Source organism: Homalodisca vitripennis, unplaced genomic scaffold, assembly GCF_021130785.1.
Source record: "Homalodisca vitripennis isolate AUS2020 unplaced genomic scaffold, UT_GWSS_2.1 ScUCBcl_8;HRSCAF=347, whole genome shotgun sequence".
In the NCBI taxonomy this organism is placed as follows: Eukaryota; Metazoa; Arthropoda; class Insecta; order Hemiptera; family Cicadellidae; genus Homalodisca; species Homalodisca vitripennis.
In genome coordinates, this window is record NW_025776130.1 from 148,335 (window position 1) to 220,423 (window position 72,089).

A 72,089-nucleotide genomic window follows, 5' to 3' on the forward strand; every position below is an offset into this window, starting at 1 on the left:
CTCTGGGCGTGGAAACTCTTGCTGGCCACCCAGTTGCCGCCCCGCACTCGTTCCACATATTGCCACAAATCACTGTAGACCTCCCACGAGTGCAAATATCTCAGGAGGTCATGAATAAGGTTAAAAATATTATACTGGCTGATCCAACCTTCCACCTCCCTGGTGGCATTGACGTGCTTATTGGTGGAGCGCTATTTCCACATATTCTTACTCACGAGACCTACTCTCTTGGTTTCAATTTACCTCACGCCCTGGGCACCTGTTTTGGTTTCGTGCTGATGGGGACGGCTCCCTGCACACCACTGACGCAGTCTGTCTCTACTATGGCTGTCTCTCTTCTCTCGACTGCTGAGGTGGACCTCCACGCCTCTCTGCAGCGTTTCTGGACACAAGAGGAACTGCCTGCTCCCAGTAAAAGGTCTGCAGAGGAAACTCAATGCGATGAATATTTTTCTACCACGCACTCCAGGGACCGTGAGGGTCGATATATGGTCCGCCTCCCTTTCAAGAACACCAGTACTCATCTGGGAAATTCCAAAGTTCATGCTGAAAGTAGACTCTATTCACTCGAGCGCAAGCTCCACGCTCCCACTAATGTGAAGTATTATAAATTATATTCTGATTTTATACATGAATATCTCTCTCTAGGCCATATGCAGGGCTGCCCTACTCCTGACTTAAGCACTCCCCACTACTTTCTGCCACACCACGGTGTTTTTAAGGCACAAAGTAGCACCACCAAACTACGCGTCGTTTTTGACGCCAGTGCCAAAACCAGTTCCGGACTCTCTCTCAACGACACTCTGTTGACCGGACCTAAACTGCAAAATAATATTTGTGACATTCTTCTGCGCTTCCGCTTCAGAACGTAGTGTTCTCTTGTGACATCAGACAGATGTACCGCCAAATCAAGGTGCATCCTGACGATCAACATTTCCAACTGATCTTATGGCGTGATCACCCCACCGACTTGATGTCCACGTTCAAGCTCACGACAGTTACCTACGGCCTGAACTGTTCACCCTACTTGGCCATCAAAACGCTACATCAATTGGCAGAAGACGAAGGTCACCGCTACCCCCATGCTGCTGAGGTTCTCAAGCACCAGAGCTACGTCGACGACCTGATCTGCGGAGCTGAGACTGAAGAACTCGCCGCTGAACTTCAAGATCAACTCATCAAACTCCTTCGGCTCGGTGGCTTTGAGCTCCGGAAGTGGGTCTCGAACTCTCCGAGACTTCTGCAACACCTTCCTGAAGATCATCGGGAAATCCCAGTTTTTCTGCAACCCTCTCAGGAGCCTCATTTCTCTATTTTGGGCCTTAAATGGACCCCTCTGACTGACACTTTTACGTTTAATTTTAATTTTTCTTGTGAAAACCCCACTAAGCGTAAAGTTTTAAGTCTCATTTCTCAAGTCTATGACCCCTGTGGTTTTTTGGCGCCTTGTATAATGCTCGCCAATTAGATTGGGATGATCCGCTCCCTCCAGAAATATACAAAAAATGGCACGCCTTTTTATTTGAACTTAAGCACGTTGCCACTATTACAATTCCTCGTGCTATCCCCTACTCTGCTGCTACTCACTGGGACTTGCACGGTTTCTCTGACGCCTCAGAACTAGGCTATGCTGCTGTAGTCTACATACGCTCTACCTCCAATGACACGGTGCACGTAAGCCAAGTTATGGCTAAAACTCGCGTCGCTCCTCTCAAAAGAGTGACGCTGCCCCGACTGGAGCTATACGCAGCTCATCTCCTGGCCCAACTTGTGAAATATTGTGTTACTCAATTAGCTCCCACCCGCAAGTTTGGTTCTATTGTTTGCTGGTGCGACTCTACTGTGACCCTCGCGTGGATCAAAACACCTTCTTATCGCCTCAAAACCTATGTGGCTAATCGTGTGGCGCAAACTCAAGAGCTTGTGGCTGTGGATTGCTGGCGCTACATACCTAGTGCTTCCAATCCTGCTGACTGCGCCTCCCGTGGGATCCTTCCCTCTCAATTGGTGGATCATCCCCTTTGGTGGCATGGACCCGACTGGTTGCGTCTCCCCTCCTCGGCCTGGCCAGATCCTGATTCCAGCCTGGACTCGGTCTCTCTGGAGGAGCTAGGGGAGCTGAAGCATTCCACTCCTGTCATTGCCTTGGCCACAGCACCGCCTACGTGGGACCTCCTCATTCAGTACTCTTCCTGGAGGAAATTGTTGCACGTGATGGCCTACGTCTTGCGTTTTATCCACAACTGTCGTTCACCAAACCGCCACTTCGGACCTCTCTCCAAGACAGAACGGGACTCCGCCCAGCTGCGAATTTTCAAGACCGTGCAAGAGGAAGCTTTCACTGAAGATCTGGCTCTACTGCGGGACCGAAAGACGTGTTCTACCAGACTTCAACGCCTCGCCCCATTCCAGGGTCCGGATGGACTTCTCCGCGTCGGCGGCAGACTGCGCCATGCTGACCTCCCGCCGAACATGTCTCACCCGTACATCCTGCCCAAGAATCACCCTGTCGTGGACCTCCTCATTGACCATGTCCATGTCAAATATCTCCAGACTCTTCAGCAGCGCCTCAAGTGGAGCACTCCTTCCCGCAACCTCCAACCTGGAGACCTCGTCCTGGTGCATCAGGATATTCCCGCTCTCTCTTGGCCCCTTGCACGGGTCACTGATGTCACTCCAGGACAAGATGGTACAGTTCGAGTGGTACATCTCAAGACCTCAAGTGGAACTCTCACTCGTCCAGCAGTGAAGGTGTTTCTCTTACCTCACCTCTACAATTAATTAACTGTCTCTCTACCACCGCCTATAACCTTTGTAATTTGAGCCTATATTGCTCTTTCTCTCATTGAATCCCAAGGTGATTCAAGGCGGCCGGTATGTTAAGTATTTATTGCGTTAAATAACTTGTTTTTTATTGCCTAATGTGAAAAGGCTACTTTTATTGAACAATAATTGTGTATATATTTTTTGTGCAACTTATACTCTATATTTGCCTTTATTTACTAAACTGTATATACTACATTCATTCTATATCTCTTTCTGCGGCCTAGTGCCTACAATACCATTCCTTACTGGATTAAAATATTCACGTACAGTGACAGACCAATGAACCATTGTTTCCCGAATCAGCTGTTTGTTTACTGTACACTCACCAACCAATCATAACGGTTGACTTATCAATTGCCCACCTTGCAAGCGACGGCACGCTTGCTCATTATACTCTCGGTCCCGCCTGGGGCACTTATGTACTCTCTAGCCACTGCTGACCATACTTACTCTCTCCCCCATGTGTTACTCTCTCATTTAAAATATTAGTTTATTTCTATTTGTTGTACATTTACATTAACATTAAAGTCAGTGCTCTGGATTGGCAATCTCTACCAGAACGTCTCTGCTCCCGGACACCCGCGTCTACCGTGCTCTACAGGACTGGCCACAGTGTTATAAACTATTCGTTTGCGGTCGTATTGTGCGTGAGTGAATCCGTGAAGGACATCTTCCGTCTTCACGCCTGCCTACAAGACAGCAGCCTATTTCCACATTTACTGATCACAACCTGGCCCTCCACAACAGCAGACTACGGTTAGGTACCTCTCATGAAAATAAAGGTAACTGTTTATTTTATACTTTATTTGAATATGCACTATTTATAAACTCATTATGTGTAACCTAGTGAACTCTTGTTAAAATCAGTGTGTTCGGCGTCTTCACTGCCTAGTGTGAAGTGGTCCTTCTTAATCGAGCCTCTAAAATATTATTTCACGGTTCTATAACCAAAATTCATTCTTTTCATACAGTATAACTTATATTATAAAAACAAAATTAAAAATGAATTCTCCCTAAATTAATATCTAAAAATAAAGTATCAGCTGATTGCGAATTAGAATCGTCTGTATAACAAGAACTGAATCTTTTAAACTTCAAATAACTCCCTGGCCTGTAGTTATTATTGCACTGAAAAACAAATTTGTAACCAGTTATTATTAAATTTACTCATTTCTTCAAAACGTATCCAAATATCACATAAAACAATAGACTTAGGAGCTGGATTTAACCCGGTTTATTTCTAAGACAAACTTATCAAAACTGTTTCTAAAGCTTACAAAGTTTGAATACAGTAAGTTAAGCATGCATTTTCTTCCTGAATGTCAAAATACTCATTAAATTTTGAGTCAAGCCATATTATTTAAACTAATCATACACAAAATTAAAAAAATATAACTTTACCCTAAAAACATAACATACAAAAAAAAAGAGTACGAAAAAAACACACACATAATTATGAACTGTAATAGCTACTAGCCCCACATCCCTCGTGGACCTAGCGTCTTAGGCTTGTATCTATTCAGGCTTGAGAACTGATCAGAAATCAATTCCATCAGTTTTTGTGGATGAATCAAGCTTTTGCGATATGAACTGAACACTGTTGGCAAGTTCAGCTACTTCACTCTTGAGGGTTCTCATTTTGCCGAAAACATCTTATTAATCTGACCCATCACCTTCAACAGAAACTCCTGGTTTATAGCAGTCCCCGGGGTGGTACACGTACTACAATGGACAGAAAGAGTACAACAGGTCCTGAACTTCCAGTGTCGGTTGGATCGTGTTTTCTTGCCTTCCAAGTCCTCATTAACACAAGCAAGGTGGGAAAAACGTTCACAACCACCGATAAACTTTATAGAATCACCTTTACCATTGTCAACTGCTTGATTATAAAGACCACAAATAATAGACATTATTAATCAAATAAACAAACACAGCATAAATAAGTTTAATAAAGGCAGAATAAAGCACGTTCCAAGGACACGAATAGACGTGAGCGACTACTAGTGCAGAGCGTCTTATCAGCTCAAATAGTATAATGAACTGATCTTCACTAATTATTTATGAATTATTCTTAATTAATTAATCTTAATGAATTAATCTTCACCAATCAACAGCCAATAAAGATCCTTGATTATATTTAAAATATTTAGTGGATCTAAAATTTTGAGACTGTAATGCCAATTTATTTAAAAGTATTTGTAACCTATTACAAAAGAAGAGGACAAATCGACCTCATTATTTGTAACACTTTTTTCCATGAATCCTTTCTCAGCTTCCGAGCTGATAATTATTAAATTTAAAAAAGAAGGTGCCCAAGAGTGGTCCCACCTTTGTTTTTCTTATAATTGGATCAAAAAATTACTATAATTATTGCATAAAATATAATTTTCATAGACATACATTATCTAGACAGAGAGATGTGTGGGCATGCCGTTTTCTCAAAATCACCAAAAGTAACCTCATACATTCCGGGAAACATAATGTTTGTGTTTTGCTTCAGAATAAGGCCCCTACTGGATGAATTTATATTATTTAAACTAATTAGCAGTATTGTATTAATGAGTCCAGCACTCACATATTACGATGAAGTGCTTCTCTACTGCTTACATAAAATATCAATTAATTTATTCATGAAAATGTAAAAAATCTGAGACCTAACATAACAATAAGTTTAAATTATATAATGCAAAAACTATATCGTTTTATTGAACAAAACGTTAATTTTAATGACTAGGAGTATTGAAAATTGTTATAAACCATGTACGCTAGTCTGTACCCAGTTTATAATATACCAACACACGATCATATAAGATGTTCTAAATGTGTAAAAGCTTCCTAATATCAATATAAATACATTGTACCATCGTTCAGACTTCACATGAATATGTAACAAATTTCTTTTAACGTAAACAAATTTCTCCTAAAATTGCAATCTAAACATTTACTAGAAATTAAGCAACAACACAAGATTAAATTTTCCTTGGATGGCCTTGCAAGAAATGGAGTATGTGATGAAGTGGGCTTATTTATATCCCAGCTGTAACAAAGAAATGTTAACCGCAAAAAACGTGAGATCAATAAATCGAGTTTCACAACGCCCAACTCGAGAGTAAACATGTCAACATCATCCTGCTATATATCTGGGGGTCGATTTACTCAACCATAAAAATAACTTACACGAACTAAGGAAACCCGAATGCATTAAAATTAAGCTGCAGGAAAACTTACTTTATCAATTTATTGACGTATATAAAATGTACAGTTTTTTTGTATTTCTAAGAACAAAGAAAATGGAATAATACCGTGATAATTTTATTACTGGGTTAAAATACAGTAGTTTGATCACATATATAGGATGGTTTTATGTGTACTAATATCTGACAGTAAAGTTTAAATAGGTGCCTTCCTTAAGAGGTTTCAAGATGTATAGAAATATCCTTTTGTCGTAAACATTTGGATACAATTTTCAATTTTATGGTTAACTTGATTTTGATAGTGGATTATATTTAGGTTTTGTGAAGTTGTATGGTAAAATAACATAATATTATATGATATTTTATACTGATAATGCCAGCCGTACATAAAACACAGTGAGACAATGTTTTGTTACATTTATGAGCTTGTTAAAAGTAGCTCAGCATTTTATTCGTGATGTCCTTATATTGATATCAATACAATACTGTTAATTATCTGGCCATGATAGTAATATTCCCCTAGAGTAAAAAACATCGTTGCAAGGAATTTCCCAGCAGAGAGACAAGTTTTAGCTATTACTGGCCTTTCTCCGCCACTACTCACTTGCAACTTTTAACTCGGAGGTTTAATGAAGTGCCCAGGTTTCATTACATGAAACAACGTGATTTTAAAAATGCCTCCCCTTCTTCAGGAAATTTATCTAGAAACCTTTCAGCGATCTCCGGTCTAACCTGTTTTTGGTTTTTAGTCTTTAGTCCAAAACCTGGGAACCCATCGAGCACTAAATTTCTTGACACTAAGTTGATCAGTTACTTGCTAATTAATTATGATGAAAATTCATTTATTGAAAACAAAAGGTTTATAAAATTGAATTAAACTAAAGAACTATAAATTTATAGAATTTAAAAAATTAAAATTTATAAATCATGAATTAAAATTTAAATTAATTAAAAGAATTAAATTCAAAAGTGTATTCTCAAAATGTAGGTTAGATTAGTTAGTATAACGAAAGTTAAATTAAAACCCTTTTTGAGATGTTTTTATTGTCATACACTTATTTAGAGGTTATTTCACACTGATGATGGTTGAATACCGTAACACGTGTATGGCAATAAAAACATTTGAAAAGGGTTTTAGTTGAATCTTCATTATACTAATATAAATATAACCCTATAATATAGAGTTAATAACGTTACATTGGTTATTTAAAATAAAATTACTTTGACACAGTTCTTGTGGCTTCTAGTAACTGCTGATATCATGAACGTAACAGAGCGGTAGTTTAATATACGCTTTGGCTACAATGTATGGTGACTATCATACTAATTCATACTTTTGAATTATTTTGAGTTATTTCTGAATTATTTCTTGACAGTTCATACGAAAAAAACAACAAAATACAAAATTATACAAAGCTACGAAATTTTACGCGATTTAGAACATCTATATATATAAAAATGAATGTTTGTATGTTTGTCCTTTATGGAATCGTGAACTATTGGACCGATCATGATGAAAATTTGTACGTATATGTATTTTTTCCACGGAGAAGGTTTATAAGCTATGCCCATCCCTTTCCCGATTCAGGATTCCGCCCCACTGGTTACAGAAATACCCATAAGAAATGCATTGCAGCAAACATATGTTAACGTCTTTTCAAATTTTTAATCAGCTGTTCTTTGTAAACATATATTACACTTATAGTTTTAAAGCATAGAGTAAGCTTAAGAGAAACGACAAATTTTGTTTAAACTGTTTCTGCAATCACTGTTAAACATAGACTTTACTATCCAGATAATACAATTCAAATTTGACGTAAAAATTCACCTTTAACTGCAATATTTATTTAATATAAACCATGCTCATGCTTGATCAGAAGAGCAATGCAGATATCATAATTACTATCTTACGTTGGCTACAAATATAAAGAATGTTATAAAATCAACCTTAGTTGTTTTTTTTGACAGAAGTATGGTTCTCAAAACTCCGTGTGTACATATTCTCTCGATCGAGACAACAAAGCAAGCTCAATCGTGGCATCGGAGATATAACTAATTTAATCTAAAATTTATTATAGTAAAAAAAAATTTACTAAGTAATATAAGGACTTCGGTTCTTAAGATTTGCGTGCGAAGCCGTGGGTAACAGCTAGATAGAGGCAGGAATATGGTACATACCTTCATAATACGCCCAAGAGGCTCACGATGGAACGACTATCAATTATCTCAGCAATGTTTAGAATGTGATAGAAAAAGAATAAGTGAATATAGTGTACTGTTTTCAACGGGAAATTGCGTGCGAAGCCGCGGGCAACTTTTGCAAAAAATTATTGAAATGCGCAGCAAAGCGCGCCGGGCCCGCTAGTATTTTATAAAAGTGCGACCAACATTTTGAAAATAACATACTTTAAAAACTGAGGTATCTACACATACTCAAAAGTGAGACGCAATAACAGATCAATGATACTATTCAGAAAACTATTTAATCAGTGATGTTTAGCATGACCATTATGCTAGTCAGAAAAGTATCATGAGCAAGTAACTGGAATACTCAGACCGACTGGCTCGACGTGCCTTCCCATACCGAGCAAGTTTTAAGAAGGAAGCAAGTTACAAGAACCAACAACTAAATTTGTAAACAATTGACGCTTCCCCTCTCACCAACACGCGACGCGTCGTGACCAAGAATACGACATCGAACAACTTCAAATAATTTAATTTGAATATTACCTCTGAGAACCTAATTTCTGAGAGTAATTGCAGTAAAAAAAAACAAAACTACGCCTCACAATAATTAATTTTACTTTACAAAGAATACAGTTGTCTTATTTCAACAAGCCGAACGTTTTTGCGAGATGTCTTACTTTCTTTCCAATATAAAATAAAAGTTTCAACTACACTCAGTGATAGGAACTTAAAAGTTCCGAGAATCAATTTCCATTGTATAATTGTTGTATCTTCTTTGTATCTTGATTGTATTTTATCTCGTTTCTGCCGTGACGATTACCATTTACTATTGTCATCTCGTCAGTCGTATGTGGTTGGCCGGCGCATGCAGACCTACCTATATTCTCTAGTTAAGTTTTAGTTTTGTGTTTTGTTTTTATTACGTGCATATTGGTTTCAGTTTTTTCAAGGTGAAGCGATGACGATGAACTCAATATCGGCATTTCCTGTGATATCGTAGCATGTCATCTGTAACAAAGATAACAGGAAGGCGATGTTCGTGATATCGCATGACTTCGCTTGCTCATTTGTTTTCAATACATTTTTGATAAACACACGATAACAATTACTCAACTTATTCCATTATTAGAATGTAAATAATTATAATAAAGCCAGACTGGAGGACGTTTTACAAATACAGTCCATTTCAAATTATACACCTTACTTTCCTCATTATGTTTTAAAATTTCCTCGCTCAGACCTGTGACAAACAGGTTGGAGAAAGGTTTAAAAGGAAGTCGGTCTCAATTTTAAAAATTGCCTCTCTGACCCTGTAATCAACCTTCACAAACCATTCACTACAATATGAAAAAGCAATGAGTTCAGAGTATACTTCTATGTATTTCTTGGTGCTTAAACACTACACTGGTGGTAATGCAATACATTTTTGCTTACTATGTATTAAGTTTGTTATTAACTATGGAAGGTTTCAAAGGGTAACACGATTTCGGCGATTTTATATCTTTATATGTTACAAAATGTATAACACAACATTTTGATGATTAATATATATATATATTCCTTGTCTGGTGTGGGGATATTAATATAAGCAAATGTAAAGAACATAAAAATAAAATAAGGACAAGGGTTATAAATACACCCGAAAGCTGCTTTGAGTCCAGTCCAGGCTTTGTCACTGCACAGGATGCAAGTCCGAGCATAAGTCATGCATGTAGTATGAGAATTCAAGAGAATAATCACACGTTAAAACATAACAGTACACTTTCAACTGTGCTGGTGTAACGTGTGTTTCTATTCTTTATTTTTGTATTAAAAATACCCCCTTTCACCAGACGAGGATGATATATTTTGTAACATATCACTGTCTGAAACACTGTTACATTTTTTTCACTTTCCTTTTTCTCCTTCAAAATTTTATTTATAAATGCCTACGTCAATTCAACTCGTACTTAATGGGCCAAACACGTTCGTTAGCTTCTTTCATATATGTAGCTTCTACAGGATTGATATTATTCGCATGTTACACAAGGTATACAGAGTGATTTAAATCAGAAACAGGTACAACGGTAATTTAATAAAATTATGGCAGCATAAAATATTTTTTCCGGTTAATAGCTACCATACTTAAGAAAAACAGCATAACCAACTGACTTGAATTTCTGTATCTATTTCCTGTAGGTAAAAATTAAAGTGCAATTTTATTGTAATAGGTTAGAAAAACGTGTGAATTGCTATTTCGATTATATAAATTAGTGTTAGAAATCAATGCAGAAAAGAGATAGCCCCTGTAGAAAAAAATATATATGCCAACCTTCTTAGAGGTAGACATAAATAATGCTCAGTCGACCCCCATGAACAAACACGTATCATTATAAAAACCATTAATCTCAGTACAAATTAATGTTCACGTAACATTCGAAGCCTACATATGATATCTTTCTCGAGAAATCTTGCAGATAGTTACCTCACATTTGTTATTATATCAGCAATCATGTTTATTCTCGGTTTGCTATAACACTAATTTATGTTTCCATTGCCCATTTACCATTATGATAATCCATTAGACCTTTACTGACGATCAATTAGATATCATGGAGGATATAAATGACATGCACCATTATTGAATTCAATATTCCGTATATAGATGTGAACTTTCATGCTGATATTTCAATTTATAGGTCACTTTTTTGTGGATATACGTGTGTATAGGCAGTCAAACAGAACCTAGATTAATTGTTCCAGACCCTAAATTGATAGGTTTCGCTACCACTCATCCAATTAACTAACTGAAAAAGAAGTCAGTTTAGAAAACGGCTGTGGTCATCGTATTATAACTACGGGTTTGCAAGAATTCTCGTTGTTTCTTACAAATTCTAGACTTTAAAATTGGGAGCTTTGATGTTTTAGAAAGGAATTATAACAATTGAAGTTGACAGTCGAACTTTTTTGTGTCAATCATGTAAACTAAAATGTGCTACATCCGTAATGCCATGAAAACAGTTATTTTATACAACATGCTTTTTTTTGACATATACACGTACATATAAAGTATAAAATCTTTCCTTTCACTGTTTATTATAATACATACTATCCTTATAGAAAATATTGAACAATACTTTAAGGCTAAAATCTAGTCATGTGTACATATTAAACTGGGAAACATAAATTTATAATTACTGAGCTGCGATTTATCTATGAGGTTCTGAATAATATCATACTCTTTCAAACAAATAAAACGAAAGACACATGATATAATAAGGGAATTTAAGCAACATTACAAGTGTACGAAGGTCTTTCACCATTTAGAAATCCATGATTAGTTACACAGTTTTTCCATCACAATGTTTTTTATTAGGGTCGATGAATGGACAATGTAAATTTCCAAAGGCTTTTAGACTGTTTCATGTTAGATTTAATGAGGTAAAATGTTCACACTGAATAAGAGCATTAAATAAATTAAAAGCACTCACAAAACCCTTGTATATTTATACATACATTATCACTTATACTGACGTATTTATATCTTAGCCGATCAATTATCTACGGAACCTACATTGCCAGTCCATACCGCATTACACCTCATGCAGTAACTTCCTCACCAAGTTCCCAAGTTATCAGCCCGTATACTCCATTTACCATGTACCAACATTACATATCACCTGTCAGCGTGGTATCAGTTACTACCACATATGTTTCCTTGTTTGTTTCCAAAATATACGAGCTTGCGTGATGTATGGGTGCACTAAATCTTTTGTATTACTTGTGCAAAAGCAACATTCATCCTTTTAAATAATCTAAATTATGAGCACTATCGGTTCTTACTATAATATTTTAGATCAATTTATCCCATTATTAGTATATTAATTAGGTGTATGAAACATATGATAGGAACTTGTTTACCAATACAGTCGACCTCAAACTATACAGATTCTGTTACTTATTCCCTTTAAAAAGATCCTTTCTCACACCTGTGACACATGGACACGGTAGAAATAAGACGAAAAAGGAAGCAGTTCTCGTGTTTAAAAATCTTTCTGACTCTACAATTATCCTTCACAAATCCATTCACTGCATACACAAAATTCATGTTTTTGTTTAGCATAAATCAACCTAGTTCCTCAATACCTCATATCGTCTCAGTATCTGAAACCACTGTACGAATAAAAGGCCGCCTCCACACGTGTTTACTCATTAATAGTCCTGTCAGTCCTTTACTTTTGTATTACTTCTACAATTATGTTCTGTTCTTACTAATAACATTCCTCCATCACCACCCTTTATATACCGATTTCTGCTTCCACTCCTCCTCTACTCTCATTCCTAGTTCTTCCACATCTCATAAACATTAAACTTTCTTCCTATATTCTACATACATCTTCTTTAAGTACTATATACTTTTGTCGCATTGTATAAGCTGAATTGTTTAAAAAATAATAAACTCTGTTACAAGATATTCTTCCAAAAAAATTTTCTGATTAAAATACACCTCAGGTTTTAAATTTTTTTAGAGTTATTTCCACCTTAAATATTACGAATATAAAATTCAAGTACTATAAACAATTCTATTATTTGGCTGAGAGCCAGAAAGGTTTTCTGTAATGTGTATGATTTAAATGTACCACTACTATACTGATTGTGTGATTGTGGTAACTAAACTTAAAACTAAACAAATTAGAGAGTTTTGTCGTGCAAAGTATTATTTCCAAAGCATATTATTTGCATATTAATACTATCAAACCCAAGGGTTAAAATGAATCAAAAGACATAACAATAGAAACCACATGCTAGTAAAGTGTCTCAATATTTACCCATTAAGGTATTTATACAAAAAAATTTCCTTACTTCGTACCATCATAAGCTGTGTCTAAATAAAAAAGTAAAGTAATTGATTAAACACCTAGGTGTTAAAACTGTATACATTACAATTCGCAGACATAAACAGTGCAATGATTTCCTATACAAAATATAAAATTAACGTTAATTATTAATAGGCCTATTTATCGTTAATTTTTTTAATGACCATATATTACATTGTAATATTACTTAGGGTATATATTTACTTTAATAACAAACAAAAATTTAAAAAAAAATTGAACAAGAAAGCAGGTTATTTTCTCCTGACATGGAAATCTCGTCAAAGCTGAAACATTTGGCGAAGATTGTTGCTGTAATATTCTTTAAGGCTTGTATTTGTGGCTTGAACTTTCCTTGTTTCAGGTGGTAAAGGGTATTACATTTTTAACTGCGGCCTTGGTAACTTCTAGCCTTTTTGCACAGCTTTCTAGCTGTCAGTCATTTATTAAAATTTCAATTATATTAAAAATGCAGCTATACAAAAAAAAAAAAATTTTAAATTGGATTCAGTAATTTTCATTTTTATTTCATACAATTCTTGCTATGGTATGTAACCAACACAATTTTTTATTTCTCTACAAATCTCAACAGCAAAATTCTGTAGCAACACGTCGTAAGTATAATGTAGGAGAATATTGCTACCATTCCCCATTGCTATCAAAAGGAAATGTTTTTGACTTCAATATAGTAGAAAAGAATGTAAAATATTTAATGTGTTAAGATTGAAGCAGTAATAAAAGAGTTAACAGAAAGGACCAGCTAAGGAAAATAATTATGAAATAAAAACTTAAGATGCACCAGGTTCTATGGCGGCGTAGCAAAAAGTACCCAGAGTTAACTAACATTAAATTTAACCGTTTATAACAACGTCAAAACATTGCTCTCACAATTAAATAATTGAAATAATTCTAAAACTTGTACTAGCTTGTCTATAATGATCATACTACACTTACTAAACGACAGGATATCGAAACATCTATAATTGCAGAAAAAAACGAAAGCGCATGCAAACAATCCCTAAAACCTCCACCATTTTAATCATAATAAAAGTAACTTTATAACAAATTTGTAAATAACATTAATTAAAAAAAAATAAGATAGCTAACAGTCAGCACAGATCTGTTATCATATTATAAAGGACCTATAATGATCACTAATAATCATATTGATTACTAATTCATCCAATTTCGACAAAGTTGAGCTTTAAAACTCATCTATAAAAACGGATATTCATTATTAACAGTTTCAATTTGATATCTGTTGACTAAAGATAGCTCTTCTTAATAAGTGACATAGGAAATTAATTCTGTAAGAAATATATCTATGTGTGAACTGGAGGTATTATTTGATAGCTCTTCCAACTAAATATTTTAAAAATGTATAAGAGTAATTGCAAATTAATCTAGCAATAATAGAAGAATGAGCTACTAATTCAATTATTTACTAACAGAAAAATATTTTTAATAAGTGGATTTGTTTGCTATTAATTAATTAGCAAACGCAAGCGTGGAAACGATGTCTCCACGCGATACTCCCACATACCAAATGTTTTCAAGGGGTTAGAGTAGAAAGCATGAGAAGTGAGGTGGAGTTGAAGAAAACTAGTGGTATTGTTGATATTCACTTAAGACAAGTTGTTGAAAAATCTCCGTCCTAATTTAGAGCTTTTCGCTGCTTCCGGATTGACGGATATTCAGGATGGGTAATCTTGTGGACAGGAGACGCATCTTGTCGAAAAGTAACGGATAAAATATCAGTCCTTCCATTTATCAAGAAGGAAAGCTTAGCTCAGCTTCATCCTCTTACAGCAAAAGTGGTTAGAGCTAATAATACCCCCTCTTTTTAGACTTGCAATTACCATTCACAACTTAATTTAAACCTACAATTATAGTTTGCTTAAGTTTTTAGCGAAAGGGTGCAAAAGATATTGCAATATTTATTTGCTAATTTTGAAATGATTTTTAAATCTATTAAGTGCATCTATATTAAACATTAAGCCTGAAAAACTACCTTATACTTTACACAACTACTGTACATTTACATGTAGGAGCATTAACATAAATTTGAGTCATCACAAATAAGACTTAAAAAACGCAAGTTTATAAAAAAAAAGAAAATTATACTCACAATATTACTTATAACTTTCAAATTGTAGTTTTTATTTTAAGATTTTATCAGAAGAGTAACTAATAGAACGCACTTATTATTCGGTAGAATACAAATATATTTCAAGTAAATGAACAATAATACGGTATTTTTGCAGATTGTGTGAAATATAATCTATCCAACTTTCATCACTACTACGCAAGCCATTTGTTCAACATTTATTTTATATTTAATTACAATAAGAAGTAAAAAATAACAAGACTTGAATTGGAAAAAAATAATATTTGTTATTGTTTAGTACTAATTTGATTATATTTTATTTTACAAAATTTCAAATAGAAATGTAATAGGCTATAATATAATTTAAAGGAAGATTTGCTTTATGTTGGACGACAGAAAATAGATCAAAATAAGTGGAAACGGAAAGTCAGCTTAAGTTTTTTCGTTTAGAGTTAAAGATATTCAACGAAAATCGGAAGTGGATTCTTAGAAAAATGTTTTCTCAGAGGGTTAGGAAGGAGTAATACAGGTGCAAGAGTATTCAATAAAGATCGATACATGATAACGCGCATGTGTGTCTCAGTTGATGAGACTAATCACATTTCCAAAATTTTTAGTAAAATTTAAAGTATAAAACCTTACTTGTTGTTCAAAATCTTATGTTGTCTGTTGGTACTAACTTGACGTTATGATAGATAAACCACAAAGGTAGTCTATCTATTTAGAGATTATATAATATAGATCACATATAAATGTTCCTTTACGTTTTACTGTGCTTACATTGCTTCATAATATGTTGAAATCATAGATTTTATGAAATAATTGAAACGATAATATATTCCCTGTGTAATGAGTGTTGTAAAACTTTACTCAGCTACGTTTGTATTACGCAGCGATGGGGATCATTCAATTAACTCTAACTGACTGCAAGGGATAATATACAGTGATAGAGGTTGTAGTATATCTAACTCGAGAAGTGTCCGTTTGATTTTATCCAGCAACACGTGTTATGTACTGGAATAAAGTTGGTATGCCACGTGTACAGACTGATAAATTTACTGCCAAATTCGTAGTATTTATGTTACAGCTTTGTGTCGCTCTTGGTAATGCATGTGTGTGTGTGTGTGTGTGTAGATTAATATACATATATTCACTTCGGGTGTATAAACGCAGAATTGCTGTATTATAACAATTATTGGACTTCTTGGTATAAAACTTCCTTTAATATTTAGGTTTGCCGTTTTCAATTAGGTATAATAAAAAAAATAACAACACAGTAAACAAAATTAACAAAAGTAAATAAATAAAAATTTACATAAATAAATAAACAGGAAGTTTTAAACGTGTGATTAACCCAAAGAGAGAAATATCATGAACAGAAAAAGAATTTAGAAAAGAACTTAGAAAAAATTTATCATTTCATCTTTTATTCAGACCAAAGGGTGCTTTTGATTTTAATATTAACTGATTTCCCTGTTCTAAACTTTCTAAGTAAATTTGGTTTCCATCTTCGGGTACTTTGCAAATACCTTTCAGTGAATAACATAGTTAAAAAATTTTGTTGGTATATATATATATATATATATATATATATATATATATATATATACAATATATATGTTAACACTATATACAATATATATATATATATATATCGCGTGTTGATTTGAAAACATCAAACTCGTATTATATTACTTATAGCCCAAGTATCAAATTATGTTAACGGGAGTGTATGGGGCAACAAACAACATTATTGTTAAATGGAGTGCTCACCCCCATGCCCTCTAATCAAAGCTATTTTTTTTAATTGCAACTAATAACTTAATAACTTACTAATAATCTTGTGACACCTCAAATTGAAGGTCCTAAAAATGCTGTACTTTTGTAACAAACATTTTAATCGGCCAAGCCATTTGGTATCAGCAGCTAATAACGTAATTTCTTACTCAACATTTATTAGTATAAAAACTACTGTATTACTCCTAATAACAACAAAATTGCTCACTGAATACTGTTGTAAATACTTTGTAAACTTTGTAAAGATTTTCAAATTGGTAGCTGTTGTTGTTCTAGTAAAAAAGCCTATTTTGAAATTCCAAGATTCAAATTCAGTGAATTTTGTTTATTAATATAACTCATTATAATTTCATGTCAATTGGCACAAATACTGTTATGAACGGAAAGCATTTGCGACATCCTTGTGGTAAGAGAGTAACTATTTTGACAAGAAAAAGATAAATTTAATTACTGTTTCTATCACAAACTCACTACCTTTTTTTCTTTGATAAAGGATAATTTATCAATATTATACTTGGTAGGTTTAGTGTTGTATATTATAATTACATTATTGTTTTATACTTTATAGGTAACTAACAACTGAATGGTATTTTCCACCCGAAATGTAAGTTATTGAGTGTTTTATGAGCATTTTTCATTACTTAACTTTAACTTTATAATAAATTATGTTTAATATAAAGTTGATGTTACACAAAAATTACACGTTGTAGTAGTTACATAAAAACAGTCAATCCGAGTTGGAATTTTGAACCATATGTTTTTGAAAAACTGAGTTAATATCTGGCCAATAATATTTACTGTGTTTAACAAACAAAAATTTTTAGCCTTTGTGTAGTACTGATTTATAAGTGATTTTTATAAAACTGATCAATATAAATTTTAACTAATGATAGTACCTGAAACCCTGCTTGTATGTGTATTAAAGTATTGTGCATTGTAGATAATGCTCTAATAATTAACAGCTAAACGTGTCTCGACATTCACGATTTTGATCTGTTGTCCTTTAACGCTAGTACAACTGAATTCAACGTTATTTGAAGTACGATATTCTTATTTTACTACATTTTCATAAAAGTTTGGCTAAAACATAACATAAATTTGAAAAAATCGCTGATAGTTTTTTTTCAAATTAATGAAAATACATCGTGTTCTATAGATAACACAGGACCTTAATAAAATAGTGTCCTTGCAGATCTGTCTATCCATCTGGCAATGTACCCGTCTCTCAAAACCCTTCATAGAAAGGACCTACGTACTTGAAATTGTGAACATAGTATCCTTATTGTTTAAGAAAGGATCGTATTGATTTTAGAGTCAAAGGACAGAAAGTCCGTCTGTCTGTCTGTCAGACTGATCGCTTGCACGATAACTCGATAGAAAATTCATGCAGACTTGAATATTGCAATACAGTTTGCTCTCAGTCCAAGGGAGAACGCTTTTTTTTGTGAAAAAATGAAAGTCCGCCACATGTTTTGTCGTCTGTGAATACTCATTATATATATCCTGTTGGGTACTTCGGTGATATATGTATTATAAAAGTCTATTTCTTATTATTAGTATTGTAAGTTTTTTTATATAATTATCCATTCCAGATTATTTAAGTCAACGTATACTAGTACTAAGTTTAAAAATCTTCATAAATTTCCGCTCTAAGTATTCTAAAAGTGAATTCAATCATTATGTTCCTTACAATTTCTTTAAGCAGAAGATCAACGGTCTACCAATATGGTGAAAACAGCTGGTTTAGACGTTTTGTACCGTACATATTTTATTTAGTCGGTGATACATAATAGTTTAACCAGAGCCAATAAACTTTTCCTTATATCGGTACATAACCTAGGTTTTTTGTGAAACCGATAGGAGAATTCACCCTAAGAAATAAATCAATTGTGACCCACGTTTGTTTTGGAGGGATGGAAATGGGAGGGTTTCAACAGGGGTTAAAGGTATAAAATAATGATAATTTTGTCAGGTTATATTTTTATTTCTAGAAACTCATAAAACTATTAACACTGCCAAACTAAAAAATAAATATAAAACTTTTTCAACAATTCAAAACTTTTTTGAATATATTTAAAGCCATGAAACTAAGGGGCGTGTTCACAGTGTGTATACACTGAAGTTCAGACTTTCTAAGAGTCCTTATAAATATGGAATACATCTGTCCGCTTAGTGGACCTTCTTTCGCTTTGCCTTTGCTTGTTTCTTCATCCCCGTCTAGTACGTATATATCTCTGGAAAGTGTATATATTTAAGTATGGCTCAGATAGTGAAACTTTTCATGGGCTTATTACTGCTCATGTGCTGCATGTGATTGTATTAATTACAATACACTTAACTCATAGAATACTGTTGTAAATTAAGGAACATATAAAGTGAGCTGTAGGTCTGCTATTTGTGTAGTGAGGTGTCAGGTAGCAAGTATTTGCATGGTAACATTCAAATTTACTTGGCGCAGCCCTAGTGTTGGACCTCAGAACCTCACTCGTTTCATGACCTCATTACACCACACCGTATGAGTGATTTATCTCTTTTTTTAACTAGTACAGTTAAAGATGCAATGCAAATTGGCCCTCGGATCCTAGACTATCAGTCCACAAGTTTATAATAATTACAGTGCAATATGATACCCTATCAAAATATTTACTTTTTTAATTATTTTTATATTTTAAGAATTTTAGAAATTATATTGAGGAATAAAGCTCACCTAAATCCTTTAAATAGTATGTTAGTACCTTACAATAAAATCATACAAATTAAATGTTACCCTTCAAAATATTGAGAAGAAACTGACCTGAAATTTTGTATGAAGCTTCTTGTTTATTAAAGTAACATCTATTTCAGTGATTTTCAATGTCACTCCATTGGATTTAGCTGAGACGTAATAAATATTGTTATATTATTAACCACTATGGCAAGGAAAAATTGTTAGGATAACTGAATCTGTAATGGAACTGAGTGCAAGCCATACAACACCTTAACGTGTTAAATAGACCCAAGAAAGTAGTCCCCTAGAAAAAGTGAATTAATTAAAAAAGAAACTTCGTATCATTAAAAATATATATTAATTGATAGTCGTTTAGAAAATAAAAGCTGTTTTTTTCTTTCCTAAAGACCAATGCAGTTTCTTTTGTGTAGACAACAAATGGTATTAGAAGATAGTTGATAGTTAGTGTTTTTATATGTTATCAATCAAGCCAATAGTAAAGAATTCAATGTCTGTATATTTTTTTTGCATTGTAAGTATAAAACCTAACAAATGGAAAAATTTATATATTTTATAATAAAACTTATTCCTTTAACAGAGTAAATATTTGAGATAAGTTTTGGGGCGCAAGGAGAATGTGATTGCAACTCTTGTAATTATAATTACGTAATAGGCCACACCTTCATGTATAATAATTCGAATTTTTGGGCCTGTCCTGGTGGAAGAGTGGACCTGAGGTATCAGCCAAGCCGTGCAGCATGTGTGAGAAGAGAAAAACCACATCTGTAAGCGGTACAATCCATATATCATAATTTATAATTCTTTAATCACCCAAATCATTAACTGTCCTCTGGGCCGGATTTATTTTTAAATTGATCTATCACCCACCACACCATTACTATAAAACTTTATTTAATATATTGTTTGGTGAAATCACCTATAAACCAGGTTATATACAAGAAAACTATTTATTTTTCTATAAGTAGTACCAGTTTTGTATTATTTACAAATTAGAACATAAAAAGCAAATTTATGTTATCCTTTTTCATTTTCATTTAATAGAGAGTGTTTTATAGGAATAATGAAGGACACAGGATTTTTCCACACATTTGCCATCGTTTAGTGAAACAAGAAATCAGTAACACTACGTTTCGAGATCTGCAGTCTGATATCTTCTTCAGTTAAAGAAATAACCTAATACATAATTACAAACTAGGTTAAAATAAACAAATCTTACCAAAGCGTTTTGTTACGCCTAAGTCAGGAATCACAACCTACATGTTGTTGTCAACTTCAATAACTCTATAAACATGTACTTAATAAAAAGAACTATACAAAACACTAATCATTAAAACTGAACTACGGAATACAGGTCACAATACGTCTTCATTCGTCTACTAACCACCTACGACTGTACCTAGTTTTTAATTATGTATTAGGTTATTTCTTTACCTGAAGAAGAGATCAGATTGCAGATCTCGAAACGTAGTGTTACTGATTTCTTGTTTCTCTGAACGATGGCAAATGTCCGGAAAAATCCTGTTTCCTTCACAATCGTTAAATCGTCAAAAATAACCTTCAAGCAAAGAGTAGGAATAATCTTAGTGAATATAAACTAGATACAACTAGTGTGATGCTGATACATAGTTAGATTTTAAGAATTAATTTTCCAATGGAATAGTAAATCCTTTATAGATTTATTACGAATTCCTATTTTATAACAAAGTTTCATATTTTTTACCTTTGTAAAAGCGCAACCTCATATTTGCGGCCCGTAACTATCTAGCTAGAGGGTCCTCTTAAAACATTTCTGATTTATGATTTCTTAAATAAAAAATACAGACAGACGCTAAAGGAAGTGCAACCATACTTATTGATAAAGGATATTTTCCCCTTATTTCATAATATGCCAAAATATCTATTAGAGTTTTGAACACTCTGTTCATATAATAACCAATTATAACAGATCAGCCCAGCAATTACTTCGCTGAGCCGAATTGGAACTGAACAATAGGAAGCATTGTGATGGGTTGGGAGAGGAGAAGATAGAGCAAACATCGTCTTAATCAGGGATGTCTGCCGAATCCCGCATCGAATAATACGTTCCACATGGGTTCTATGTCATCATGTCATCCATACAGGAAATAATATAATCCAACTAATAATACCTTTGGCTGAGGAATGTTCTTCTCTGAGTGACAGTGTATTGTACTTTCTTTTATTGTATCGCACCGCATTATAAAGAAATGCAAATCCTTATAAAATATCTCAAAAATGTATGTTTTAATACATAAGTTAACAGTTATATGTTCAGAGAATGTAGATATGACTTCCTATATTGCACTTAACACGTATAGTTTTTTGACAAGACTTATACACTTTGTGTATTATAATTCCCAGACATTTGTTGAAATAATTTGAGTACATATATTCTCATAATTACTTAAATTAAATGTACTCAAACGTTTAAAACTCATTTTGGTGTAAATGGCTGAGCGCTAGGAAAGCCTATCACTCGAGAAACTGGAAATCTGTCTGTTGGTATCAATGATACCTCGAGAACGCACAGACCTGTAAACTTAAAATTTTAAATGAAACTATTTTTACACAGGAAACAATTTTACGTTGCTATCATGGGTAAAATTAAAGGTAAATTTAGTTGTTAGATAAACCGATTACATTCACGGCTTTTGAGACTGACTGTGGCATAGTAAACTAGTTACAGGCTTAAAATTACGCTTACGACATTAGTGAAGCATGTAACGTTGTATGGCGTACTTCTACCTTTTTTATAATACCTTCGTATATTATAAGTAAGTATATATTTATATAAATATAAGTGACAGATTCATAATACCATTACACGTGCTTATCCAAATATAATCACTTTTTAGTCGCCCTAATCCTGCAACTCCTTATGTAACAGGTAATTGGTTTCGATATTAGGAAAGACAATCAGAAAGTACCAGTAAATACATTTTAACTGCTTTCATCTAAAATCGTGTATTTTGAAGCTAGTGGTTCATTGCTGTTGAAAACAATAAAAACAATGCATAAGTACCAGAAACATTCGAGCACGAGTACTGAAATGACACTTGAGTTTCATATTTCCTATTCCTAGAAAATATTTTAAAATGTGCTCAAGTATGATTCAGAAGGACTCGTGGAACAAGATTATTTTTGGTGTAACACGCTTTTAAGCAAATTATTCATTCCGCAACGTTCATTACCTTGTACTGTTTAATATCACTCATCCATGAACTAATAATGTCTGTTACAAAGCTTGTCAAACCACCGGTGTAACAGCGAGTAAATTTATGATTTAGGTCACACGTCTAAATCGTGGTATATTGGAAACATGCTGTCTCAGCCCTTTCCAGTTTGATGCTTCATTAGACTTATAACGCTTTGATAAACGCAAGTGTAATAATTATGGTAGTGTGTGTTTTTAAATTTACTCTTAAATTCATGTATTACCGTATTTTAAGAGTGGCTTATGGCATAATTGTTTTATTTTAATGTTATAAACATACATGAAATGCCTCTATAATTTAAATGGTTAAAAAATAAAGTAGTTAATATTTTTCTTTTTTACTTAAACAGTTCACAAAAAATTATGTTAAAAATATTTTACGGATCCAAAACCAACAAACAACGCAATATAGCATTATTGTGCTGTAATTTAATCATATCTGAAGACTATTTTACACTATAGTTTAGTTAAAGACCCGGTTTTAATAAAGTTCAATATTACCTTTCATAATATATCTCCAAACAGTCTTTGATACGATTACGTAAGAATAGGTCGATTCACCTTACGATTCTTACAGTATCTTGGCTTCTGGAATCTGCGGTCCAGAACAGTAGACAATAGTCTACATGTAACAATGGATCATTTCCATTATAAAATTTTGTCACTGCAACTTTGAAATTTCTTCATTAGAAATATGAACCAAAACTTTGACTTTATGGGTAAATAATGGCAATTACACATAACGTAGCTATGGTAGGAAGGGTACCTAATTTGAATGTAGTAGTAATCTCCAGTCTACCTTCCTTTTAGTCGTAGATTTGAGTAACGGTAAGTAATGGTGAGTCATGGTATTAAATGGTACATCTATTTATATACCAAATTTACATTGTAAATCTTTTTCACTGATACTATGTCCAAATGTCATTATCAAAACAACTTTCCCTGTGTCCAAAGCTTTTAATTATCTTTAAATTGTGACCGCCTTTAATTTTTAAAAGTGAAAAAAATTCAACATTATTTACTTTGCAGTAGAAAGTCCTGAAAGCAACTTTTTAAATAACGTTATTTAAGAGACAATAACTCTCTGGCAGAGAGCCACGTGAGACTAATCTGTTTCCACTATCTCCCCGTAACCCTCCTCATCTATTCATTTTAAAGTTTCCTAAGTTATGTCCAATAATGATACTAAGAACAGTATCCATAGTTATTTTATCATGGGAGAAGAGATTGGATTTACATATTATTATATGTCTTAAAGAATAGCGAGGCCAAAACGATTTTAGTATATTTACAGGACCTTTCTTTAAGAGATATAAATAAAGAAGTGATAACTTATTTCAGGCACAATTAAAGCTAAGATGCCCACTATAACAGTTAGCCTGGAGATGAACGGCTTAAAGGTGACTCCACACCATCACCAACGGTCTGGAAATTGGACTGTTAAACACACCTTGAATAATAAAACGTCAAATAGCCTCTTAGGTGGTAGTCATGTATGAGTAATCGAGCATTGTGACTAAGCCAAAGGTTGAGACCTCTTACGAGTAGGTTTAAGGTAAATTACAAAAATACACATTCTAAGAAAGAGAAAATTACATTACATAACTGTATTAATTATGTACTAAGACAAATTAGCTGACTAGGCTGAGTACATTTCTTTAATAAATTAATGTTCCACTTTCAAGGATAGTTCAATATCTATTACTACACAACATACGTTCAACATCTATTAACTTAATTTAAAACTATAAAAATTTAATCTTTGACATCTGAGCAATTTCACATTAATAGATATGTAATATACGGCGGGTAATGTGAATCGAGCAAGTATTTTTGATTAAATTTGAAACAAAAAAAGAAACTTAAAAATGTTTTGATGAGGAATGTAAAACTTTTTAATAACACCTTATTCCAACCTGTATTAATTAGCCACTGCTGTTGTCAAGTTCTCTACTCAAATTATTACCCAGAGTCCACTTTCAGTTCAAGTCCTGGATAATGTTCTCGAGTAGATGTTATTGTTACATATTAAACATTTGACAAATAACATTTTGACACTAAAGCATGATGATCAATGGAAGGATTTTGTAATGAAATGTCATTAAATGTGACACTATCGTTTTTCATTGCAGTAAGTACACTGAATTTATATATGTACTTACATGTACTGGAGAGTAGGTTTGGCACAATTAAAAAATATAATTATATATTATTTGTATTTTTAAAACATTATAGAATAAAAAACTACTAATAGATCTATAGCTGCTTCCCGGTAAATTTACAAGGAGTGGAAGGTTTCAAAATCATAAACCTAGAGATATATAGAATAAGACGGGTTTATCAAAATTAAAACAAGAAAATAAAGTTTTACATTTTATTCTATATTCTACAGCGCGAGGAATGTTATATTGCTACAAATAAACTGTACAATATGAATTATAATCAAAGAAAAATTATCTAATTTTAAACTAAAATAATTAAAATATTAAATATCTACCCGTTTATGGGTAAGCAGTTTTTAACTACATTTCAAGGAGTTCGTAATTATATTTTAGTGCTTCTTGAATGTTTAAATCAAGTGGAGTGGAATGAGATCTCTAGTCAGTTTATGACATTACTTTCCTGGCTGTGGCTATATGAAAGATACCTAAACATTCTTAAGACTTTTAACTATTAGTATATGGAAAACATGAATAAAAATATCTATAATTCTATTTAGTTTAATCCAAAATATATCATTGTAAACTTTATTATTGTAAATAAATTATTTTTATATTATCTTTAAATATACAAAAATGGTTGTAAGACTTTGACTAGTAAAATTTTTAGTGTTCAGTAAATGTAAACATTTAACTATTTTAGTAAATTACAATTAGTAAAACTATTGCTTCGCAACACATTGAATTTAATTATTTTTTATTTTGATTTGTTTGTTAAATAAAAAACTATTATTAGTAATTTTAAGAGTTTTAATTTTTATTTCATAAGGCATAAGACGTAAAAGCTAAAGAAAATAATAAATAAAACTGTCATAATATGCAAATTAAAAAAATAAGATATTTAAAATTAAACTTCTAAAGACACAGAGAATCTATTTCTTATTTCTTTCCTTAAAAAATAAGCTCTAGATAGATTTTGAAAGAGGTGAAAACTTTAAAGCGCTCTCCTGTAAAATTTGTACTGTTGAGTTGTGTCGTCTTTCTTTTGAATGAGAGATGTATAGAAATATGTGTAATTCTATTTAGTTGAATCAAAATTAGATTATTGTAAACTATTACCACATTGTGGAGGGTTCTTCTTGTTGGGTTTTATTAATATTGATTAGAAAAAATCCACGCAATAATAATTCATCTTTATTTTTGTAAGGCATTTTGTTTTCAATAAAAACATTTTTATACCCACATACTGAATTTGTACTTAAATGAAGACACTTGTCGATACACAAATATATTTAAAAGGAAAGAACTAAAAAAAAGGCATAAGTTCATTATTTACTGACTTATTTAGATTCTTCCGCATAAAAGTTGTTTCATATCAACGAAACAAAAGTGTTACGAATTGCTTATTAGCTGTAACTTAGCCTGATAAAATAAGGCATTCTTTGACTTTAACTATATTCATAAGTAACTGCTAATATGTCTCCACATACATATTATCGCAAATAAATAATACAATATATACATATTTTTAAAGTATTATTTAAATAACAAATTAAAAAAATATTTTTATTTATCGAAGATTTATTATATACTGAAGAGACAATAACAGTTTACCTATAAATGCTTTGTTGTACTGTTTCGCAGTGTAGACGCAGAAATAAGTATTTTGACGTTCGTTTCTATCATTAAAAGGAAATGTGCCAGAATCCGACAATCCATGGAAAATAGAAGGTTCCTTTTATTTTGATGATATATTTTAGGCCAGGACATGGAACTCTGTCCCAATTAGAGTGGCATACAGTCGCTGATTCTGATGTTCGAAGCTGGTAGATTGGTGACATATAGAATTACCCGTACAGAGTTGTTGATTGCCCTGATTAGATAAATTTCATTAATGAGCATTGCATTGTATGGCACCACAGCCCTGAAACAATTATTATTGCGTTTGTCACAAAGTATAATTCCATAGCACTGACATAGAATATGTTTAGTTATATTGAAAACACTTACTACGAGAAAATTGTAAGCACGACATACAAACTTAAATGTATAAAATTTCACTCAAAAGTTGACCGATACATTTTTATATATTGTAAAAACATGTATTTTTGTTACATTATATCTAAAATTGATAATTTTATAGTACAAAATTGAATAAATATACAAAATTTTTGTACTCCATACCGTGTCGCGTAACAGTTTTCACTGAGTTTGCATGCAAAATATCAAGTCAATATGTAATTGTCGAGGGGCCAAATTCAGTCAGTCAGTCACACAAACATGCCGAACATAAATTATTTTTCTATCCCCATAAGGTAAAAGAGAAATTGTGACAACATACTGAGTTACAGGCTTCAATAACGCTCAGCCAAAATATATGTATAGGCACGCACCATTATATAACAAATTGAACTTACGAACTAGTATAAAAATGGTTTTCTCTGATCCATTAGCATCGTTGATTTTTATTGTTTGTAACGTATAGTAAGCAGATAGTCACACGTGACCTGGAGGAATGTTCTCATTCTTTACAAAGCATAATCTCTATGCTGACTCGCAGGTCTGGATTTTAATTAACCTTGATTTGTTTTGAATCCACAATTGTCACTCATTTTTATTCTAATTATACTTCATTGCTCATTTAAAATAAACATATCTGTGTATGGGGCTTCCTTACAAAAACCAGTTTTTTTCATTAAATACACGTATATAAATTAGTAAAGTACAATAATGCAATGCAAAATACCTTCCAAACTCTAATCACAAGTTAGGTGCAGAAAACACGTTAAACTAAGAGTAAAGTTTATTGGTTGAACTTCGTATTGGAGATCTTCCTGGAAAGTAAATATGTGATATTGGCATATTCTTAGACTAAGTGTAGCCACGGGGAATATCGTTTCTCGTTCATTACTTTTTACACGTTCAGAATGTTTTGAACTAATATTTTTAGTGTAAAGTAGCAAATAAATCCAAAATCACTTAGGTGTATTAAAAATATTTTCAAAATTACTCATTTTTCAATAAATATGAATTATATAAAAAGTTGTTTTTAAATTTTTCATTCTTACTACTATTTTCCTATTTACGTAAATATATAAGATTTTAGCCTTCTGGGGAGACTATTATTGTATAGGCAATTTTAGGAAAAAGTCGACTTTGAATGTATATTCATTGCAAAACAATTGCTAAAAAGCTCCAATGGTTGGAGATTACTGAAAGCAGTTTTTTCGTAATACGTGTTTTTAAGTTATATTAATATCATATATATTTTACTCTTAATTATTCCATACAGTAACATGGCAGAGTCAAGTAATACATATGTAATGTATTGAAATATTAATATTTCTTTCATCAATAAATCCTGATAAATTATGTAAGATTTATTCTTTAAGTTTTATCAGGGCCAAAACATAAAACTATAATTCTCTTATAACCCTAGATTTTTTAATTTTAATACTATTGCAACTCACTTGACGTTACTAAGTCATTGTTTTAACACTTTAACCACATTCGTGGTACCTTTTTGGGACTAGTATGACTTTTGACAGCGAATGTGTATTTAAATAATAGTAAACTTATTGCATGTTACGTCTACCGTTTGAGTACCAAGAAAAGCAATAATTAATGCTGGAACACATACTACCATTGTAAAGTGTATTTAAAACATGAATTGATCGTAATTCAGGCCCTATGTTTAATAAATACACTGACACGGAGATGAATACAAATATAAACACTAAACAAACATGCCCAGCTAATTCATAAATATGTATATTCAACTATTTGTTCAACCTGTTTCAGCTGTTCTAAGAACAATTCCCTTGAAATTTTGTTTAACGGTTATGGACAATACTTACAATTTATTAAAGTATAAAATTAGCAATCGTTCATGAAACTTTGTTTTTGAAGGCTTAACAGTACTTCTGAGTAGCTTTTTAAGTCAGCTAGCTGTTTTAAAAATACAATAACTATCTGTTAGAATATAGCGAAAAGAGTACCAGTTTTTATAACATTGGCAGTATAAGAATTTCCAGTACCTATATTTTATCCACTGCCTGTAATCAGATTATAATACGCCTTCATATTTATTAAGTACACAAATTAAACAATTTAGAAGTGAAATTTTTACATGAAATGATATTTTTATATCCGCCCGTTAGACAAACGAGCAATTATGGCAGTCTACTTAGTCTATTAGTGAAGTTCACCCAAATAATTTCATAGATGAATATGCACTATTTATAAAATTCATCCTTGTTAAACAAAAATGAATCGAAATGTTGACAATAAAGACGAACGTGCACATCATAAATATTTCAAACACATCACAGATACGTTTATATAAATAAAACCGATAAACAAAGAATCATATAGCCAACAATTTCAAGTTCCTCAAAGTCATTTGAAAACTTCGAAAATACTGCGAAATAAATTAGAATATACATACTTTTTAGCCATACCTTCTTTTATTATGAAAATAAAAAATTTAGGGACAATCTATGAGGCAGTTCGGTATGGACTGAACCAAGTTTTTTCATATAGCAAAAGCTACATGGCAGCTTATAGAACACGTTTCATTATACGGCTTTCGGTTCTACGTGTCTATGGAAAATTATCAAGTACATTTAAGGAAATATATGTCTTTAAAATAAAAATATAAGTTATAAATAACTCTTTAATGTCTAAGAAACGTAGAACCAATTATAGGTTGTAATCAATATGGATTAAACTTTGTTACTGTTGCATAATCGGCAGTTTTAGTTACAAATACTTCAAGAATCATAAAAAAACTTTAAATGTTAATGTAATTTTTAGTATATTTGTTAGAAGTTCTCTGTTATTTAACTTCTTCTTGATGAAAGGCTCACGAGATATCTGTTTTTTATATTCAGTCAGAATCGTAATTCACTTTGTCTAAATATGTAAATTCACCGGCTAAGAATTACCTCTCTCTTTCATGTTACTATAACATTTTCATTTGTATAAATAAACTTCTTCGGTTATATCTTTCATAAATTTTATATTCATACCTCAAAAATCCTCGTATTTAACTTTGCAAAACAACCGAATATACATTCCGAATATTTTAAAATTTTCACAAGTTACGATACGCAAATAGTTATCAAGGGTATTTGTCATTCAATATCTTAAACGCTGTATTTTCCAGTTAAATATAAAGTGAAAGACATGTTAATTAAAATTGGCAGTTCATGCGCAGTTTATACGAGACACACCTAGCGACCATGTGTCACACAGTTCGCTGCTTTATCAGATCGTATGTCAGTTACGTCGTATGTAACAAACAACAAATCATTCCTGCACCATGTTCGTGGTATTGTGCTTTTACTGATTTTTTATTATTTACGGCGGAAATATGTTTAAAAACCTTCAAACCGAGTTTAAATATTATGCAATACAGAGAATTAATTTAGTATAAGGGAAAAATTTTCAATAGTTCATTAAGCTATATGGTGGATACATTTAAATAAAGCAGAAAATAAATGTTGTAAAACATTTGCATTCTATAGTTGAAGATTATTTAAAGTTACAAAGTCTCACTTTATTATTTTTTTAAATAAAGGGGATTTACGTAACTGGCTTATAGAAATCTAAGAAAAATATTGAGAAATTGTCATCGGTATCCTGCAATAAGTTTATTTTTGAAAACTCTTCAAATCCGCTCTGTAAAATGGTTCATTCTTTTTCATTAACTCCTCTAATGTAAATTAACTGTAACCAATGTGTTGCATGTACGTTAAAGGCCAACTTAATTTATTTCTAATCTAAAAGTTATATTTGGTTTCATACGTAAAATAAATCTATAATTATACCACATGATTTCAAATATTTCCTGTATGGTGGCTGGAGCTGGGAGAGCTCATCAGAGACTGTTAAGTATATCATGCACTTCTAGAGATATGGACAAATTCTGAAACATAATTTGGAATTTTTAAAACTTGTATTGCGTGTTACACATTAGATTTGATAAACTTTAGAATCTCAATACATACTATTATATCAATCAGAATAGCAAAAGTTAACCATTTAGAGAACCATGGCTATCTATCTCGATGTACACTCTAAAATATATGTTAATCAACTGAACAAATTGAAAAATTATTGAAGAGTGCTCAGAGAATTAGAAGAAAGAAGTTTGGTAAGACACGATCTGGAAACAACAGAACGTTACAAAGGATATGTGTGCTTTATAATTTGCATACATGTATCGGCTGTTCTGTTCATAATCTGCCTTGGGCCCGCGCCCAAGAGAATATACATGTCTGTCTGAAAATTTTCTTTCGGCCAATACGTATTCTTTCTGTGCCATAGTAGCGCTTGTATTATTCTTCTAAATAAGAAAATATATAAAACATTTTTTTTAAGTCTAATGCTGCAATGGAGTGACTTATTCCTGTGAAAGATATTTTAGTGTCTACACCCGTTGTTACTTGAAACAGTTTTATTCCACATTTTGGTGGAAAGAGGCAAAAGTAATTCTCTCTTCCAGAGATAATGCCGCAGTGGAAAAAGTGGAGCAAAGGGGCTTATAGCTCTCAGCATTACATTTGTCTGTATCATAAAATGGAGTAAAAATGGTAGCAGAGTAGTATTTAAAACATAAGATATTAAGGAGCTTACTTTTAAGTACAGCACTGTGTTTTCGTACACCAATTGCTGTAAGCCGTACTAATATATGCAAGCTATGATTTGTAAACCTTGGATTCCGGGCAAAGTCCGTGTAAAAAGCTTCGTATTTGCTCATTTTATAGCTTCATAACAAAATTTTTATATTAATTAACCAGCACAGAGTAAGGAAATATCCAGAAAACAAAATTAAAAGTTCTTGAAGCTCTTTTCTTATTGGAACTTATATATTAATTTAAACAAACTCTCCAATAATATAAAGTTTTTATTTTTGTGAGGCCTTTTGTACTCAATGAAAACATCTTCGGTTGTGTGTGTACTCAATTCAGTTGTGTGGGTCCGAAGATGTTCTCATTGAGTACAAAGTGCCTCACAAAAATAGAAAATTTATATTATTGGAGAGTTTGTTTAAATTAATATATAAAATTAAAAGTTTTGAAAAATATTTTTTTTTCCAATTTGTAGCAAATATTGAAAATAAGAGAAAGTTACCATCTATTATATATATATATATATATCAATTATTTTGATCACGGTTTCTATTCTAAATTGTTTTAGGAGACGCTAAAATATTATTACTTCTTTTTAAAACAGTTGTATTATATTTATACTAAATATTTACCAAATATTAAACTGGGTGTACTATAAAACCGTAGTCTAGTCCAATCAGATAATTGTCAAAGTTTGTCAATTACAACAATGATATTCGACAGATCTAGGTTTTAAATAAGACAAACCAATAATCCACAGTAAGATAGAGGATTAGTTCTATATTTCCATCGCTTAGAATACAAACTTCGTAAGTAAATTTCTTGTTATTTGGAATAATATACTCGTATTTTAAATCTTCCAGCCTGGAGGCTAAATATCAACTAGACAAATATGAAATAGCCTTCAAACTTACTGAAAAATTTGAACGTTTTCATTATAAGCCATCGATTTATAGAAGTGTGTACTTCTAAACACTTAATCTTTTAAATGGACACAAATAAAAGTGGCAGTAATACAAAAGGTGTTCTATGACTTTCTTAAAATAAATTATAACACTAAAATACACTATTACGAAGTACATTTTCCAAACCAGGTCATCGGATAATTTAAGACATTCATTAATAATTCTGTCACGATTTGAACTGTAAGACTGTTTTACAAGCCTGTAAGTTCGTAAATACTGTTCGTAAGTTTGTTCACTGCCTACTTAATACAAAAATGAGCTCTAACTGCTTTTCTGTACTTACTATAAACTTGTCACTTAAACAATCTGTCTATAAAAACCCGCATTTTGTGCGAAGAAAAAACTATTTTGCAATGAATATACACTCCAACTTTTCTTATTCTATTACTCTGTCCGTTTATGATAATATATAATTAAATTAGTTACATTTTAAATCTTATTTGCTGATACTTTTAACGACTGTAGGTATATTGCTATTACTAGCTGAGCGTTACAAAGTCTAATACTGAAGATTCTTAACAAAATATCTCATTAGTGTATGTGTTCAAAAAAGTGAACGGAATGGCCTATACACTTAAAACTTAGCAGGAAGCTTAATATCTATTTAAATAACATATTATTAAGTGATTGTGCATGTTACTTCATATGATTTGACTGAGCGTTAGTAAATATTCATCATGGGTTTTACGAGTGACCATGTAGAAATGAGACAATTGAAAACTAACAGATTTATAACGAAATGAGAAGCCTACAATCAAGTGACATTGTAACACCTGCAGTTTAACTATCCCCAGGATACAGACAGACAAGTAGAGAAACATTCGGAAGAGGAATGGAGTCAGCTGCATTAGTGATATAAAAGTATAAGAAGCCAATAATTTAATTTTGTTTCGAGGTATCCTTCGGAAGGTTCTATTCAGCCAAATCCAACGATAGACACCATGCAATTCGATGTTGTAATTTGTAAAACTATGTTTTAAGTTCTCTAGAATCATACAGACAGTCATACATACAAACTGAAGAGAAAGTTTACCAGTTACCGGTTAACACTCAGCCAAGTATGTCACACAGTCCTAAATAAGACTGTGTACTTTAAACGTACTTTAATGAGTTTAAACACCTATCGTATGATAATGTTTATTAACTGCCAATTTTATAAACCTAGTTTTGTTTGTGAGCAACGTTCCTAATAGAGAAATAACTTTACTTTACTCTCCGTTTGCCTATTGTAATTCCTTACTTGGGCCTTTCAACTGCGACCTAGTATGATAGGGGGCATTTACGTCTATACCTAAATAAATTAGTATAACATCTAATAAAAAGACTTTTATACATGTTAAGTAGGACATATCAAATATATTATTTTTAATTTTATGTGGGCGTAAGATATTGTGCCGTGTACACAGTACAAGGGTACACTGAGTTATGTAAGGATGAATTGGATTGACATGCATAGCTTACTTAAACTAATTAATGTTTTATGATTTCACAAGACGCAATCATCTACAAAGCCATCCGACGCAGTGGAATGACCGTAATTTAAGTCTTGGTTATTTTTATGTTCTATTACAGCAATAAATATTGAAAGATACAAGGTTATTAGGGGTCTGCCCTTGTTGGTTTTATAGTTTGACTTTGTGTACAAAATGCAAATCCATTGTTCACAATTGAGGACTATTTTTTGCAATTGGCGTTAACGCATGTTATCCGGAGGAGTAGGTGACCGAACTATTTGTGGAAGACATTGATCGTGTGTGTAACAAGTGGCTATAGTAAACTATTTACAACATTTAGCAGGGCATAACTCTTGAGCTGGCCAGTACAAAGCTAGTTTTACATTTAATTTTTCTAACAGATATATGCCATGTTGTATGCTGTATTTGAACATCGTTACTATGCCCTGCCGATAAGGACCGCGTATCTCACGGTGAACGTGATCTTATTCGTCGGAAAACTGACTCCTATTACCACCGTTGAAATGGTATTGTATACATTTTCATAGATTTTAAGTAACTGTATTTTTTACTTTGTGATAACTCTCCACGCTCAGATAACAGTTTTAAAAAGCAAAATAATTAACGGTATAAAAAAATAACATCTTATGTATAGGCGATGCTTGAATAATTTAATACTAAAATTTGATAAAGTTGACATATTACGTATTTATTATGTATAAATCTAACAATAGGAGAAATTTTGCTTCAAATCAGATTTTTCTTAATAAACAAACAAATCTACATTTTATCGGATTGTACTTTTTGATTCTGATTAAAGTTTAATGTGTTCAAGCATAATTGTGTAATAATTAACGAAACAATTTCACCAACAAATAAAAATTATCACACTCGAAAATAATACAAGAATTAATACACTGCGGGACAGGTAGAATGTAAACGGAGTAGTTTTCTGTACTATTTTGCGGGCACAGCTAGGATTTGAAACTGCACTATCTCCAACAGATCTAAGTTCAAAATCGTAGAACACTAGACCTTTGAATCTCCCACGATCGGCTCAAGGAGTTGGTCTAAATTAAACCAGCAAGAGCCTAGCCTATTTTTTCTTGGACTGCTGCTCCGTTTTGTTATAGAATATCTTACCGATGGGTTTACGCTATTATGAGTGTATGAATGACTAAAATTTGCATGTTAGGTAATACCTCGAACTTTGTCTAGATAGGAAAGCGTTGTTAATTTTGTTTTAACATGTAGATATACGACTAATATTACTTTATCCTTACCGTGATCCTCAATATGGAATAAAATAATTCACGTAGTTTCATTAAAATATTAATAGAAAATGGAGCTTATAATATTTATTCATAAAGGTATCTAAATTTCTTGGACATCATGAAAAGAATCAATTACTGGACTATTCCATTAAGTTTCAATATTTTTTGCTAAATAGCCATACTTATATTATTACATTTTGAATAGTTATTAAAAACCTTTTTTTAATTAGTCAAACAATCATAACAAAACCATTTTTGTACTAATAAGCCTCATAACAAGAATTTTATAAAAATAACCAATTATCGCTAACCAAATGATATAGTCATCTTATTTAGTAAAAAGTAAAAACATATGTAGATCCAAAATTAATATAGTTTAAACAGCTGCATTACTATAGTATTGAATAACATGAACAACCCTGTGTAAATTTCTCTAATATATGCTATAACGTTGAAACATTAATGTATTATCTTACATTAATGTAAGGGATCATCTCACTTGACAACTTATAATAAGAGTTATTTGTAATGGAGACAAGGAAATAAGGAGCTTTAAGGTGTATTGCAGCTATAAATCTGTTTTCTTTAACACATGTCAAGTTTCAGTTTACAATCGGTCTGCATCAGTTTTTATTGCTTCCAATTATTTTTAAAGAAACGGCGTTTATATCGGCACTAAAAGTTTCGTTTTACTTAATCACAGCATAAAATTCTGTACGTTATTGCATAAAACATTATATACATGAATATATATATATATATATATATATATATATATATATATATATAAGTAGATATGAAATATGCCGATTCTAGACCACTTTTGGGACAGACAGAAAATCAAGGGAAAATACTGTTTAAAGGACAATAAACGAATCTGTAAAATCAAACAGTAAGGGGTTCCTAGACCACTTTTGGGACAGCCCAAAAATCAATACAAATACTGTTCAATACACCATAAATATGTAAAAACAAGATAATAATATGGCGGTTCTGGACCACTTTTGGGACAGCCCAAAAATCAATACAAATACTGTTCAATACACCATAAATATGTAAAAACAAGATAATAATATGGCGGTTCTGGACCACTTTTGGGACAGCCCAAAAATCAATACAAATACTGTTCAATACACCATAAATATGTAAAAACAATTCACAATACAATTTACTTAAATAAACTATGGTAAACTGTATTCAAGCAATTTTTCATGACAGTATGACAACATAAATTGTGAAATTTATAATACTCGAATGTTGAATTTAGAATATGTTGGCATTACCGTTGAGCGAGAAATGTTGGTAGCACTGCGCGGCACACAGGAGAACAGCCTTTCCCGTCCAGACCTCACACTAGTCAGTCATATTTAAATTTTACTCTATACTTTTGATCCAGGAATGTTAAAAGTTCACTGTTTACTGGTTTAATATCGCATTCTCTTCATCTTCAGCTCTATTTGGAACAAGACTTAGTGAAATTAATCCGTAGTGACAAGTTCAGTGCTTTATATTCTACAATTTTAACCACGTTACACCATCTTTAAGACTCATCCATCATAACATCTCTTCCTTCAAGACAGTGTGAATCATTCAGTTCATCAAGACATTTTCTAATCATGCCTATTTCATTACTTCATGATGTGGTCTACAGTCACTGATCTGCGTTGTGCAACATCTCGAAGCAGCGGACGTGTTATCACTATGACGTGATCTGCAGTGTTGTGCAACATCCTGAAGCAGCCGACGGTCAAGGACTTGTTATCAACCGCAGCCTCACACTCTGAACATCTGGCTACACTGCCTCAACACTCCGCAACACCTTGTTTCATCACTCGACCCCTTTCTGCACCCTCCAACCACGTCATCGCAACCCTCACGAAGAATGAAGATCACAGATGAGTTCTTAAAGAAATTAAGCTTAATCTATAGATTTAATAATGTAAATAGCACTTATCAACACCTTCATGAACTAATTTCAAAAACCTTTCTAAAAAATAACAAACCAAAATTCAAAATTCATTCAGATGACAAAAATTGGCTTACAATTGGCATTCAAACCGCCGTTAAAGTTAGAAATAAACTGTATAGACAAAAGAGATTTGAACAAGCAAAATTTTATAAATCGAAAATTAAACATTATAGCAATATTTTAAAAGAAAACTATTATAAAGAACTGATTGAAATGTCATCTGATTCAAAAACCAAATGGAATATTATAAACAAATTTTTAAATAAATCCAAAAAACCTTGTAGATACACAGGTGATTTAAATACAATGAACAAATTCTTTGCAAACATTGGTTCAGAATTGGCTTCAAAGATTCCAGATCTAGAAAACGAAAAAATGAAATCAAATCCGAACTCTATATATCTCTCTGAAATTACCAAACTAGAAATTGAGACCAAAATTAAACTTTAAAGAATGATAAAGCAAGTGGATCAGATAAAATTCCAATCAAACTAATCAAAAATCTTGTATACATAATAAGTGAACCACTAGCATACATTTTTAACTTAAGTATTCAAACTGGCATTTTTCCCGATAGATTAAAAATAGCAACAATCAGCCCAATCTACAAAAGTGAAGGAATTTTATCAGATCCATCCAATTTTCGACCAATCAGTCTACTACCAATAATTGGCAAGATATTTGAGAAATGTTTGTATGAGAGATTATATAGCTTTTTGGAAAAATACAACCTGTTATCAAGAAAACAATTTGGCTTTAGAGTTTAACAAAAATACAGAGGAAGCAATCAATTTAGTTGTTAACAGTATTGATCAAAATACACTAATCTCATTTCTAGACCTTAAGAAAGCCTTTGACACTGTAGATTTTAAGATATTACTATACAAATTAGAACATTTAGGAATTAGAGGTAAATGTTTAGATTTTATTTGCTAGTTATCTTGATAACAGGTTCTGTAATACAAAAATTGGCAACAAAATTTCAAATTTAGAAAAAATCACCTGTGGAGTTCCTCAAGGAAGTTGTCTTGGTCCTCTTTTGTTTATAATATATATCAATAGTATAACAACCCTTAATTTACATGGCGAATTAGTACTCTTTGCCGATGACACAGCCTTAATAGTTAAAGGTAACGATTTATATAAAAAAACAAACGAGGACCTGACGAAAATTAATAATTGGCTACAACAAAATAAATTAACTTTAAACTTTCAAAAAACAGAATATATAGATTTCTCCAGAACTAATGACCAATTACCAATAAAAAAGGTAGAATGTTATAAGTACTTAGGCTGTATCATAGACTTAGACTTAAATTTTAATCAACATATTAACCATATAGAAAAACAAATTAAAAAAGCTTTGAAAACCGTTATATGTATGTAAAGAAGAAAACTTCAAAAAGTCAGTATTTTCAGCATTTGTCATGTCTTTTCTAAATTGTGCAATAACCATTTGGGGTAACAAAAATATTTCAAACCTTTCTAACATTCAAAAACATATTATGACTAGATTCAAGATAAAAAATATCATATCTTTAGATTCTTTATATACATATAACAGGATAAAATTAGCCCGTAAAAATAAAATAGATGTAAGTAGTTTAAGTAACATAGAATTAGATATTTTTAATAAAAATTTAAGCGATACCAAACTTAAGGCATATTTTAACTACGAATATATACCAACTAAAAGTTATTACAATCTGTAATTATCTTGTTTCAAAATTATCTTATTTCAAAATTATCTTGTTTCAAAATTCTTTAGGTTCAATTGGGATCACTTGGCCATTACTTTAAAACAGATTTGATTGTAGGAAGTATGGCCGAGTTTTTCTCATTGTATCTCCCTTATATTACTCCTGATTACATCATATTCAAGCAATTTATCAGAGACAACGACAACATAACAAACCGCATTGGTAACCGCACTCTGAAAATCCATATTGATAATTATATCGTTCTTTGAACCAGAAATATTTGTCAAACTCTTTGTTGTATCAATGACATAAATAGGTCTATTCGCTAAAAATTCTTTAGGATTGTAATACATTTCCTTATTATTACAGTAAACTTTCTTAAAATCTTGATACATCTGATACATGATTCTGAAAAGACCCTCCGGAAATGTTTAAATTTTGTAATTCATCTGGATAATAAGAACCGTTTCAATTTTACTCTGATATTTTTTACATCCAAACTATCAAACTTTGAAGGATTTTTTTCTTGATTATTCTGTCTATCTGTTTGAAAACCTATAATAATGAACTTGGGATTGAAGATGTTTCTATAAATATTTGTGATATCGAACGAATAAGTTGTTCCGGAAATACCTTTTTGCTCAATACATTGCCAATCTAGAAAATTAAACATAATGTTTTGACTTTTTGTAATTTCATCAATCAACCTTATTTTACTCGTGATTTTATAATCAATCATTGGAACTCTAATAAAAAAATCTGTAATTGTTATTTTTCCATCAACTGGCATATCCATTTCCAGTTTTTGTTTTTAATATCGCATCATCGTCTTCTGCCCTTATAAAACTTAGATAAAATCCTCCTTTATAGATCGGAATAGTAACATTTTCAAAAAATCCTAATCCAAAATGAGATAAATTTCCAGCTGCTTCAAAAACACCAAATTTAAAATCTGATTCAAAGCCATTAGAAGTTTGAGAAATAACATCACTTTTTGAATACGAAATAGTTCCTTTAATAGTGCTTAATTGACCACAGTTTTCGACTTCTTCTATCAATTTATTGTGTTTTCTTACTTCAATCTTAGAAAATAAAAACGGTATAAAATTATCGATTAATCTAACATTATCAGTTCCAAGATATGCTTGACCATCTTGTTTTGTTAAAGTTCCAGAAATATAAAACTGGAAGTTAGACGAGCAAAAGTTATCTCCAAAATCAATATTAAACTCAGTTCTTTTATTCGGTTCATTCAAATGTTGTTTACTAATTGGATAGAAATTTTTAAACTCCGCCCTTTCAATATCACTAGCATATTTTCTGTAGTCCGCCATTTAATAAGAGAAAATTTAGAAATTTTAAACATCAAGATATCATTTTTTCATCGATCTAATGTACGTTTTTTATAAGAAAAGATATAAATTAGAGTCATTTTTTAATGATCTACTTCGTCATATTCAGGATTCTCTTCCTTAAATTTTGCGATCTCGGTCACATATTTCAATAAAATTTGCACAGGATAGTAACCGCTATCTATAATATTGTTCCAATCAACTGTATCTTTATTTTCATCCAAAAACTTTATACTCAAGTGTTGATAGAGACAAAGAACAGACATATGATCTTTTAATTGATAATGTATATTTTCTTGAATGAACTCTGATGATAAAGTTTGATATTTAGCAATGTTATACCAATTCAATTTGTTTACGTATAATCTCATCATATCTTCGGATAATTCATATTTTTGAGAAATGTCGTCCCAATGTTCCTTTTTCAAATCTCTTTCGTGTTGCATTATAAAAAGATCGAAAGCACTGTAATGTCCCGCCATCTCTATTTATTAGGGAAAAATTTCAAGTTTTTATAAATTGGCTCTTTTTTGAGTTACATTCAGCACATTTTCCAGAAATTCTCTTAACTCCGTTAATGTTTGTATAGTATTTTATATCGTTTGTGGCAGTTTTTTCTTTACATCTCACACAATATATGAGCGCCATTTATATAAGGAAAATTAGTCATCATAGCCGCCTAATCCATTAAATCTGTTATCAATATTTTCAAAAGTTTTATTAACATCTTCTTTAAATTTATTAAAGTTTTCTTCTAGTTTATTTACTTTATCGAGATATAAAGAGTATCGATCATCTATTCTTTTAAGTAATTCATTATTATGTGTTACATTCTCATTGAAACGTGTACCTAAATTTTCAAAAAAGTTTATTTTTTCATTGAAACGTGTATCAAAATTTTCCAGAATTTTGTTAATTACTTCACCAACTAATTCATTAACATTATTTTTATATGTATTAAAGTTTTCTTCTAGTTTATTTACTTTATCAAGTAATTCACCAACATCGTCTACTGATCTTTTACTTCTTTCATCAAGTTTTTCATAGACTTCTGTTGTAAAATCTTTAACATGCTGTTTATGATTCTCATAATTTTGTTTTAGTTCATTAAACATTTTAATAGGATCTTCTAATTGAATCATTACAACAACATCAAATGGATTAATTCCTTTACTAACACCGCTAATTCTTTTTCTTTTAAAATCTAAGGCATTTTTAACATTCGGATCATGTAAATCAACAATATCGATGTTTTCTGATAATTTTAGAGGTTTTAAAAATTTGTTCTTTAACAACAACATCATGTTTGTCAATACCAGGTCGAACACCGACAATTCTTTTTTTATTAGCTAAACTAACATAATTCTTTTCAACTTTGATCGCTTCAGTAATTTTATCAGCTTTTTCGATATGAGACATTAAATTGGTAAATAATTTTTTTACACCATCATCAACTTCTTTTTCCAATGTTTTTATTTTATCAGCAACTTCATTTGAACTCATGAAATTTGCAAGTTTGTTATCATATTCTGCTTTAAAATCTTCAATCTCGACAGCAAACTTATCTGAATCTGGAAGGTTTTGTAATAAATTTTCTAACTTGTTATCAAACTCATTTCTCAAACTATCAAAATTCAAACTATTATCTACATTTTGAATAATTTGTGTTCCAAAATACGTCAAAAATATTTTGTGAATCCATATTTATTAAGTAATAATTTGTTAACAACTTCTTTAAAATCTTTACCAGTACTCAGTTCATTCAAAACAAAAACACATAAATGACCACAAATTGGGGGATCTTTATAGTCTTGAATCTGAGAATCGTTGTAGTAGACGCTTGATTTTTTCAAATATTTAATCAATTCTATAGGTGGTTTGTCCTCAATTCTTCCATACGAATCAAAATAACAGGCATTCTTATCATTTTTATAATAACAAATCCAATGCGTTCCACTTCCCCATAATCGAGTCTAAATTCACAATTCCACATTCAAATTTCTTAACTTTTTTCAGGTAATGTATCTCCTCATGAAGATTCCTCTAAAATGTTTAATATTTTTTGCAGATTTCTTCCAATTCCCCGAATGTTAAAGGTTTAAATTTTTTTTTCAATGTTTGATTTCACGTAATTCAAAGTTTTTTCATCTAATCCAGATCCTGTAACATCTTCCAACTCTTTATCTAACCAATTTAAAATGTTTTGAACAATAGGAATCACATCTTTTTTAACGATTGGAGCAGCTTTACGAACATAAGGAACAACATTTTTAACAACTGGAATATTTTCTCCAAAATCTAATAAATCTTTCAAAAGTCCACCATTTTTAAGTTCTTTCAACTGATTATAAGAAAATTCTATTCTGGTTCCTTTATTGTTTTTCTTATGTTTTTCGAGTTTATTGTATTGTCTATTTGTTAAAAATATCTTATCTTCGCCATTTTTTAGTTGATCTATTTTAAATTGAATACTAACGGGTATTTTCTTCTTAAAAGCGGATTTTATTTTTTCTTTCTGATTTTTGCTGAAGTTTACGTTCACCTCCATTTATATAGTTAAAATTTCAAGTTCTCTTCGATTCCCATTCCTAGTTTTTCTCTTCAAAAACATTGCTCCAGCTGTTGGAAGCGCAACAAATCTTTCACCTAAACTAGCATCTTTTGATAAAAAATCTATCCATTGCCTTATCTTGCAAAACTTTATCTGCGATATGTCTGGAATTTGTGTCTCTATGTTTTGCATAAAAAATATCGTGTTCCATAGCAGCTTGATCTAATTTATTTATACCAGGATCTCCTCTTTTTAGTCTTTTTTCGAGTTTTGTGCCAGGTCCCAGATATTCATAGCCTGGTACGTGTAATTCAAAAGGTAAATTGTTGATAAAATCATTCAAAAGTCCGCTACCTTCAATCATAGATGAACTTATTGCCGGCAAAAACTCGTTTTAAATATTTAATTCCATCAGGTTTTTCAATCATTTCATCAAGTTTGTTCGAAATAAAATCTTTAATCGCTTTCTTTTCGTTCAAAAAATTGTTGTTTCCAGCCTTTTCTTGAGCATAAATATAATTAATAATTCCATCGAGTTTTGTCAAATCGTCGATATATCTGTATTCAATCTTATTATCACTGTATTTTCTTACACCTGATCCTTCGATTCGTTTTTCCCAAATTGGTTTAATCAAATTGAGATATTTTTTACCTTTACTTGACTTTGGTTTTCTTAGTTGATGGATCATTATTTTTGTAAATTGAATCAGATTTCCATAAAATTTCTGTATACTTTTTCAAGTCTTCTTCAGAATATAAACCGTCTTTTGGAACATCAGTGCCTGTTAATAATCTCCATAAACCTTGAGTTCCTTTATATGTTTTATCTTCAATAATTATATCATTATGTTCAAAATTAACGGGTAAATTTCCAATCATAAAACTTTTCTTTTTTTTATCCCAATACAAACCAAATTTATCATCCTTTGCTCTAGGAAGAATTTTTTTTTAACCAATTTCACCAATTATTATATCCGTTGTTCCAGGACTTATTGGTTCAACTATTGTAGATTCTTCAATGATTCTAGGTCTAAATGGTGTTGAAGATGGTAATTTTGGCAATTCAAACTCAGATTCTGGTATCGAAATATCAGCAAATTGTCGTACAACTGGAACCAAATTCATCAAATTTTGATTATCGCTTAAAACATTTTCAATTTTGCCCTCAACATTTTTTATTGCAGATGTTACAGGTTGATTAATTTTTTGAATAAATTCTTGTTCTTTTTCATCAATTCGAATCTGTTCTTTAAATTCTTTGATTAATTTCTTTTCTATTTGATCAAGTTTTTTTGCTTCTTCTGAAGTTACGTTCGCCATTTATTTAGGAAATTTTTGAAACGTAAACGCGGAACGTGGAAACGTGAACACGAAACGTGAACACGGAACGTAAAACGTGAACGTGGAACGTGAAACACGAACGTGAAACACGAACGTGAAACGTAAACACGAACGTAAAACATGAACGTGAAACGTAAACACGAACGTGAAACACGAACGTGAAACATGAACGTGAAACATGAACGTGAAACATGAACGTGAACGTGGAACGTGAACGTGGAACGTGAACAGATTTACCGTTTTTCTGTTATTTTCATAATGTAAATAAAAAGTAAAGATAATATAAAAATAATTGTAACAAATATTTTATCGAGACCACTGAGCAGCATTTATATTAGAAAATTTATTCAAATATTTACCATTTTTAGGCTTCAAAGTTAGATTAATTGTTAAAAATCCATAGTCTTCTTTCCAAATTTTATCACATAACTCAATAAAGTGGTTAAAACTCATATCAGATCCCACATAATTGTTATAAATCTTTCTCGAATAGTGATCATCTTGCTTAAAAACACACAAAATATTCAGATTATTTCTTATAACTTGTTTATCAACCTTTGAAAAGCATTGAGAAAGATAGATACAAGAGATATTTTTGTGACGGGACATTACGAAATATTCTTTAATAACGTCTTGATTTTCCAAAATACAATCATCAAAAACGATTAAAGAATTCGGTTTACATTCGCTTAATGGAACTATGTCCTCGGAAGCATTATAAAAATGTGATATTTTTTTGTTTAAGTTTTTCTCAATATTTTCAAATCTTTCTTGTAATTTTTTATAGGCGTCTTGTTCTAAAGATTTACTAAAAACATACAAATTGGAATAAGGAATCAACCTATTGTAGATAAAATTCAATAATAAAGTTGTTTTTCCACATCCACTTGAACCAACAATTAACAATCTGATTGGTTTGATCTTTTCTTATTTTTCTTCAAACGTTTGAAGTTTTATCTGATCTTTTTGCTTTAAAAATTTCTCCATTTAAATAGAAGATTTTCATCTTGAAGCAACGCTTGCGAAAATGAAGCTGTTCAAGTTGACTTCAGAAAGCTCTAAATTAGTTTTAAACTTGGAACATCCTATACACTTAGAGGAAGAATCAAATTATTTTATCGGTTTAAGCGGTTTTTATTCTGACAATTTTTGTAATAAATATTAGTGAAAGTTCTCCTTATTGTATAGGATTTAGTGAGAAGAACATAACAAAATATTATGGTTTAAACAAAGGATATTATACTTTCGATCAAATTAAAAATTCCCTTAAAAATTATCTGAAAACATTCAAACAATCAGATGAATCTTTAAACTTTGACGAAAACAAGTTTGAAATGCAAAAAAATTATCTCTCTAATAAAATTCAAATAAAATCACCAGTAAGAATAATGTTTTCAGCAATTATTGTAGAATTGTTAGGGTTTGTTCAAGAAACTATTGAGCCAAATCAGGTATATTTAGGAAATAAAACGCCAAAATTTAGACCGTTTGATGTAATTGAAGTGCACTGCAATCTCGTTGAACCTAGTTTTGAAAATCATACCGAACATTTACACAAAGAATCTGAAATTTTGTACACTTTTTTCCCAAATGTTGCTTATGGATCAAAAAATCAGTGAAAAACCAAATGAAATCGATTATATTCCAATTAGAAAAAATATTAAAAGAATTCAAAAAATCGTCTTAACTGTTCAAGACTCTGAGGGAAATTTATTAAATAATGAGAGTAAAACAACAATATATTTAAGATTGAAAAAGGAATAAAAATGAGTTTGATGATGATGACAAAATTCAATATTTTTTACTTAAAAAACAAGGGGCTATTCGAATGGCCCCTTAACAATCTTCATCCTGACACTGTTTTTATCAATGAATCTGGCCTTCATTCTCAAAATAAAAATAACTAGTTAAATTTCTTTCTATCTAAATGGAGTCAGTTGTAGACCTACTCAATAATCAACTAAAATTCAATAACAAACATATCTTTACGATTGTTGACGAAAACAATGTGATCTGGTTTAAGGCTAAAGACGTAGCAAAAATTCTAGAATATGAAAATACTATGCAAACGATCAGAATAAACGTTGACGAAGATGATAAAAACTTCTATTTTAATCTAAATATAAGGGGGGCTATAAATAGCTTACCTTCAAACTTCCAAAATAACACTGTTTTCGTTAATGAATCTGGACTTTATTCTTTAATTTTGAGATCGCATAAACCAGAAGCGAAATTGTTTAAAAATTGGGTTACGAAAGAAGTATTACCTTCCATTAGAAAATATGGTGAGTACAAACTCAAAAACGAAAATAAGCAGTTAAAAGATGAAATAAAAACAGTTACAAATTAAAGATGAAATGAAATCCTTGAAAATAGAGAATCAAGAATTGCGAATGGAATTAATGAAGAGAGATATGATATGTAAAGATTTTGATAAGAAAAAACACCATGTTTTTGTGTTAATTAAGAAGAATCACATGTGGGAATGGCCTTATTACGTTATCAGAGCTCAAAAGAGAGAAATACCAAACCGATTAAAACATCTAAAAATAAATTATCCTGAATTAGAGATTTTGTTCATTGATGACGAACCAAATTCTATCAATCTGTATAACCAAATGAAAGAATCTTTGAATATTTTATACAACGGAAATCATTTTACTACAAATATGGCAGAATCTCGACTGATTTATAGAATATCTAAATTACACGATGAAAATGTTAAACATTCGAATTATGATAGTTTGTTTGTAAATGTCTTTTAAGACCATAGAAATGTTGAATTTCTCTTCCGCATACGCAAAGAACTGGTCTAGCAAAGATTTGTTTAGCACAATCTTTACAATATGCTTGTTTGTTGTCTTTACTATAATGGAGATTATAAAATTCTGAAATATTCTTAACTTTTTTACACCGTGTGCACTCTTTCTCTTCTAAAGTTAATTTTTTCCATTTTATCATATAATTCTTTTCTATATTTCTTATTACAATCCTTACAATAATAGCATAATCCATCTTTTTCTAGTCTTATCTTGAAAAAACTTCGACAAATCTTTAAATTCTTGACACTTTATACATTTCTTTTGGGCCTCCATTTATATAGAAAAAATTACAGCTTTGACTTTCAATTCATATTCGTAAAAACTTCCGGTTATTTCTCAATTTTCAAAGTTTCCTAGTTTATTTAATTCGTCTAATATATCAGATTTTGCTTCGCCTTTATATCCATACGGTACTGTATCGATCTTATTTTCTAGGACATTTCTCTTATCATCTTTAGCGTTCAGTGCCAGCTTGTTTATGGTGATGGTATACAAATCATGTTTATAGCTTTTGATTACTGTCATCTCCCTAAATTCTTCTTTATCTTCGAACAAACATTTCTTCAAGTTTTCGATATTTATTGTTTTATTTACAACGCTTCTCTTAATTCCTTTACACCTAACTGGATTTTTGTCTAGATATTTGTACGAGTACATCTTTGATCTTAAACCACAAAATTCTTCTAAAACTTCGCTATTTAGTTCGTCTTTGAATTTTCCTATTACCTTCTTATTTTTAGTAGTGAAACATTCATGATCTTTTGGATAATCACTTGTATCAAACACATCTAAATTTTATTTAATAATTTTAAAAGGATCTCGTTTCAGTTCTAGGAAATAAACTGTCTGTATCCATGTAACACAGATTCAAATCTGGATCAAAACTCTTTAATTTGTTGTAATAAAACTCGTACATTAGCAATTTTGAGAGGTCGAGAACTGAAAATCCTATGTAAATCGGTTTGTTAAATTTAAAAACCTTTTGTTTGTACATGTGACTCGCTATACAGTTGTTGTCAAAGATATTGAAACATTTGAAATTCGTTTTCTTAGCTTGTTTCATTGAAAATTCTTCGTTTCCTAGTTTAATATCACATCTGGTTTCTTACATTTTCCATCGATTTTCCAAAAACCGAGTTGTTCATAAGCTTATAAAAGTCCTTCTCAAAGTCACTTATAGCCTTGGTTCTCATACTAGTATTAAAATCGATATATTCTTTCATGAAAGGTTTCTGATCAAACGCAATAACTCTATTCACATGTTTCAAAATCATACCTTGCTCCAGATAGAATTTCAAATTTCTTGAATGAACAACGTATTCAGTTTTATCCAGTAGAGTTGTGCAAAGTTTGTTTTTAAAATGTTCTGGAGCAAGAGGTAAATCCTTGTGATGTTCGTGTAAATTTGTTGGATATTCTAGATCGACTTCAAGAATATAGCCATAATCTTCGTCGCCAGTGAGTTCCAAAATTGTTTCTTGCCATTCTGCTGTTGTAATACGTTTTAGGATCCATCCACTTGATTTCGTTATATGGTAAATTTTGCATAAGACCATACCCATAAAGGTTGTTTGCATCGACGTACAACAGATAGTTTTCAGGTTTTGTCTTATCAAAATCTTTCAAATATTTGTTATTTGCTTTAACGTATCGTTTAATACATTGAGAAATGCCTCCGCGAATACCTTTTTCAATCATTAAATACATATCGTAATCGTGTATCAGCTGAAGCTCAATTTTCGTTAATTTTAACATTGCGTCCCAAGCAAGACTTGGAGCTGTTAGATAATGTGCCGGATCAAGTTTTATAGCAATTTAAGCAAATATTTCTGAAATTTTCAAATATATCAGCGAGCAATAGTACATCTTGGATATTGTACAAATCAGAGTAATTTCCAAGATTTTTCTCTTTTAATTTGTTCCAAACGCTCAAGTAGTGTTGATAATCTTTCTCAGATATGCTCTCGTCTGTCAAAAGTGAATAGAAATCTTGAATTTTCAGCTCTTCTGTGTAATCAAGTTTTTCAATACTATCGATAAATTCGTAAGGAAATATACCTTTCCCAGATAGAATTTTAAAGATTTCTTCTTCGTCATTTGGTTGTCTTTCTAGAATTGCGTTCAATATTCGTCCATCTTGAATAAAATGATTTGTATGTTTGAAGTCTTCTTTCTTTAGATTTTTAGCTAACTTTTCTATAGACGAGGCCATGAATCTGAACGTGTCTACAAACGAAAACTTGATGAATTTTCTTGGCTTATCACCTTCGAATTCATAGCCATATCCAGAATTTACAGAATAATTTATATATTTTTCATCGGTGTTTGCAATCAAATCAACATTTCCATATTGTTTAGCCAATTCTTTTATGTACAAATGAGTATCGTAATTTGACATATTGTGGCAGAAAACGGGAATATTCTGAGGAAATTTCAAATTTAGATTGCAACATGCATGAGCTGCGCCTCGAAACTTGCCGGTTAAATGACAATGATCTCTCACTTTATTATAACTCTTATCTTTCCAAATATCAGGAGTAAAAACCATACTGAATTGACCCAACATCATAAGCAGACCATTCGCAAATATGACAAAACGTTTGCATTTTGGTATGAAATTTCTTCTTCTTCAGTCAATTTCATAGGTTTTTTGTTCTTAGAATTATATTTTGTAGCTATGTATTTTGATATTTTATTGAGTTCTTCAAACAATTTTGCAGGAACATTTGGCAAATCTTCTTCATTTTTTGCTCGATAACATATCGGCTTGTACATACGATTGGTCACATTTGACACTAAATATAGAGTAAAACCATAAGGAATGTGCTTCTGAATCTTGGTTGTAGTCGATCTTTGTGGATTGTTCTTGCATGTCGGAATTTTTTCTAATATGCTCTCAAAATCCATATAAATAACGTACGGATGGCTAAACTTCTTTTGATAATTAGTAAATTTAGTTGTTTGACCTGGAAATGGCATAATAGGTTTGCATACTTTATGTTGCTTGCAAATTTCTAAATGATCTGCTAAATCTCCAGATTTGTAGAAATGGCTTAAACATCTTCTACATAGAAAATTTTTTATGTCCATGTTTTGGATGTTTGAGAACTCACTAACCTACTTAAATCCGTGATCAAAACATAATGAGATTTGTCTTCTTGTTTAACATACAATAAATCGATTTCTAACTCGGCATCATATTTTTCAGAAATTTGTAACGGAACAACCTTAATATTTTCATCAAAACTGTAGACATTGATAGACATTTTAGGATACTTATACTTGGAATTGTAACTTCGTTTTTCAAATGATTGTATATCTTTTAAGGACATTGGATACTCGAAACCTGAAAATATCTCGTCATTTACAAATTTTTCATATTGTTTTGCTCTGTCTACATGAGTTTCTGGTTTTTCAATAGCACATCGGATAGAATAAATAAAACAGAAATCATCTTTATTTTTGATATTTATACAAGCTTTTTTATCTTTGATTTTCTTTGGTAAATCGATGTATGATCCTGCGTTCATCATTTCGTGTTTATTAATGCTCAAAACTAGTTGTTTGCAGCTTTTAAATGTCCATCCAGAACCCTTATTTGGATGATTTTGTTTGTTCACGATGTGTTAATTTATTAAATTGTTTGGTGATAAAATCATTTACATCGAAGATTTCATCTGCTTTTATAGTAAAGTACATTGGACAACGTTTGTTTTTTCACCGTTCACTAAAGTTCTTTCATATTTACATTCCAACGAGAGATAACCCTTCATATTTTTAACATTCTCTTGAAATTTTTCTATTAAACTTTTAATTTCTGGCCTCATAATTGATAGATATTTGTAAATTGACATGGAATTGTCGTTCAAGTTTGTTAAAATGTATTGCTTGAAAAGACCGTGTATTGAGGATAAAACTTCTACATCTATGATATTTTCAGGTTTTTCGTTTAAGAGTTTTATCAATTTCTTCGATCATTTCAGACTTAGTTTTATCGTTTGTTTCTATGGACAATTTTTCAGCGATTGATTGAATTTTTTTCATCATTAAATAGATTGAGATCTTTTTTATCTTCCTTAAAGCTTTTCTTTAATTCACGCAATTTTTCTATATTGTACATCTTTTCGTGACCATCGATTTGATTCTCTTTAGCCCAAGTCCTCAAATAATTTAGTTCTTTTTCATAAATATCTTTGTTCTTCAAATGATTTTTCGAATTGTAATGACGAGTATAGTGATGCTCAAAAATGTCTTTTTTGCAGTATGGGCACTCTATCTTTTTCCGCTCCATATTTAAAGAGCAAAAATTTGTAAACTAAAATTTTGAGAAGTAGTGATTTTTGACACAAATCAGCACAATTTCTGGTCAAAATGTTTTCAGATTGTTCTATTTATTATAGAAAAATCTTTTAACTAAGTTCTCCTGTGTGCCGCGCAGTGCTACCAACATTTCTCGCTCAACGGTAATGCCAACATATTCTAAATTCAAACATTCGAGTATTATAAATTCCACAATTTATGTTGTCATACTGTCATGAAAAATTGCTTGAATACAGTTTACCATAGTTTATTTAAGTAAATTGTATTGTGAATTGTTTTTACATATTTATGGTGTATTGAACAGTATTTGTATTGATTTTTGGGCTGTCCCAAAAGTGGTCCAGAACCGCCATATTATTATCTTGTTTTTACATATTTATGGTGTATTGAACAGTATTTGTATTGATTTTTGGGCTGTCCCAAAAGTGGTCTAGGAACCCCTTACTGTTTGATTTTACAGATTCGTTTATTGTCCTTTAAACAGTATTTTCCCTTGATTTTCTGTCTGTCCCAAAAGTGGTCTAGAATCGGCATATTCATATCTACTTATATATATATATATATATATATATATATATATATATATATATATATATTTAATAAATGTATCACCAACTGAGCATCAAGATGATTTCAATAATTGAAGCTAAAGCTCACTTGGTGATACATATACCGTAGTTTTGAGAAATTCGTAGTAGTGGCCGGATATAACATATCTTTAATTTGATAATTACAGTTTAATAGTTTTCCTTGCTACTTGCATAAATTAGTAAATAAGCTATAGCTATATATAGACTACTTGTACTATAATAAAGAGAGTTTGAACTAAGTTAAATAAAACGTAGCTTTTTATGCATCTTCAGAGAAGGAGTTTTATTGATTCACCAGTATGTTGTAAATTTATTTATTCAATTTTAAAGAATACTGTTAGATATTTTTCAGTCAAAAAGTATTTTAATTTAAAATTGAAAAATAAATGTTTTCATCACTTGATATAAATATAAAATTTTTAGGTAGTATTAATCTTGTTTTATTCGGTATAGGCTTTAATTTGGTATTTGAAATAATCCTCTTTACAAATAACACGTAAGCGGAACACTGTGCGGAAGCACTAAACAATGTTTGGAAAATACAATTAGCCGCCGTGTTGTTAGATTTAAACTTTTTAGCTCAAGGTTGTGGCCTTACATTCAATAATGAATATTTGAATAATTAATAATTTAATTTGCAATAAGACCTGCACTTGGCTTTCGCTTTCGCTTTCGCTAAAGTGTCATGTGTTTTTGGTTTATTATTTGTTTTGAGACACAATGTATTTTGATATATTTTATCTATATATGAAATTTTTAGGATTCTTGAAATATCAAAATACCACAAAACATTTATGTATGGGCCTACAAGAAAACTACACCGAATGGTGGGCGTAAATGTTACATTCTGTTGTTACATTACAAAAACATGTTGAAAGGGCCAAAAGTTTGCTATGAAATTTAATTGAGGGCATATATTGTTTTTGAATATTACGACGATGTAATAATCTTTAAATTTATGAAAAATATGATGAAAAGTAAGTGATGATTTTCTGAAAGTACATTAAATGTTGTACTCATGTGTGGTAATGGAACCTTACATACAGCAGGTGAAATGTTATAAATTTTACTTTATGGTAATATTCTCCCTTTCATCCTAAATATATTACTCAAGCTTTCAGGGTTAGGTAATTATTTATTTATTGAGGAGTAAATATAGGGAATATACTGCATTGCTCAATAAATATAAACAATTTTAACTAATATATTAGTTACAATAATATATAATAATAATAATAGTTACAATACGAATAATTCACTAAAACGAAAATTTCGTAGGAAAATAGTTATTGCTACAGTGATGGTTATTCTGGTTAATATCACAGTTATCGAGAATTTGATCTAGTTTCAGTGCTTTTATAACTCCTTTTATATATTTACTCATACTCTTGTTGGTTATTTTTGATTTGTAGACGCTAGTAATACGAGTGCATTCGTTATGAACTAGTAAAATTAATATTCGTGTATACTTAAATAATCTCGTATATTGTATAAATGTTTTCTTTCCCGTTGTCAGTAATGAAATAGTTTTCGTTTACTACACTTTCCGGTAAAATGTTTAAGAATTTAGCTGAATTTCACCTATTCTACAACTTTCCTGACATTTAAAACATGGAGACTTTAAAATCCTATTTTGTCAAACAAGGAACATAACATGCTCAAAACTCCGCATACCATCCAATCTTGAGCTATTCAGATATTTTATATCAGATCTTCTTATTTGCTACATTTATATCAAAATGTGTTTTATATGAACGGACAAACGACATACAGTGGAGTATGCGCTTTTCACGTTTGTTAAAGTTGTTATTAATCTTGTCGTAGTTAAGTACATTAAAATTTTCACCTCTTAACCTCCTCAGTCCTGGAAAAATCTTGTATTTTAGTTTAATTGTTTGTGTGTGATATTTACAATTAAATAAATGGAGAATACACCAAAAATAATGAAAACATATTTTGATGCAACTACTTGTACTGCCTTATGTCTCCGATACAGGAGATAATTTGACCCAAACCAGCTAAGAGTAAATAAACAGTATGGAAAATAAAACTCTTATTTAGAAAATACTGTTTATTATAAAGCATAATTTGTTACTGGAAATGTCCTTAAATGGAGTTGAATTATATTTTAACTAAAACATATGTAAAGGTGTTAAGAATAAGTCTATGATATATATTATATTATAAATTATAGGTTCCCCGATAAATAAAAATAACTGTAAATCACACCATTTATCTTAACGTTCTTAAATAAACTAAAACAGATTTAATTTCTTTCTCTCAAAAAATACATTTCGGGAAAAAAATTAAATAGTCACAGCTCGTTATAAAGTAAACCTTGCATGTTCAGCACTTTATTCTTGCTGTGTTTGCTGAACGATCTGGCATTTCTGGCAAGTGTAAAGTATACTTGGCCAGTAGTGTATATGGCGGATGGCTTACTGTTTTTGTCTTGTGAGGAGGAGACAGAGAAAATTCTGAGTTGAGTTCGTCTTTATCTGACTTTCCTTGGGTACCGTATGTGATTTATTGAGTATATTCTTCCCTGAACTGCGTCAAGTCCAATATGTCTTCTCCGTGTGTTTTAAATTAATTTTTGATTTTGAATCTCTCCTCTATTTAACCCAGCCAATCAATTTTGAATCTCCTGGTTGGGACATCTTCGTCATTTTCATAATCATGTCTTCGGTAAGCTCCTTATTTAGCTCAAAATTATGATCATTGTCCAGATCGTCTTCGTCATCAAAAGCATATATATCGCTGACGTTTTAACGAAGAAAACTGTCCACGATGTCTTAAAATTGCTGGAAATATGTAAAAAAATAGAATACTGGGTTAAGAGGTTATAGAAAAATGAGGTTGTTTTCCAGTTAAAAATACAGTAAGCATGTACAACATTTTTATTTCTCATTTTTATGCTAAGGATAAGAGAACAAAATAAAATATTACATTGCAATCGTCATTGAATCTTTTTAACCGTATAATAGTATATTTTAATTTTAGTTTGTAATTATTTCTTAGTATTAAAAAGGTAATAGGTATTATGACGAAAAACAATCCAATTTTATAATTTCTGTTATGTATTAGTCAGAGTATAATAAAAGTTTTGTTTCTAGTTTTGGATCTATTATCTTAAAACAATATAAGATTTACTTAAAGCACATAATATTTTAATACTTAATCTATTAAAAAAGTTATTCAATCTTATTACTAAATCTCGCATTTAGTATGAGCACACGTCTTTAAATTATCCATGAAAAACTTGCCTTTTGTGTTCTACACTCTTTCTTGTTTATATTGTTTTAGTTTTACGGGTTGAGTGAGAAACAAAGCGAGTAGAGTTTGAGAGAAGTTTATAGTAGTAGGTTGAATTTGGTTGTTTCAAAGTAGTTTTATAGAAGTTTCGTGTTTTATTCCGTAAACTTTAATTTCTTTAACTAATCACATCTCTGTGTTAGCCTACAAAACGTAGTTCATCATAAAATTATTTTAAATGTGTTCGAGAAATGAAATGAAATGAAATGAGAAATGACTTTATTAGAGGCGAAGTTAGGACTATAAAGTCCTCTCTACCACTTAACTTCAACTTAAGAAAAGGTATATTTTCATATTTTTACGTGGTTAAATATAAATATGTTTCAAATTTGATACGGAAAATATATCTTCAATTTAATCAAAATCAATGATAAGGCGGCAGTCGTGGAAGTGAAGAACAGGATTGAGCCTTTCCGTGCTGCAGATCTACTCTCATTGTTGTCTTTGTGTTCGCGGAGTTCAGCGGAGTTCAGAGATTCTGTCACCAATATATTTGGTGGTAAGAGACGGCTTGCAGGAATCCCACTTCAAAAGGAATGCCAGAATTTGTTCCCAAATGTCTGATGAAAATTTAAATATCCACAGGACCAAACTTACTCCGTTCTGACAGAATAATCCAGCTGCGTATCCTGATAGTTTTGATATTTAGTTCCATGAACAACATCGAACTTGTTTCAGCTCATTGTGCTTTTTAGAGAGTTCTATATAAGCCATTTGAATTTGTAATAGGTTTCACATCTCCGTGTTAGCCTACAAAACAAAAAAGGTATATTTACATATTTTTGTATAATTAAATGTTACATATGACTAGACTATATTATTTGATGTGAAAATAAATGTTTTAATTTAATTTCACTTAAGAATGATTGGTCTATATAAATAGGTTGTCGTCTTTATAAATTTTTCCTCAGGAAAAACTCATAGCTGTATTGGGTAGAAAAAGCAGGATTCTATAGTCATGTTAGTGTATAGAGGCTTGGTCCTCGTTGGAAGAGGGTATAAAAGATTATGTTCTCATCAAGAGGCTTCAACTGGTTAAATAGTTTTCAAGAGTCAGTATGTACATATATGTCCTAGACTCCTCTTGAGATTTTCTATCAAAGAGGCATTCCTCCACTGGTGGTGACAATATCAATGATAAGGCGGCAATCGTGGAAGTGAAGAACAGGATTGAGCCTTTCCGTGCTGCAGATCTACTCTCATTGTTGTCTTTGTGTTCGCGGAGTTCGGAGATTCTGTCACCAATATATTTAATGGTAAGGCTGCCTAATTGCAGGGATCCCACTTCAAAAGGCATGCCAGACATTGTTCCCAAATGTCTGATGAAAACTTAAATGTTTACAGAATCAAACTTACCCCGTTCTGACAGAATTAAATAGCTGCTTACCCTGACAGTTTTTATATGTAGTTCATGAACACCGTCGAAATTGTTTTTAGCTCATTACGGTCTTTATAAAGTTCTATCTACGCCATTTCAATTTTTAATAAATCTTACACACTTTTAATTTATTTATTTTTAGAGTTAAAAGTTACAAACCTTTTCTCAAAATTCAGATCGATACATCCAGGAAACGGATTCATAAAACATGTTATCCATTAATTTGGTCTTCTTGCTTTTTAACACCTGATGAAGAAGTTAGGTTTAATAACCCGAAACGTAGTGTCCTATATTTGAAACGTAATAAGACGTCAAATGTCCAAGATTCTTTTATCCGGTAAAGCCATACGCCGTAAATAAAAAAAAACAGTTTACAAAGAATTTAGAACTGTATAGAAAGGTTCTCTGTAAACGTCTGCAAATACGTCATCATTGCCCACCAGTTACAGAAGTAAATATAGTACAATTTCTATCATTTCCGCCAGACTGTCAAATATTGGTGCAAGCAGATGCCCTAAACAACCAGTCATCGAAGAACAATCATGGCTTCCTTTCTCATCAGATATCTCAATGTTGTCTTGAATATATGGTAGCCTTCGTATGTGTTTTACTGCAATTTTTTACTACGAAAATAGCAGCGATAGATTAACGATTTGTATATTTTCTAGCTACAAATGACATATGACACTTAATAAATAGTTTATTTATTGTAGAAGATTTATAAGTAGTATTATAAATGTGTAAACTATACACGGTATACAATTACTGAAAAATTGGAACTAAATAATTCTTAGCTAATTTTAATAATAATATCAATATTAATAGTTAGCTGGACAAGTAAAATATTTTACCTGTAACTGTACCGTCGTAAAACTATATTTAGAAATTTTGTTCAACTTTATACTAAATGAAACCAGCAGTATTCCCGTTCCTCGAAAAACTCTAAAATATAAATTTAATTAAATTTTAGATAGTAAATTAAAATTAGTTACAATATTTAAAATTTTAAATATTTAGTGGCTTTCACCAAACGAATACCGCATTAATTCTACTTTAACACCTTAAACATGATCTCGATGCTTGTAAAGACTGTCTGTGGTCTTACAATTTATTATTAAAAATAAAATCTACTTCGCTAGTGTTACAAAAGATTAACATAACATAAACCCCTTGGCAACTTTTTGGGTGTAACTAATTTTGAAATAGAATAGAAAGTAGAACTAGAACTGTATCATAACTGTATTAAAATAGATAGGTTATTAGAATTAAATCATTAAAACCCCAGTGCAATGTTTTATGAACACCACGCACATTTATCCTCTCAGGTTTGATAAAAAAAAAACACTATTACTATTAATTACTATTACCTCAAAAATAGCACTTTTAGGGGAAAATGGATGTTTGAAATTTTGTAAAAATAAAAGTTATAGGGCGTGTTACATTATATTCAAACAATCTTTAACCCAGATTATTTTTAGCACAAGTAATTTGACACAAAACAAGTTTTACATGCTCAAAAATAAAACTTATAGGTGATGGAAGATGGATTAAAAAAATTTAAGTTAAACATAGGGTGGAATTTCCCCATTTTGAAATTCCACTAGACATCCTAAGCCAGACTATTCGTAGCAAAAAAATATAATTAAGTACATTTAACAGCATCTACAGGGAGGTTCCAATAAATGTTAAAAACAATTTTCACGTTTCATTGTATATTACCACTTTCCTACTCGTGGACAAACAATATAGTTCTAAGACTAGTAATAAAATCAAATTTATGGAGAAAGGCAAGTTTCATCCCCATTTCCTGTATATTAAAATCTCATTTAAATAAACACTATTAAACGGCAAACTGTGCTGAATTGCACACAAATTTTACGTAAATATAAATACGCTATTTGTAAATGTCTGTTATTATTTTAAATAATTTAAAAGTCTTTGTTATTTTTATATTATGTTTAAAACAGGACTTCACTTGTTTTAATGTTTATTGTTGCTAATATGAGATTAACCTAACACAATTGAGTGTTGTCAACAAATTTCTATAATGAATTTCTCGTCAAATGGACAAAATTTTTGTCTATAGACGTTGCTTTATCGTGTGTGGAGGATAAAAGAACTAAATTTTTTTATACTAAATAGTCAAATGAATGACGTTTAATGTGTGTGTTAAAAGTGTATAAATGCAGATTGAGCATTAATGTTCTGTAGATTATCCAAAACTTACCGGTATTGATTTCTATGTAAAAAATGATTTATGAGATCCACCGTTGAGAAGTTGTAAAATCACTCTGGTTTAGAAAGGGTTAGAACCAATAGAAGACATTTTATATAACATAGTACATCCTTTTAGGCCACGATTTCACTACCGTTCCAAAAAATGTTAAATAATATCACCTTTTTTCTTGGTTATATTGGTTTCATATTGAAAAGGCATCACAATTTCAGAAGATCATAAGTTTATCCAGGAACTTATTTGTTAGGATTTATAACACAAATAGAAGAGTTCTTTTTACATATGACCGCGTTGCTACTAATAGGCGCAGCAGAGGTTTCATCCAAAATTTAAATTTCATCCATATCTCATTTCGTTATCTTAAGCCTTCTAAACACTATTCTACTTAGTTTCGTCGTTACACTCGACTCGGTCGGATGGCAGAGTTGGGGTTTGATTTTGTGTAGTGACGGGCGAACCGTACTACACCGAGTTGGTTTACCATCTCGGACGTAAACATACGTCAACCTTAGTGCAACAGACGGTGTGATCTTAACTTTGAGTACCAAACTACAGCAGATGCTAAAAGAGCAGCCTTGCACCATATCGTACATTGTATTTTCAGTAGTTGCAAGTTCTTGGCTGTTTTTGTGTACAGCTCATTATGTAGAGTTAAGTCCGGCAGTGATGAAACGCAGCAAGATATTAGTAAGTCTAATCAAAAGAAGAAAAGAAAGGTTATATAATGTCTGTTCGATGCTGAATTAATGTACTCTGTGCTTACAAGAAATTTTATTACAACACTCAGAAATGCTTCCTGTTTATTGGATGTAATTTAAAAGGATTACCACAATAAACTAAACAAAAATTGCCCAAGCGTGTAGTGCTCAAATTCCCGGAAGCAAATTATATCTCAGGCAACTTTGGGTTTCACAAAAACAGTTATATATATATATATGTAATATAACATGATAAAATGATTTCAGAAATTTGGAGAAGAAAAGTGATGAAAGAGATCTGCTTAAAAATACTGAGTATATATACTATACACTGGCATTATAAATACATATCATTCACTTAATGTTTGGTATCATTTTATCGTGTTATCGAGCCACTATTTCTGTAAAAAAAGGTTTCATTATTTAAAAATCTTTTTAGTTACGAAGAAATAAAAGGAAAACAAAAGATATAACCTAACTTTGTAGCTTCTTTTAACATTGTTTGTTTTTCTTGGTCAAAGATACAACTTACTGAATTAGGTTCTTGTACTTCACCTGTGTTATGTTCTAACAGTAATGTTATATGTTTTCTTTTTAAAGTAAACTTGTAATGCAACATTTTCAAAGTTTTGTTATTTGTGTTGATGGTATAGACAACCCAGCTTTATTACATTATTTAACGGTCAAACAGGCAACATGAAACTGAGCGTGTCAACTAAAATATCCAAACAATACTGATTCGATTGTTTGCAGTAACACGACGAGTAAAGATAAGATTATTCACGGGTCGGAGCGTTGTTTGTAACAGACTAGGTTCATTAGTGTGTGGGGAACAGCAAGCCAAATATTTGTGTAAATGTGTAAGCAAAACGGGACTGTCTGATTCCTCAGATCGGGTTGGATAGTATGTGGGGTTATGGATAGTGTATAGTCTTTCGTATTTGGCAAGTTTAATGTTTCCCACAAACAATATTTGTGTATGTCTAACATATTATTTATAAAGAATAATAATTGTTCAGAATATTTTGTGTGTTACACCAAGAATGTTCTGTTCCAGACAAACAGCAAGGCAATGATTACTTCAACTGTATGTCCTACTTCCTCCGTCTGCATTTTCACCGACCACTGCGGCGAAGGCACTTACGTTATCAATTGGCATTAGCAAAATATGATTCCCTCGTACAGATAAGTCAAATAAAATATTTTAAAAATACATAATAAATATCTTCTACAATTTAAGTTTCCACTAAAAACAATATGCAGTATTATGTTTCAAATATCTTAAACCCATAAAAAAACTCTGTCAAAAATCTATACGTGTAGATTGTAACGGGGGGAATAAATTAAGAAGAGGATCAAGGAGGAGTTATTGTCGAAAGATTTTTGGACGATTTTCCAATAATTGCCATGAAAAAACAGTCATGTGTGCCTATTGCTAGAGTGAGTAAATTTTTAATGACAAATTTCAGCGTATGTTTTGTTGTAATACGATGCATGGATTTGTGATTGCGTTATTTTGACGCCACTTTTAAACACTGAAGAGAAGTGATATATTTTACATAATAACCTACATTGTTGTCAACATACCTAGAGGTGTAGTGATGTTTCACCAAAACAAATTTTAAGTGACAAAATTTCAGCGTATGTTTTGTTGTAATACGATGCATGGATTTGTGATTGCGTTATTTTGATGCCACTTTTTAAAACACTGAGAAGAAGTGATTTATTTTACATTATAACCTACATGTTTGTCAACATACCTAGAGGTGTAGTGATGTTTCACCAAAACAAATTTTAAGTGACAAATTTCAGCGTATGTTTTGTTGTAATACGATGCATGGATTTGTGATTGCGTTATTTTGATGCCACTTTTAAACACTGAGGAGAAGTGATTTATTTTACATTATAACCTACATTGTTGTCAACATACCTAGATGTGTAGTGATGTTTCACCAAAACAAATTTTTAAGTGACAAATTTCAGCGTATGTTTTGTTGTAATACGATGTATGGATTTGTCATTGCGTTATTTTTGACGCCACTCTGAAGAGAAGTGATTTATTTTACATAATAACCTACATTGCTGTCAACATACCTAGAGGTATAGTGATGGTTCACCAAAAATAGTTTATATACGGAGGTACAGTAGTAAAAAAACAAATCAAATAAGTTCTTATTCAGTTTGATAGAAAATGTGTATATGATCCAAACGAAAACGAAGAATACTTTTGCGTAATGCGTGCACTAACGTGAGTCAAAACTTTCAAAATCTACGCATTTGCATACATTTATTGAAATAACAAAATTAACATCAACATTTTTTACTTTTGTGTTTGAAATATTTTGAATAACTAAAACTATATTATACCTAGTTATTATGCATATAATAATATGACTAAATTTAAATTTTCATAATATTCCTAGTACACTTAAAGAAACAAAGTATACGAATGTAGCTCTTTTCTGTACTTTCTTGGCGTTGATTATACATTAAAAAGTTCGCACTGTGGTATTTCATACTTGTAAAGCTAATTATTATTTTATTAAACATAATAACAAGTTTTACCAATTTTAGAGAACAAATCTGCAATTAATATTAAGCTATTACAAGTTTGCTACGTTATAATGAGTTACATATGAAGGAGAAACACCACGTGGTGAAGATTCTTTGAAGTATACGTAATGGACTATACGTACTTTGAAGTGAGAAAACCCTATTCATATGTATTTTATTATAATATCACTGTTGTCAAAGAGATAAAATGGTGCTCATTTTCAATTTTGCTTTGATATTCGCATGAGATATACATTTACATTATTATGGTTCCTTTGAGCTTTCTTTAGGGTCTTTAAAGCGAAATAATGAAGATGATTCTATCTATTTTGGACAAATAATCACATTATGCGTTAAATTTAATTTACTGTTAGATGATTATAATTTCTCTATTTGAGTGGGATAATAATTAAAAAAAATAAATATAATATTTGCAGGACGAATATGATATTTTGTTTTCTTTATCTATTTCATACATGTTGTTATGAGAGCTTTATAAGCAAATAAAATAAAAATTCAAGTGTCAATGTTTACTCTCTTAAAGTATCAATCAGTATTTTTTTTCGTTTTGTTTCGCTCGTTCTAAACAGTTTTACACAATTAGGCTAATTAGATATTTACTACTACTTTCAAAATTAATAATTCCACAATAAAATAAGGGAAAAAGTTGGAATAGAACTTCAGACCTTTAGTTTCTAATTCAAACACGCCAACTAATGAGCCACCTTACTAAATGGGATCGCTCTAAAAAAAGTATGTACCCAAACAATATAATAATTTCGACTAATTTTTTAAAACGTTATTTAGAATATACGCATTAGCCTATTAAAAAAAATATATATTTATTTAGAAAAATACGAGTGAAATTTGTCTCGTGTAATAAGTTTAATTAGCATTGTTAACAGTAAACCACTCAAAACGGCACATCAGTTAAAAAGGTGTTTCAGTAGTTGGCGTGTTTGACTTAGAACCTAAAGGTCTGAAGTTCGATTCCTTCTTTTTCCCTTATTTTATTGTGGAATTAGTAATTGTGAAAGTAGTAGTAAATATCTAATTAGCCTAATTGTGTGGAACTGTGAGACGGTAGTCCATTAAGTGTTCATGCATAACAACGGTATGGAACTAATGAAGCATTAAACAGATTGTCCCCATAGTGCAATAAGCACCTCATATTCCGTTGTGTCAATGGGAGGGTATTTTATTTTAAAGTCCTGCATTTAAATTTTAAAGGGCTTATAAACATAAATTAGTTCATCACGTGGTAGAAATGGAGATACGAGAGACGCAAAGATGCCAATCACATATTAACTCAAAGCGTCTTGTTTTTCAAGCTGATTGAACCAGATGTTGAACTATATGAACTCTAGTTTAAAATAATCATTATGTACACTAATTTACTAATATTCTTTATAGGCAGTCTTTAATGAAATTATGAAACTGTAACTCAACCTTTCTCCGTCATAATGTTTTGAGAGAAATTATTGTACAAGTGTTGTTCATTGTAGTACTAAAGCTATATCGTACTTGCCTTTTTGACTCCTACTTGAACTACATATTCGTTAGGAATTGGTACTAAAGGAAAATATGTGCTTTATACTAAAACTACTGGGTTATTCTTATGGAAAATTCTTAAAACACAATACTTTTTTATTTATTGTTTGAATTATTCATTATGGTCTGTTTTAGGGCGTTTAACTAAATCATATGATGAATAAGAGGACAATAAGGTGGCACTGAGCGTAGATGAATTTCAGGATGAGGGTAGGTAAAGCATAATTCCTTAACAGTGTTTTCGAACATTATACAACGCTTCATATATCACATTAAGGTGATATTACTTTATCACACTATTGTATCTCTGGATAGTGTTTTAGGTTATTGTTTGAGCGTTAGCGAACACTATCATTCGAGGGGCTAAACTATTACATTTGTCTGACTATCTGTTCTAACGATATGAAAAAGCCCGGCTTACACAGATTTTTAATTTACAATTGAGCTTAATTTCTATGCAGTTTAATAATGGTGCACGCCACTGAATAAGATTTATTTGAGCGTTAGTCACGATTTTCACATTGGTCTTATAGGCAATGTAGGAATACGCCATACCGAAGGGTTCTCCGAGGTTGCATGTAAATTCAAGCCTATAGCTAATTTCATTCTTGAAATGTCTTGCGGACAGTAACGCAAGCAAATATCATGACAAATGACAAGTTGCGTCAGCCTATTGTGTGTTAAGCTTCAATTACTCTCTGCCAATTTCTATATTTTGACATGCTTTATAGAAATCATTTTTGTCTATGTTGAAATACATTTCTTACAAAACTATGAATATTTTTAGTTATATTTCTGTATGATACATTTTTATTTTTTTTTCATTACGTTATGTTTTATAGCCGTAAAGAAATAATAAAAGTCTTGGTTAGGTAGAGAGGGTACTACATTGCTAGAGTTTCACAAAATGTCATCCTTGTTACTTTTAACATTGACTTTTACTTTTTTCTTATTGTATTATTCATACATATTAATAAAAATTATATTAAGTATTGTGATACTTAATATAATTTTTATTAGTATGTATGAATAAGTTACAAGTTAATGTATCACATTAATGATTTTTTCTCGGAGTTTGTACAAGTTTATTTATTCTTTCTCGTCTTCATCTTGGTTACACGTAAGAAAAATGTAAAAGATTTGCTAACGCTCAGAAAAATCATATTGGGTGATATTCTTTAACATCAAACTAAGTATTGCGTAAATAAAAATAAAACCCAATGCTAAATTCCAAGTCTGTAGGTCATTTCCTCTTCGAGATATCGTGTGGACAGATATATGTATTGAATTACGTGTAATATAAATTTTCCATTCGTACGAGTGGAACTTCGCTAACGCTCAGCCGATAACCATGATTGCCACAAGGAAATCACAAGGTGCATAAATGTTTAAACAAAATTAGCATATTTACCTTACATTATTAAATGTGATAAAGTAAGAAATATATCTGGGCCCTTTTTTATATATGACTTGTGCCGACACAACAAAAATATATCTCAGAAAAACAATGGATATAGGACATATTTTGCCACCACGGCTGATTGCATTGTGGGATGGGAGGTACACATTAATACATGTTAGCCAACATATTCGTACCGTGAACAACCTCACTGTATAACACACCGCTTATATATTTGTATAATATTTTTATATTGAAAAAAATGTGCCCGTTCAACCAATAAATATTCACAAAATTCCGCTACATATATAAATATCTAGCATACTATTTTTCAGTTGCACTATAAATTTGAAATTTAAATGATTCCTAAAATATAAATATATCTAAATCACATGCAAATAGCAATTTTTACACTGCTGTATACACAACACATTTCAATTATGATTAAAGAATCGTATTATTTTCAACCTACTCTACTTATTAAATTGGAATTTTTAACTTACATAAACATGTCATCTCAGTAATCACAACATAATATAAATTATGTTATACAATAACTAGGACTGTACAAATTTAATTTTATATATATATATATATATATATATATATATATATCACGTTAAATACTATATCTACAAGTTTTTTTTAATCACTCATGGTTTTTATTTAAATTTCAAAGTTATAATTTCGGATTGATATTGAGTGTACCGAGTTAGGGCGAGCTCCTAATGGAACCAATAAATATAAAACTAAATAGCACTTTAACTAAACTTAAAAACTAAATAACAAAATATAAACTATAATAACTGGCAACAATAAGAAAATAAATAAATTAACAAATCAATAAATAACAAATAGCAGGGTATCACAGATGTTGACTAGGCGTGTTCAGCTCATCATGGAGGCTAGCTTTCCAGCAGAGGAGGAAAACCCTGGAAACTGTCTGCGACCACCCATGATGAGAGAGCAGCAGGAGGCAACTGCTCCTCTCCTGGACCTCGTCAGTGCGAAACAGCAACTTAAGCCAGCTTGTTAGAGGGAAAAATAAAAAAAGAAATAACATTAAAACTCGAAAAGGTAAAAACTTTTTTCACAAAAACTTCCTCTAACATGCAAGAATTTAGAAGTTCCTTGCCACTCTGAAGAGGATATCGCTCAGAGCGCTCTCAAACAGCACAGTCAGTGCCGTCTACAGCCGCAATGAACAACTCTTACAATACTATATCAATACAAAACATATATAAATTCGCAAAATGAGCCGGGGAGAACTGGGCTCAAGTTTTAGGATTTTAGGATTCTGGTATCTCGGTTGTGCTAACTTTTTATGGTCCCTAACTGTCCATTTAAATATGCATTTCATTGCTGAATTTACGACCTTACAGCAGTATCAGACCACAGCTCCCACGTTATTCGCTGTATTGTTCCTTTAATTGCAAACATATTGATCATTCAAAAATCATTCTAGTTTCAGCAATAATTCACGTTCAGTCTGGTCACCAATACTTACTGATCAACAATATTGATTCATGATAGACTAGAAAATGTATGTATAAATGCTTAAAAAATCTATGATATTACATTCTTGTTAATTTTGAACACTGAGCAAGGGTCAAAAATCTACGGAAAATGTTTTAAAAATATTTCAATTAATTCATATGAACTTTAAGAATGTTTAAATTAACTCCAAAATATTTAGAGTATTGAAAAGTATAATAAAATGTTTCATAGTGTATGAAGGAAGAAGAATGAAGTGAAATTAAAACTTTAAAATAATATATAGATATATGTGCGCGCGCGCGCGTGTTGTGTAGTCATTAATGTTAGCTGTGTTTTGGTCTTATGTTACATAATTGAAGTGAACATAGTAGTACTGACAAGATGTTCTAGAATATCAAAATGTTTCAATTATCATTGTTTTTATTCCTATATCTTTATAATATACCTGCGTTAAAAATATGTAATAGTTTTAACATGCTTATAAGTACATAATAACTCATATTTTAAACATAGATTATGTTCAAATTCATAAAGTGGTATTTTTCTTTAGTATTCTTTTTAATAATAGTGAGATATATATTGTATGTAAATGAACATAAAAGTTCTTAAACTAGGTTATATCCCTAATATCAATTGTAAATTAAGGCAGTAAAATTTAGTTATAGTATCAGAACCTCACTTTTATTCCTAAAATATCTCTCGTTTGCTTATAAGAACACCAGTGACATAAAGAGAAAACTATAATAAAACATAACATTGTATATAATATATAATCACTAAACGTAAAACATGAGTCACAATTTTTTTTATACACTTTTCTCTTTTTTCTAAACAGTAGGAACAGGATAACTAAAAATTGTAAAACACAAACTACTCTTCACGACACTATTGAAGTTGATATCCAAATCGAACAGCTTTTAATCAGAGTGTTTTTTTGTTAGTACTGAGACTTAGGCATTGTGTTTATCTCCCGCAGCTGTTATCCATAATGACTCGGTCATTTTGTATCAGCTATTTTAAAGCTTTATTTTAAGTTTTCTTTGTGTTTTTTTTTTAAGTCAGTGGCTACCTTAAGTTGGCAATAATTATTAGAGTATGCCTTTGTTATAAAAAGACTAGCTTTCGGACAGTTCAATAAAATATGTAAATTTTTTTTAAGTTTCTGTAAGTTTGTAAGTAATTATAAAAATATAAGGGTGGATAATATAATTAGTATATTGGCCTAGTTTTCTTGCAAACCAGATTTTATACGTTGAAAATCGCTTGGTATCAAAGATATTATTTTTAGGTAAGAAATATGGTAAATAATAACATCTTCAATTCTAAAGCGTTTGATTGTTCAAATTAAACCGAATACTGCAATAAGCAATCACTACACTGAAGTACATCAATAGCTCCATGTAACAGGAACTTAGTGATTCAATACCTCGTGGTGGGTCAATACAAAATCACATTGCTGTCACATGACAGCACGCACATGGACAAACGTGTCCTAACTAATCCAACTGTTTCTGGGAACTCAGTATAACTTTAAAGCTGTGAATCCTAAGTAATATTGCATAGCCTAAAATACAAGAGAAGCCCACACGAAAGTTGTCCGATTGTGTGAGTGTCTGAAGTTCCTCTCTACATCCCACGCTACAACTGCGCCAGCTTTACATAAATGTTACTGATCAGTTTCAACATCTGTGGCTAAAGCGAAACTTAATCAGCTGATACTGTAAACAAAAGCGTGAATTTTACTTCATTCATGCGTTTTGCAAAAATGTAAATCAAGCAGAGAGACGTGACGTCACATTGGAAACAGCTAGTGCTCAGCAGCGGGGTGACGTCATCACCTCTAGTGTCACTAGACTGTTTTCGTGCGGGTAACAACAACCGATATCAATATTTTTAATAATAAGGCCTAATTAATAGGATGCAGGATAATAAGAGGTCACCGTTGAATCATTGATACTCATGTATATCTTAACTAATACTGAAACCAAAATAACGACCGAACCACATAACGTTATAGGCATTTCAAAATATAGTATATTTAAGCTGTTTTATATATAAAAACAAATAGTATAAACATGAATAAAATCTATGTAGGTATTTATGTATGTTTTTTAATTTAGCAAGCAAATCAGTGTAACATTTATTAAATTTTAAATATTTTTCAGGATAAACTTATAACAAGTGTAATATCGCCATTGAGTAATGTGGCTGTTACTCAAATGTTATAAAAATGAATTTCAAACAATATTGTTATTTATCAAATTAACTGTTAGAATATTTTTGTATTTTGTTGGTTTAGATATTCCTAATCGATAATGTGGTACCCTGTTTCGATTGTGGTAGTAGCCACGTCCTGTATTGTAACCCTACGAAGACATAATTAAAACAAACATAATATCCTTTTTCTTCCTTACATGCTCTCTCACATGAAATTGCAATAATATGTATTAAAAATTGCAAGTTTTGTTAAAAAATCTAATTAAAAACTTGAAGTTATTTTATACTTATGAAATTACACCTGAAATTCGACAATAATCAAACTGCTCCGAAAGTAACTAATTTACTTGTGACCTAAAGACTATTGCAGGTAATAAATTATGCTCTCAGGTAATTAAGTTAATAATATGATGCGGTCACTAGTACATTTACTAACTTAATATAGACCATTTAAACTTAACACATGCTGGTAATATTCTGCAAATTTCGACAAGGTTACATATCTGAAAACATGTATACATTTTAAATGTTCATATTGAATATAAAGCATGCAATTAAAGCAGGAATTTTTTATCACCACATTCCACGTCATAAAAGCTTAAATAAGCGACGCGGAATCCGGGCAGACAAAAGATGTTGGGGGTCGGGAGGAAATAAAGGCTGAAAAACATCTTCGCTCTTATTTTTAATCTTTGTATGATTCCATAAATAATAATGTGTGTTTGGCATTATGGGATAAGCTAAGAATTTATGTAAAAATTGTGTTTTTAACATAATTCTTAAACAATATAACATAAATTTTAGTAGTAAATACATCGTTTGAGACAAAAATACTATTAAATGTCACAACTAAAGAACTACAGAAAACACAAAAAAGGACTATTAGACAAATATAAGGTTACTCAAATTGCTTGTCTGAAAATCATTACATGGAATGGCTCAAGCCAACATGACACACCGAGAGTAGAATCTTTAAAGGCAAACTACTGAGGCTTCATTCATGGAATTAACAGCCCAACCGCTAAGTCAACCTTTGATTTAGGTTAAGCCACTTTGGCTACCAATATATTAATAAATGAGTAGACAGGCATCCTAAATATTTAAATAATCAAGCAAAAATTCAACCAACCAAATGTATACACTCACAGCTATATTAAGTTTTCTAGGACTCAACTCTACTCACTGTTTCCTGACCTGACGAAAAAAAAAATGTTTATGTTTTTAATCCACCGTCATCAATAAATAGGCTTTAAACCCAGAATTAGCCTTTAATATAATTCAAACTTTAACCTCCATTTAATTGTTTGTGTTACCATCATGTTTCAAACTATCATATAATCCAACTGTAGGATAGTAAATACAAAATAAAAATAAGTTGAGAAATACTTCATTAATGGTATGTAAACAAATAAAGCTTAAAATTAAATCATACAGTAAACTTTAAATCATATATAATATGAAAAATATTACTTGTACAAGCAAGTATCAAACTGATTAAAAAACTGTTACTGTTTTATATTTTCAAATGTAACGCTCATCAAAAGGGAAACATTTGTATTAATAAGGAATAATATAGGATTTAAAATATCTAACATCATTTAATGTATTATATTATTATATAAAACTTCCATAATATTACAATTTAATTGCCACTTATTATAAATATGTTTAATTTTATATTTATTACCTGACTGGGCCCATGATTCAATGTGGCCATAACTGGTATCACACGATTTATTTTATATAACAGTTATGTATTGTAAAAAATGAAAGTACATTATTTATTAGCAATATTGATAATAAATATATATTTATAATTCTTTATTTCTGACATTTATAAATGATTACTGGTGGATACGCACACAATTTCGTAGGCTTACCACGTGTATGAACAATTTCGTTCAAGGAATTATATTTCCATCGAAATGTTTGAGATTGCATAGATGCCATGATCAAGAAAATATTTCAAAAAGCGGTATATTTATAGCCATTGCAATTTACTCTCGACTTCGCATTTTTTTTCTACATTACATTTTGTCAGGCTTCTCGATCAAGAAAATATGTATACAAACACAGGACAGAGAAGCCTACTTTAGAAAAAAGCAAGCTAAGATGGATTTTATAACAAACCTAAGAATAAGCAATTTTCTATTTTATATTAATTACAGTACTAACCACGCACTGCGTACTTAATATTTGATAGAATAAAATAATATTATTATTAAGATAATGCATTTGTCTATGCTAACAGTGGTTACAGAAAAGTTTGTTAGGTGAAGTGATGTTAGTACTATATGCTTTCAAGTCTATAAATGTAAACGCATTGAGCGCTTTTGTTAAATAAATTAAATATAAATTGTGAATTGTGTTAAAAATAGGTTTACACAGAATATTTGATTTCATTTAACACGCTTTATAAGTAATTCAGCCAATTTTCTATAAAAAACCTTACATTGGCACAAGAAAATAACTATAAACTTTTATTAAAACCACAAGAATTTAGAAATTTTTCAAATTAATTTTAGAGTATTAAGAAAAGTTGTTATAACTATATTTCATATGCTTTTCCTGATGTTCCTTTTTTAGATGGAGCTTTTGTCATACATAGCTCATACATGTATATAGGTCACTAAAAAGCTGTTAGCAATATTGCAAGCGTTTTCCCTGAATATTAGCTGGTGGGAAAAATTCAATAATTCTATAAAGCCCATGGTATTGGAATACGTATTCTATTCAAATACTTTAGCTCAATATTATTGATATTCGACTACTTTTAGTTATAATACATAGTTTTCTAATGTCGTCTTTGTATATTTTAAGAGATTAAGTGCCTAATTGCAAGCAATGGAAATTATAGAAAGAATAAAAAGCACAATAAAGTGGGGTCAGAGATTGCAAAATAATATTGACTAATTTCTGTTCACCACATTAATACCATTTAGGTTAGGTGCATAAAGAAGATTACAACAGTGAAATATTAAACAATGTTCTATCCAAATAGCATCATTGTGTTTTAATCCTCTCAGTAAAGACTCATGGTCAGGATATTACACGTATTGTCCAAGTAACAATACGTGTTAATTTGTCATTGACGTCAGAATTGCTTAGGTTTCGTACAATTCAATTAACTGTCTCAGCATTATCGATGCCTTTAAATTTAACAATCGTGTTTTTTTTTAAACACCCAAA